Source organism: Vipera berus (genome assembly GCF_964194415.1).
Source record: "Vipera berus genome assembly, chromosome: 4".
Lineage (NCBI taxonomy): Eukaryota > Metazoa > Chordata > Lepidosauria > Squamata > Viperidae > Vipera > Vipera berus.
The window spans coordinates 25,840,465-25,912,553 of record NC_138206.1 but is presented as its reverse complement, the minus strand read 5'-3'; the positions used below and the strand labels follow the sequence as shown (position 1 = coordinate 25,912,553).

At 39.4% G+C, this 72,089-nt stretch overlaps 1 protein-coding gene across 2 annotated transcripts; it reads right to left on the bottom strand.

Annotated features, from left to right (window-relative positions):
* Positions 1-37,942: 37,942 nt before the first annotated feature.
* Positions 37,943-63,185, bottom strand: RFC3 (replication factor C subunit 3). Of its 2 annotated transcripts, XM_081328078.1 has the most exons (9): positions 62,908-63,185; positions 55,161-55,298; positions 51,436-51,503; positions 50,149-50,246; positions 47,032-47,213; positions 45,716-45,852; positions 45,531-45,629; positions 39,309-39,378; positions 37,943-38,236 (listed from the first exon to the last, which is right to left on the bottom strand). In XM_081328078.1, exons 1-9 carry the CDS (start codon positions 62,992-62,994, stop codon positions 38,045-38,047), a joined length of 1,071 nt encoding a protein of 356 aa, XP_081184204.1. In that variant the 5' UTR covers positions 62,995-63,185; the 3' UTR covers positions 37,943-38,044. The 2 variants fall into 2 exon arrangements, with proteins under 2 accessions (XP_081184204.1, XP_081184205.1); XM_081328079.1 differs by lacking the exon at positions 45,531-45,629.
* Positions 63,186-72,089: the final 8,904 nt, after the last annotated feature.

The following is a 72,089-nucleotide window of genomic DNA, read 5'->3' as shown; positions in this document are numbered from 1 at the left end:
GAATTAATAAGGTAAAATGAAAAATAATGTAACATTAGAGCAACAAGGACAACCAAAGGCAAAATAAAAATAAAACTGCAAAAGAATTAAGAAGTCCTAGCATATAAAATCACATTAAACCAAGCCAAATTTTAAGTTCGTAAAATGCCTCATAAAATAAAGAGATTTTCACCTGATGTAGCCACAAGGCAAGAAATATGTAACGACATTCCAGAATCAGACTGCTACAACTTGAAAGTCCCTCTATTGTGTACTTACATGCCTCATATGGCAAATAAGATGCTAAGGTCATCCTAGAATAGCATTACTCAACCTTGGCAACTTTCAGACATGTGGATTTCAACTCCCAGAAAGTCCACATATCTTTCTGTCATTCTGGGAGTTGAAGTCACATAGCTTAAAGTTGTTACAGTTGAAAAACATAGCCCTAGAACAGGGGTAGGCAACCTTGGTTCTGTTATGACGCGTGGCTATGCTGGCTCAGGAATTCTGGGAGTTGAAGTCCACGCGTCATAAAAGAACCAAGGTTGCCTACCCCTGCCCTAGAAGAAGGGACCCTGCAGTCAAAACAGCTGCTCTTCTTTGGATTACCTGAAATTTCCAAAACATTTTTATAGAGCTTAACATACAACATATTGCAATATTTTTTTAAAAAAAACAGATTATCAGACAGCTTTGACAAGGCCATCTCATTCACATTACTTTTTTAAAAAAACAAAAGTTTAAAAAGACCTACACAACCTGTAGGACCTTTCCTTTATTTCTTAAGCGGTCTGCCCTTTTCCTTGCCACTGGTTAATTTATAGCTGCTGGGGAAACAATTGTTCTTCAAAGAACTTTCAAAGTATTTTCTGGTTGCTGCAGTGCTATCAGTAATCATGTAAGTAGTTTTCTCCCTGAAGAAACAGTTGTTCTTCAAAGAACTTTCAGAGTGTTGTCTGGTTGTTAACAGTGCTGTCAGTAATCATGTAAGTAGTTTTCTCCCTGGAATGGCCCTATATAGTCTGAGAAATACAGTGATTACTTTGGAGATCTTTGTCAGTCCCTGGAGTTTGTCAAGGCTATTTTGAGGATAAAGTAATTACTCTGAGTACAGATGCTTCCTTTTGAATAGGCATTTGAAGGTCTAGGATTTCCAACACTGTACCGTGACTCCATATTCCTGAGCAACAGTCTTTGCATATTGCTTTCCTTTTGCTGACACACTGAAAACAATCTGAGGTGTATCCTTGAAATATTAGAACTATCATATGTGATGGGTGTCGCGCCCCGCGGGCTCGACGCCCAGCGGCGCCACGGGCGCGACACTCACCGGCGCCGGTTGCCTCTGTTCCTCCTTCTCCTGCTCGGGCCGGGAGAGTGCCTGGCGGCCTGGAACGGGAGAGCGCCCGACAGCTGCAACGACGGCCTCCTCCCTCTGCCGCCCAACAGCTGCGACGACGGCCTCCTCACACGACGCCCGAGCCGGTTGAAGCCCCGACAGTGCGCACGTGCGTCGTGCGACCCGGCCCCGCCCTGCCGGCTACGGTGGCCTCACAGGGTCCTGGGCTCAGCCTCGTCCTGCCGGCTATGGTGGCCTCGCAGGACCATGGGCCCAAACCAAATGGTGACTCGGCCCTTGCGGCGCTGGCGGGCGGGGCCTTCGGCAGCGGAGCCTGTCTATGACAGGAAAGGACTGGGGGCTTGCCAGTCTTGCGAGGGGGGGCCGGGCAGCAGGGCAGCAGTGTGTTCGCGACAGGAGGGAAGGTGCCGGGTTCAGGGACGGTGGTGGGGGTGGTGCCTAGCGGCGATGGGGCGAGCGTTCGCGAGGAGACTCACCTGGGAGGTAGAGGGTGCCGGGTGGCAGGGCATGTCGCAAAGGGAGGTGCTTGGGAGAAACGGGAGTTAAGTAGGGAATGGGCGGAAGTGGGTGCGGTTGGGTGGGGCGTGGGTGTATACATGCAATGTGTATTTAACAGCGTTGGATGCGGGTAGCAGCCAACGCTGGCTTTGTTCCGTTTGAAGATCGTTTGTTTTCTGCTTATTAAACCGTTTTGGAAACTCAGCTTTCGTCTCGGTTGCTTGAATCTCCTGCTCTCTGGACGAGGTTTGAGAGAAAGCCAGCGTTTGGAGGACTATGTGCGGCGATGCCACGTTTGTGCCACCACAAAACCTATGGTGGGGAAACCTTTGGGCCTTCTACAGAGGGTGGCCGACCCTACCCGTCCATGGCAGGATATAGCCATGGACTTCATTGTGGAGTTACCCGAAAGTAAGGGCCATACTGTTATTTGGACCGTCGTGGACTTATTTTCTAAGCAGGCCCACTTTATTCCCTGTAAAGGATTGCCCTCAGCACGTCGATTGGCTTGGCTCTTTGTAACCCACGTCTACCATTTATATGGAGTACCACGCCGTATCATTTCGGACAGGGGAGTACAGTTTACGGCGCGTTTCTGGAAGGAATTTATTAGATTCATCGTGTCAACCCAAGGACTCAGTACGGCGTACCATCCTAGCACCAATGGCGCAGCAGAACGAGCCAATGCCGCCGTTGAGCGGTATCTACGTTGCTACGTATCGTACCAGCAAACCAACTGGGTGGATCTTTTAGCGTTTGCGGAAGTAGCGTATAACAACGCTGTACATAGTAGTACGGGGTTTTCCCCCTTCAAAGTGGTTACGGGTAACGATTTTGTCCCCATCCCCGAATGCAGCTCGGGGCACGAGGATCCTTGTCAGCCACAGGAATGGATGAGGCAGATTGAGGGGGCCTGGGGTGCAGTGAAAAAAGCGTTGGAACGGGCTGCGATAACATATAAGGAGCAGGCTGATAGGAAGCGAAAAGCGTTCGCAGTCCCGAAGGTGGGGGATTTGGTCTACCTGTCTACCAAGTATCTACGTGGCCAGGTACCCTGTAAAAAGCTAGGGCCCAAATACATCGGACCATTCCGGGTGGTACAGGTAATTAACCCCGTAACAGTACGGCTACGACTACCAAAGATCCTAGGCAAACTTCACCCAGTGTTCCACAGTAGCCTACTGAAGCCTGCCACCTCAGGCGCAACGGCAGTGGGGGAGGGTGGGCCTGGGCCCACCCATGGCGACCATTATGAGGTCCAAGAGATCCTTGACTCCAGAGCTCGCCGGGGGGGCATCCAGTACCTCATTAGGTGGAAGGGATAACCTGTGGAAGAGGCGACGTGGGTGGGGGAAGCAGATGTTCATGCTCCTCGGTTAGTGCAGGCATTTCACCGGTTGCACCCTGGGAAGCCGAGGGGAGGACGGGGGAACACCGCGGACAAGGTGGACGTTTGCTTACCTCTTGTGTCTTCCCCTGCAGGAGGGGCCCTGGTAGGAGGGGTGGCATGTCGCGCCCCGCGGGCTCGACGCCCAGCGGCGCCACGGGCGCGACACTCACCGGCGCCGGTTGCCTCTGTTCCTCCTTCTCCTGCTTGGGCCGGGAGAGTGCCTGGCGGCCTGGAACGGGAGAGCGCCCGACAGCTGCGACGACGGCCTCCTCCCTGTGCCGCCCAACAGCTGCGACGACGGCCTCCTCACACGACGCCCGAGCCGGTTGAAGCCCCGACAGTGCGCACGTGCGTCGTGCGACCCGGCCCCGCCCTGCCGGCTACGGTGGCCTCACAGGGTCCTGGGCTCAGCCTCGTCCTGCCGGCTATGGTGGCCTCGCAGGACCATGGGCCCAAACCAAATGGTGACTCGGCCCTTGCGGCGCTGGCGGGCGGGGCCTTCGGCAGCGGAGCCCGTCTACGACAGGAAAGGACTGGGGGCTTGCCAGTCTTGCGAGGGGGGGCCGGGCAGCAGGGCAGCGGTGTGTTCGCGACAGGAGGGAAGGTGCCGGGTTCAGGGACGGGGGTGGGGGTGGTGCCTAGCGGCGATGGGGCGAGCGTTCGCGAGGAGACTCACCTGGGAGGTAGAGGGTGCCGGGTGGCAGGGCATGTCGCAAAGGGAGGTGCTTGGGAGAAACGGGAGTTAAGTAGGGAATGGGCGGAAGTGGGTGCGGTTGGGTGGGGCGTGGGTGTATACATGCAATGTGTATTTAACAGCGTTGGATGCGCGTAGCAGCCAACGCTGGCTTTGTTCCGTTTGAAGATCGTTTGTTTTCTGCTTATTAAACCGTTTTGGAAACTCAGCTTTCGTCTCGGTTGCTTGAATCTCCTGCTCTCCGGACGAGGTTTGAGAATGGGGTCACTTTGGTGCTGGTAAGTAAGGTATATGAAACTAAGCTGCAAAAATCTATACAACCTCTGAATGGTAACAAAAGACTATATAAATATGTTGCCGCCATATAGTGGTTGTCCAGAACCTTGCAGTGTGGACCCGGTAGATCTAGGCATTGGGCCCACCAAACCCAGACAGGCATAGTAAAGGTAAAGGTTCCCCCACACATGCGTGCTAGTCGTTTCCAACTCTAGGGGCCGGTGCTCATCTCCGTTTCAAAGCCGAAGAGCCAGCGCTTGTCCGAGGATGTCTCCATGGTCATGTGGCCGGCATGACTAGACGCCAAAGGCGCACGGAACGCTGTTACCTTCCCACCGTAGTGGTCCCTATTTTTCTACTTGCATTTTTACATGCTTTCGAACTGCTACGTTGGCAGAAGCTGGGACGAGTAACAGGCGCTCACTCTGCTACACGGCACTCGGGATTCGACCCGTCAAACTGCTGACCTTTTGATCGACAAGCTCAGCATCCTAACCCACTGAGCCATACCCATCTTTAAATTCCTTGGTGGATAAACAAAGTTCTGCAATACAGAAAAGAAGTGATAGGAAACCAAATAAATTAAGGCACAGAAAATTAAGATCAAGTGAAATAGAGCAAATGTATTTTATACCAACACTATTACCATCCGTATATATATTTTATTGTCTCTGCAAACTATATTTCCACCATACTCCTACCTAGTTTTTGTCCCCTGTGCCACTGAAATACAAGCGTCAAGATGACTGCCAAATTTTAGGCCCTCAGCTTGAAAGAGTCCCCATTCCTGCTTTATGAAGACTGAAATCTATTTCAGAATGTGATGAACATACCTTAGGTGGTCAGACACATGGAGCCAGTCTTATCCATGGATCAGTTTAGAAAATTGCAGCCCTTTTTTACCCAAATTGTGTTCTTCTGTGTTTGTTTTTGTTTGCTGTTGCTATTCTAAATGACAAGTAGTCACAGCTATCAGATTGGTAGAATAGATACACACCAGGACATTTTAGAGCTAAACATTGTCATGGAATATAACTATAAAATAAATCTACCAAATGGCTTTATGTAGGGACATGAAAAAGAAAAATATGTAAGCACTTTTATTCTAGTTTTACAAAGATAGTGGAGTCTTATTGATTTTTGCAATTGTCTGCTTGAAGAAAGATGCTCTATTTATGTGTTTTCGTATTGTTTGCTGTTCCACCTGACTTGCTCTAATGTTTAGTCAAAGTTTGTTGAATGACCTGTGTCATTCTTTAAGCTGTAAACAATGACTTAGAAATCATAAGGCTAAATTCAAACAAAGTATATTATAACTGACTGTGTTGTTAGCTTATGTTCTGCTGTCTTGTCACTAGTTCTCCAATGCTGCTCATTCTTTCTGCCCTGGCCTGACATAAGAAGACTAATCTTGAAAGAAAATCATGAGAATAATAAGACTAATAATTAAGATTAACATTTGGTGGAAGTGATCAGTTAGCACAGAATCCAAACAATAATTTCAGCATTAGCAAATTCTACTTTTCAATGATTAGCCAGAGATTGTGAGTAAAGAAAGTCTGGGAGAAATTACAGTCTGAGGAAAATGTTATATCCACCCATAACATGAACACTTAGTCAGGGGTATAAAGTGATAGTTTGGGAGGACAAGGGAAAGGTCGTTCAAATTCACTCTCAGCCAAAGAAACTCTTTAGGTTTATCCTATCTTAGCTCAACCATCTCACAAAGTTGTTGTGGGAAAGGATTGGTGAAGAAAGTGCTGTGTATACAAACTTGAATTCCTGAAGGAAAGGGAGATAAAAGTCTAACAAATCAACCAGCATGAATAAATAAAAATAACCACTGCTAAGAATGTGGACAGTCTTCAACTGCTCTTTGAAAAAATGCATTAAAATTTTGTGGAAAATAGAGCTTATCATAACATTGTTTTGAAGCAGGACCAATACTTCTCAACTCTCACCAAATTAATACTCCCCAGGAAAACTGGATAAAAAACATATTTTCTCGCTGAACTGACCAGTATTTGCTGACTGGTTTTGTTTTCCCCCCTGTATTGCTGCTTTCACGACAGCTCTTTCATTCTCTCGATGAAATAAATAAATGGTGAATTATTTATCTTGAGGTTCCCTCTGTTATTGCAGTAGGTTCAGCTTCATTGACTTCCATGTCCAACCTGGAGGCAAGCCTTCTTTTCCAGAGACAGACTGTAGGTTTACTTTTTTTTTTCATCCTGAAGATATAATTTCAGCAATCAGTTTTGTGTTTTGGTATCTAAAAAGGCAGTTGCTATTCATGGTCAGTTCATCTTGCCTTCTGACATTCGTCACCATTAATCAAGAGTCTTCTCTTCAATACAAAGACAGTTGCTACTACCAAGCTGTGATTTCAAGACAAAATATAGGGAAAGGAGAAAATACACTCCAGTAGCCATAATGACACACCAGAGGCTTATTGCTTTGAATACAGCTATATTGATAAGGTGCTAAAGTTTTGAATTCAGTATACTGCTCTGCATCTTCATGAGGAAAATGACTTAAGAATATTGTAATATTTGTCTCATTCAAATGTAATAAAAAAGCAGGATATTTAGCAAGCTGGTTAAAACACAGATTGGCTGGTTTTTCAGCCATTGGTTAACCATGGTTTCTTGTATAAGTCAAAACCAACCATTTTCTATTTCAGGGATTAGCAATCTTCTTCTGCATAGGGGCCAGAGGCCATCTCTCAGGCAAATTAACTGGCACTTGGAGAAATTTTTTGGGGTGAACCCTGGAGACACATTTCTTTCTTAGGGAAAAGAAACGGAGGTGTGACCAAAGGGAAAAATGAGGGCTTACTCCATAGAATCTGAGGAAGATAACTCAGTAACCAAGGCAAAGACTGGTACAGGCCAGGTAGATGTGATATTTCTTTTTGAGAGATTTCAGTTGCTAGTCCAAATCTAAGCTCTGGGCTATAGGTTGCTGACTCCTGAATTATTTCACCATTGGTTATAATACTATAAGACAACAGGAAATTTAACAATTTTTAAAAATGTGGAAATACTTAATTTGTTATAATATTACAATCCATATTTAGTAGTTTGCCAATATTTGCGTATATGTGATAGCAGGCATCCCGCCCAGAAAGATACTGGGTTTCTACAGAAATTCCAGTTTAAGGGAGAAAATGAAGAATTTACTGTAGTCCATTACACATGACCACGGAGACGTCCTCGGACAAGCGCTGGCTCTTCAGCTTTGAAATGGAGATGAGCACCAGCCCTTAGAGTCGGAAACGACTAGCACGCACGTGCGGGGGAACCTTTACCTTTTTATTACTGTACTATAATGGAAACTTGTAAAAGGATGAGCAATAAGATTTGCCAGTTTCTGAGAGCTTGTCTGAATCCAGAATCATAGCACAAGAGCTTTAAGTCATCTGAAAGACAAATACATTTGGTAAATAATGTTGTCAAATGAAAAGGTTAGTAGAGCATGAGGCTTCACCTGTAATATAAAGATTGCTGCTTTTTGCTTTAGTCCTAGAAGCAACTATCACATTCACAACACTGAGGATGGAAATAAATTGCTATGGCAACAAATTACTTTCATATTCAGATGAAGCAAAAATAGATCTCTCTCCGCCTCCTGCTCTGTAGGAAGCACATATTTTAAAGTGCATTTAAATTAAAGGTGATCAGCAGAAGTAATGGCACAAACACACTCCTTTGCTTTAAGACAGGTTTGTTTTTAAGTAAAAATACTGAACTAAAAAAGGAGTTAGAAATGGCTTGCTATTATAAGGTGGAAATAAGAGAAGAACAAGAAAACAAGTAATGGGATATTTAATAATAATTTCTCTATGCAACGCATTTCAAACATAGTCCTATTATTAGTTATGGAGTCAGTCCTTCTAAACCAGGAAATTTCTAAAGTGGCAATCAGAGGTTTTCCCCATCTTTACTCTTTCATATACAATATGCTAGAAATTAAATCTGGGGCTGTTTGTTATACCTGCCACAATCCACCCAAATCTCTGCAGTTTAGATAGAGGCATTCCGCCCCCGCGCCCCACCCAAGTAAACTAGCAATTATCTTCTATTTAATTTAGAGCATGTACCGTAAGAAAAATTGACAGCTATTGTTTCTGTTGGGCAATGCAACAAATATTCTTGTATTGTTTCTCTGCAACTGACTACATTCAGATGACAAACTAAGTGGAAAGAAACTTGGTTAATGACCACAGTGCAGACTTTGTTGCTACGGTGTGGCATATAGTTAGAGTTCGTTTGTTATAAACTCAAAATCACAGACACTTTAAGTTTGGATCAATAAATCTTAGGTAAAATGCAGCTTACAAAACAAGTAAGATGGCAAAGCATTGCTTACTCTTATTAATGAACTAATTAGATTGATATCTCACCTTTTTAGTTAATCAAGGAAGTTATGCTAACTTAAAATAGAAATTTAAAAAGTATAGAAATTAAAAACCATGCAAATTATTAATAATTAATTAAAAGCCTGGTGAAAGAAGTGCTCTTTAAAGATAGATTTTTGGCCTAATGCATTGTACATGTCTTCTCGTGAACAGAGAATGGTGCAGAGACAGGGAAGAAAAAAATCTCATAAAAAGGAGCTTGTAGCCAAGGGAACTTAAAGACACTGAGCAGAAATAAAACAACGTTTGACAAGATAAATGTTTTATCCATTATTTTGTCATCTGCCTGAAACATAGGACTTTCTTTGAATATCAATATGAGAGACTAGTTGGCTCAGAATCACAACTTTTATTCACTCACCGGTCACAATATCTCCAAATCTATTTGTAAAAATTGGACTACACTACAGTATAATAATCAAGATTAATGTTACCCCCAGATGTATGTATATTTTAAATATCAAACACCCCTAAAGTTCAATATTTTGTTAGGTGTCCTAACTAACCCTCAGTCAAATAGTAAAGTTTTATGCATGTCAAATGAACTTGGCTTCTTAAGCAAAATAGCTGACTTCCCCCATAAATACATGACTTTTTCACTATAATCTTCCATAGTATTTTGAAATGTTGACTTCTTTGACCTCTTGAACTAGAAAGACTGACATTATAAAGCTTCTATTTTTCCAATTGAGAATGACTATATCTGCGGGGTTGTTTTTTAAAATTTGATATATAAACTCTTTAGGTATGAGGCTGTTTTTTAATCCCTTATGAAAGTATCTTATTAAAAACAAAAGGATGTTGATTTGTTAAGGGGCTCTTTTGGACTAAAAATCAAGAACAGATTTTTCAATACTTGATGAAGGGATCATTATTCATGATTTGCACAGCCCTCTTCCTTCTTTTACCATTTATAAACAGCTCATGCAATGCTTTCCAGTAGCCTACGTATAATCTGGCATCTTGCATTTATTCTTAAGATTTATCTTGCCTCAAAAATGTAAATGTTAAAAATAAGGTTTGATTAAAGTGAGTACAGGGAACATTGATCACTGATTTTACTCTCAGTTTTGTTGGCAGGAATGGGACATGTGAGCAACATTTTATAAGCCCAAGGAAAAGGAAAGAGAAGGCTTATGGCAAGCCATATTAAAGACATTGAAAACTGAGAAAGTAAAAGAAATCCAAGGCAAAACCCAATTATTCTGAGTGGCAATGTTAAATGAAGCAATAGAATGTACAGGTAATCCTTGACTTACAAACATTTATGTAGTAACCATTCAGTTACAACATTCCAAAAAAATATGACTTACGACTGGTTTGGGTCCAATTTTAGGCTCAATGACGATTTTAAGTCAAGGACTACCTCTATAGGCCTTGCTGACAGAGGAATTCTGGAAGTTGAAGTCCACATGTCTTAAAGTTGCCATGGTTGAGAAACACTGGTATAGACAATTACTTAAGTAACTATGAAAGAGTCATCATATTAATCAGTCCTTCCCCCACATTCTCCAAATACAACAAAAAGTTGCAACATTTATCTATAATAGTTGATGCAATAGAAAAGCCATCAAATGTGCAAAAATCTTTTGCAAGACTGTAAAGTCTTGTCGATCAGAAGGTCGGCAGTTTGGCGGGTCGAATCCCGAGTGCCGCGTAGCAGAGTGAGCGCCTGCTACTCGTCCCAGCTTCTGCCAACCTAGCAGTTCGAAAGCATGTAAAAATGCAAGTAGAAAAATAGGGACCACTACGGTGGGAAGGTAACAGCGTTCCGTGCGCCTTTGGCGTCCAGTCATGCCGGCCACATGACCACGGAGACGTCCTCGGACAAGCGCTGGCTCTTCGGCTTTGAAACGGAGATGAGCACCGGGCCCTAGAGTCGGAAACGACTAGCACGCATGTGCGGGGGAACCTTTACCTTTACCTTTAAAGTCCATAATGTGATTTACTGTTTCAAAGCAACTTCCTACTTAAATTGATATGTTTGCTTTAATGGGGCATTTAACTAAAGCATCATTTAAATGAAGCAAACCTCTAAAGTTTTACACAGTCCTATTTGTACATTATAAGTACAAAAAATAAACTATACTACACATCTTGTCAGAAATATCTTCTTTACTTTTTGTTTTGAGAGCTCACCACACACACACACACCTCCAAAGGGACATAAACAATTAATGTACGGTACCATACTGAACAGGATTTCTATTGCAGTATCTTCCACTGACAACAAAACTTGTGTAGATTAAGTAAACATATTAGAGATGTCAGTGTCATTTATAACTTTTGCAAAGAGGTTAACATTTGAGTGGAAAGATATCTAACTGTAATAAAAAAACTGGACAATATATACTTGGCATTAACTGTTATTGAAATAAATCAAAACACATTTTTTGAAATGCATGAAATATATTTAGAAAACTTTATTTTTATAAAATACATTTTAAATGTATCTCTAAGAAAGCATAGATTCATAATTAGGAATTTTCTTAATAAAATAATGGGTTTTTTAATTTGCAAAGAGGAAAGAAAAAAATTAAAAAAATTGCAAAAATATATTAAATTATCAAGCAGTATGAGCCAGCAGTGAGCTGCAGCTGCCCCAAAAACCAATGCAGTTCTAGGCTGCATCAACAGAGGAATAGTATCGTGATAAAGTGAAGTGTCAGTACCACATTATACTACACTGATATAACTTCACTTGGAATACTGCATCCAGTTCTGGTCACCATGATACAAAAAGATTTTGAGATTCTAGAAAGAGTACAGAGAAAATCAATAAAGATGATTAGAGGACTGGAGGCTAAAATGTATGATGAAAGTTGTGGGAACTAGGTATATCTGTCCAGGGATTTTTTTGTCATAGAATGCACCAGAATAGAGTTCCAGCACCTGTTTTCAACGGATTTTCCAGTTGCGTTCTTTTCCTATTGTTGCCATTCCTATCCTTGTTTGCTTTTGAAAATGCCCTGCTGGTGGTACGGTCCGACTGGGGTCCCCTCCGGCACTGTCTGCCTCCCCTAGGAGGAGCCATGAGGCACTGGAGCACCACAGCCAGAGCGTGACTTGATTGGCTGGATCAGACCATACGGTGTGGAAGCAGATGGTGGTGAGAGACACATAAACATGGAAGCCTTCTTTCACGAGAGGGTGAGTGAGCCTTTTGCCTTCCCTTACAGACGGTGAGGTGTGAGGTTAAAAAGAGGCAAAGCGAGAGGAAAGAAAGGCGGCTGGCGTGGAAGCTTGCCCAACAGCAAAACTTTGCTGTTTCAGTTACTTTGGTAGTTCAAAGGCTGAGATGTCTACAAAAATCTCTTTCTAGTCTTTTATACTTTATATTCAGACTGCAGAGGGGAAGAATAAGAATAAAGCCATTTTCTTGTGATTTGCAGGTATTATTATTATTATTAATAATATATATTAATTATGTATTGGTCAGACGTAAAGGTATGAGGTTTAAGCAGATCTATTTATTAAATTGTTTAACTTAAAAAAGCTAAATGAAAAGTAATCTGTTCAGTGACAAAGTTTCAACTTTGTTTCAAGTCAATACCCATATTAAACTCCAAATGTAAATTTTTTCACCTTGTTTGACTTCTTAAAAATAATTCAAATTTTGTTTTATTGGGCCAATTTCATTCCGCATAGAAAGCTGACATTTCCACTCATTAAACTAAATGTGTATGTCAGTGGTAAATGTCCCAAAAGATTAATAAAATGTCTTCTTGTAATTTAAAGCCACACAGTGCATGGTAACATTAATAGTATTAACTTACCTTGAACAAAATCCTGGTCTTTTAGATACACTAAAAATTGAAGGGTTTTTTTTTCAACTACAAAGGTAAATCTTGTAGGGCAGGCAAGGTGAGTTGTATGACATGTGTGAGTTCTGGCACCTTTTTTTTACAAAAAAAGCACTGTATCTATCTTATCTAACAAAGGGTTGGTATGATAGTCCTCTAATATTTAAGGGACTATCACAGAGAAAAGTAGGTCAACCTATTCTCCAAAGCACCTGAGGGCAGGAAAAAAAGTAAGGGATGGAAGCTTAACAAAGAGAGTTCTAACCTAAAATGAAGGAGAACTTTCCTGATAGTGAGAACAATTAACTAGTGTAATAGCTTGCCTCCAGAGGTTGTGGGTGTTTCTTCTTCATTGGAGGTTTTTTAAGAAGAGATTGGACAGTGATTTGTCTAGAATGGTATAGGGTCTGCTGCTCAAGCAGAGGGTTGGACTAGAAGACTTCTAAGGTCTTTTCCAATTGTTTTATTCAGTATTCTGTATATGTATTCATATAGCTAAATTAGTAGCATTTTAATCATTTTACCTAGCAACAAGAAAAATGGGATTATCAATGGTAATATGCTTGTAAAGTGATAAGTTATTTAGACCATCATGTAATATATGGAATAGAATAGAATAGAATAGAATAGAATAGAATAGAATAGAATAGAATAGAATAGAATAGAATAGAATAGAATAGAATAGAATAGAATAGAATAGAATAGAATAGAATAGAATAGAAAGAGTTTGAAGGGACTTTGGAGGACTTCTAGTCCAACCGCCTGCTTAGGCAGGAAACCCTAAGCCATTTCAGACAAATGGTTGTCCAATCTCCTCTTAAAAACTTCCAATGTTGGAGTATTCACAATTTCTGCAGGCAAGTTGTTCCACTGATTAATTGTTCCAACTGTCAGGAAATTTCTCTTTAGTTCTAAGTTGCTTCTGACCTTGATTAGTTTCCATCCATTGCTTCTTGTCCTGCCTTCAAGTGCTTTGGAGAATAGCTTGACTCCTTCTTCTTTGTGGCAACACCTGAGGTATTGGAATACTGCCATCATATCACCCTAGCAACCATTCTTTACATATTTTAGCCTCAGATCCCCTAATCATCTTTGTTGCTCTTCTCTGCACTCTTTCTAAAGTTTCATCTTTTTTTACATCGTGGTGACCAAAACTGGATGCAGTATTTATTTTATTTACTTCCCACCTTTATTATTTTTACAAATAACCTAAAGCAGAGAACATATCTAAACACCTTCCCAATATTAAGAAAGGGATTCTTAGGGGATAGGATAATAGTTTTGGGATTTATTTAAGATTTATTTGAGTAAGAGGGAGGTGGAATATCATATCCTTGTGATTTTCCATCATATTGTTGGTTCAGCATAGTGGCAACATGTTATTTTTGAGTTATAGTAGTTGGAAAATATAATTGTAACATCAATAAAAATGGTACATGTATAAGTCCTTAGGTTTTGGCTATAAACTTTAAAGTTTTCCAGTCCTAATTATTTGTGTTTGTTTGTACAGTTTGCCTGTTTGTAAAATTTTCTAGCTGATTTGAAAATTAATAGATTATTAATAGATTAAATGGTTTAATATCTAATAGGTAGGAACTGAAATACTGTATATAATACAAAAAATACACACAGCTCTTATTTGAAAATTCCATGAAAGTGAATGGATCAAAGGCTCTTATTTTCCCAAGCCTTTCATGTATAATTTTGGAAACTTTTCCTATGAAATTCAAAGGTTGATAACCTTTCCTTTCTCAGCATTACTAACATAACACTAAGCAATTATATAATTTCAATTATTTTTTTCCTTTTCCTTTTCTATTGCTTTATAAAGAAAAGCAATTTGTACATATAATTGATTGTTTTGCCTCCATGTGGCAGTGCTCATGTTTCCTCTGCCTTGTCTACAAAATGTTGTTTTCTCTTATTGTGGTTTTATCTAGATGGGTTGCGCTCTTGTTTAGAAAACTGGGCTTTTTAACGACAAGCTCATTTCCTTAAAATGAAAGAAAATGAAGAGGAAATAGAATGAACAGAATATACTGTAATGTTTTTACAAAGCGGTTGCCTTCCCTGGGACCGCTCTCAGTCTACAAGCTATTATTACTTCTTTTGAAGTAAAGTGATTCAAAAGATTTGAAAAGATGTTTGCAGTTTCTGCAAAATTCAATTCCCCTTTCTGCGCTTCAATATAAGTTTTCTTTTTAAATGGCTCCCAGCTGGGCATTTTTTCTATCTTATCTTTAAGCCAGGATGTATCCAAAGGCATTTCTTAACATGTTCCTAGAACACAGTTCAGTTATGAAAAGTAATAAATACTTCTTCCCCACTTGAAGTCCCAAGGCCTTGCACAAGCTGAATAATAATAATAATAATAATAATAATAATAATAATAATAATAATAATAATAATAATAATAATAATAACAACAACAACGATGATGATGATGATGTGATGATGTTGGAAGGGACATTGGAGGTTATCTAGTCCAACCCTCTGCTCAGGCAGAAAACCCTATACCATTTCAGACAAATCGCTGTCCAATCTCTTCTTAAAGACATCCAGTGTTGGAGCATTCACAGTTCTGAAGGCAGGTTGTTCCACTGATTAATTGTTCTGTCAGGAAATTTCTCCTTAGTTCTAGGTTGCTTCTCTCCTTGGTTAGTTTCTATCCATTGCTTCTTGTCTTGCCTTCAGGCGCTTTGGAGAATAGCTCAACTCCCTCTTCTTTGTGGCAGCCCCTGAGATATTGGGACACTGCTATCATGACAAGGATTTTTAACATCTCCTTGCAAACGGCATGTGTACCATCGTGCTTGAAAGCAGCTACCATTGTCCCAGTCCCCAAGAAAACTGCAGTTGAGTGCCTGAATGACTACAGACCTATTGCATTAACGTCTGTAGTCATGAAATGCTTTGTAAGATTGGTTCTCCAACATCTTAGGACATGCCTCCCACTGGACTTTGATAAACATCAATTTGCCTACAGGGGAAATAGGTCGACAGACGATGCCATAGCTACTGCTTTACACTCTGTAGCAAGTCATCTTGAGAAGCCTGGAAGTTACGTCAGGATGCTTTTTGTTGACTACAGCTCGGCTTTCAACACCATTTTGCCGAGCATTCTCATCGAGAAGCTGACTGACTTGAAATTCTCCCCCGCCATCTGCGATTGGATTCAAGACTTTCTTAGGGATCGGTTACAAACAGTGAGGGTCGGCTCTGCTTTGTCCACCCCCCTGAAGCTTTGCACCGGCACGCCACAGGGCTGTGTGCTTAGCCCCTACCTGTACTCTTTATACACTTATGATTGTGTATCATCTGACCCATCCACTGCGATAATCAAGTGGTGGTGGGTCTTATTACAGGTCTTATTACAGGTGGGGATGAGACAGCATATAGGGCAGAGGTACAAAAACTATCCATATGGTGTAGTAACAACAACTTGCACCTAAACATCGGCAAGACGAAAGAGATGGTATTAGACTTCCGGAGAAAAAAGGAGGAACCTGCCCCACTTTACATCGGAGAGAACTGTGTAGAGAGAGTTTCCTCCTTTAAATTTCTGGGAGTCTACCTCTGTGAAGATCTGACCTGGAAAGTTAACACAACTCAGGTGGCTAGAAAGGCCCAACAGAGGCTTCACTTTCTTAGGGTCTTGCGGAAGAACAGGGTAGAAGAACAGCTAATGACGCTCTTTTACCGGTCTACTATAGAGAGCGTCCTCTCGTATGGTATTGTGGTTTGGTATGCTGGTCTGACAGCCGCGGATAGGAAAGTATTACAGAGGGTGGTGAGCACAGCACAAGACATTGTGGGCTGTTCCCTGACACCACTGGATGACATCGCCAGGGCTCGTTGCCTTGGAAGAGTGAGGAAGATTCTCAGGGATGACTCACACCCTGGATGGTATCTCTTTAATCTCCTACCATCCGGTAGGAGATATAGGAATATAGCCAGCCGTACCAACAGGCTGAAAAATAGCTTTTATCCGTGGGCTGTTAGGCTTTTAAATGGGATATAATCTTATGCAGAATTGACTTGGGAGGCCGGTGTGTGGTGTAGTTGGTTCACATAGTGTGGTGGGATGGAGGGTTTGTTGTCACTGTGTGTTGGGGGGAGAGAGCACAGGGGGAGGCTCAGCTAATCTCAATGTACACATGTTGTACTTTGACAATAAAGGTTTTATTATTATTTATTATTTATTATGTCACCCCTCATCTTTCTCTTCATTAAACTAGACATACCCAATTCCAACAAATGTTCCTTGTAAGTCCCCTAATAATCTTTGTTGCTCTTCTCTGTACTCTTTCTAGAGTCTCAACATCTTTTTTTACGTAGTGGTGACCAAAACTGGATGCAGTATTCCAAGTGTGGCCTTACCAAGGAATTGTAAAGTGGTATTAACACTTCACGTGATGTTGATTCTTATCCCTCAATGCAGCCTAGCACTGTGTTCTTTTTTGGCAGCTGCAGCACACGGCTGGCTCATATTTAAGTGATTGTCCATGAGAACCCCGAGATCCCTCTCACAGTTACTACTATTGAGAAAGGTACCCCCTAAACTATACCTGTGCATTTGGTTTTTCTTGCCTAAATGTAGAACCTTACTTTTTTCACCATTGAACTTTATTTTGTTAGATAGTGCCCAATGTTCAAGTCTGTCAAGTTCCTTCTGTATCTTAAGCCTGTCTTCTGGAGTTTTGGCTATTCCTGCCAGTTTGGTGTCATCTATCCCCTCATTCAAATCATTGATGAAGATGTTGACGAGCACTGGGTGCAGAACAGAGCCTTGGGGCACCCCACTATACACTTCCCTCCATGTAGATGCATTTCCATTGAGGACCACATGCTGAGTACGGCCGGTCAGCCAGCTACAAATCCATCTGGTGGTGATGCTGTCTAACCCACATTTTTCTATCTTATCAAGTAGTAGGTTGTGATCTACTTTATCAAATGCATTACTGAAGTCCAAATAAATTATATCCACAGCATTCCTCTGGTCCACTAATTTTATCACTTGGTCAAAGAATGCAATAAAGTTTGTCTGGCATGATCTGTTTTTGACAAACCCATGTTGGTTTTTGGTAATGACTTTGTTTGCCTCTAGATGTTTGCTGATTCGTTGTTTGATTATCTTTTCCAGAATCTTCCCAGGTATTGAGGTCAGGCTGGTAGGTCTGTAATTTCCTGGATCCATTTTTTTCCTTTTTTGAAGATGGGAACTACATTAGCACTTTTACAGTTCTCCGGTAGTTCCCCAGTGCTCCAGAATCTTTGAAAGATATAGTTCAGTGGTTCTGAGATCACATCTGCCAGTTCCTTGAGAACCTTGGGGTGTAATCCATCTGATCCTGGTGATTTGAACTCGTCTAGACTGGACAGATGCTCACTTACTATTTTCTTGCCTATCGTAACTTGTGTTTCTAATCTGTTTTTTGCAGTACTGTTTTTAATAGGTTGGGCTGTTATATGCACACAGCTCTGCAGGTGACTTAAGCAAAATGGAGAGGACAAGAGAGCCTATAGAATGAATTCCATTTGTGGCATTCCAAAAAGCAACAATCATTCTATTCTAATTGCATCTATCCTGAAGGCCATGATTAATGACACTGTATTAATATCAATACTAGACATGTAACATGCCAAGGTCCCTTCTGATGTATCAAATACAGTTTTTCCATTGTCTTTCAGCCAGTCATTTTTCCAAGCCAGGCTTTCAGAAACTTTTTCACTCTCAGCACTGAGTCATGAAGCTTGGGGAGCACATCTTGTGGACACTACAGCTGAAAGATAGCTTGAAAGTCTTTGGAAATCTCAAAGAGTATCTGATTCTAAGGAAAAAACCTGATCAAAGCAAGGGGAGAGACTCACTTGTTTTGGCAGGTGTAAAGCTACCAATTCAATACAAATAAACAAAAAAAAACCCTGGGCTGGAATTGACATAACTTCAATTTATATAACTTCCCTTTTGCCTTTCTTTAAAATCAATACTTAACATGCAAAGTAAAACTAATTATATAAACCAGGTATTATTTGGTTTTTCTTAATGGCTGCTGTTTGATTTCTCTTCTATTTGTCACAGAGAAGAACAAATCAAAAACTTAAATTAAATTAAATATTCCTAAAAGTTCCTAATATTATTGCCATTTTTTTTAAAGTCAGTGTTGATGCCCTGCAACTGCCTGGACAGATCCCTGTGGTTTTCTTGGCAAGATTTCAGAAGTGGCTTGCCATTGCCTCCTTCCTGGCCCTAAGAGAGAGTGACTGGCCAAGGACACCTTGATGGCTTTGTGCTTCTGGCAGGATTAGAATGCAGAGTCTCTCAGTTTTTAGCCTGGTGCCTTAACCACTACACAAACTGGCTCATTGTCATAATATTCCATTTTAAAGGTTTAATAAAAAACACCTGTCTTTAACTTTAACCTCCGAATGCTGAATGCAGTCAACAATATTAACATAATTTTAGCTCATTTTATTAAGCTAATATTCTAATATGTATTTTAAAATTCATCATTTAATGTTCAAAGTAAAGTTGACATACAAAATTTGGCAGATAGTCACATACAGTATATTAAAATATGGTTTTTTATCACATGGTATTTAGCAATCTTATACATGTCTACCTACGTTTATATTATCATATCATATCTGGTCCAAATAAAGAAAACCTACTGAGAAAAATGCTGCCATGATATTATTACTAAATTGAATAAATACCTAAAATGCAAATACATATACGGGCAAAAATAGCGATAATCATATTATATGTCACGGGGGGGAAATCTTTAGACAGAAGACAAAATTCTTCTGGTGCCTAATACCGTAATATGTTGTCATAAAACTGATACAAAGCTTTCTCTGTAGCAAGAAGACTGTCTTCTTTGCTGTTGCTACTAGCAACCAAATGCTAATCATTTAAAAGAGGATAGATACTATTCTTCCAAATTGCATTTCAGACCACATGTCTTTATATTTTTAGGAGTACCAGTGTTTCTGGTCAAGTCAGTGAAGGCTTTAGTTTTTTGGGTGTTACTTGATTCTCAAGAAGACACAGTGCAGTATTTAATACAAACCTGAGTCATAAATAAATGCATATATATATATATACACCCACATTTGAATTGGCAGTCATATCTCAGCTAAATAAAGAGCAGTGTAGCGTGATATACAAATCCAGTCAAATTCTATTTACAATTGTAATTGGATGTACCGGCCACTGTTATTATCAGAGTAAAAATAGTACTTTAACTCTGTAAAACTGCATTTCTGACTCAAAATCAAATTTTAAAGCAACTTGTTACAGGCCTTGAGTGGGCTTACAGCAAGGCACAGCACATCAGAGGCCACATGATTTACTCCATACACACACCCCATTTTATTAATGCAGAAACACAGCTAAAAAAAATTCTTTTTTACTTGAATCAACCTTGCTTTGCAGTCTATCCAATTATTTAAAACAAGACAAACTAAACATCATCCCCTTATGCTTTCCAGCCATTCAACTGATAAGCAACAGGGAAAAAGAAAGGAGTAATGAATCAGAAGCTTGAGATATTTTCTTTTCTGGTTTTTTTATTGAAAAAAATTATTAAATGTACCGGTACATTTAAAAACAAAAATGGACATGATTCAACTTCCCTGGCTACAGCACTGCTATTAGTATTACCTTATGTAACAATTTTTTATCTATTTTTGCTAGCCTTGTGGGGGGAAGGTGCCATCTATAAAACATCTTGTATAAATTTTCTTTATAGGAGGTGGCTAACGTTAACCTCCTGTTTCTATCCCATAGTGATTGCCAATTATTTAGGTCTGTACTATAACCGAAATTTTTGCTCCAGATTAACATTGTATCATTTACCTGTTCTTCTAACATATTATGTTCTAATAGATATTGATATATACTGTGGTTTCTCTTCAGATCATATAAATCTTTCGCCTTTTACAAGCTTGAGATATTTTCAACTGGTAACAGATATTAAGATAAAGCATATCTTGCTGGTAAACTTGGCTTTTTGCTTAAATCGTCCAAGGAAATGGCAAGAGTTCCAAAATATTTTTCCAACAAACCAGTTTTAGAAATGTGACCATACCACACTGGTATCTTTGATATCAATGATGTGCATTGAGGATGATTGAAGATGTTTTTCTGTATCCCTAACTCAGTGGCGTAGCGTGGGTTGTCAGCACCTGGGGCAAGGCAAGTAATTTGCGCCCCCTAACCCGTGGATTTTAGCACTCGAGTCTCTTCCACCACTGCACTGTCCCTCCCCCAGATAGTCCCTCGCTCTCTCTCCGCACCGCACGCCTGGCACACACCCCTCCACAGTGGGCGGTGACCCGGCGGCTCGGATCGGATTCGCACAGCCAGCACTGCAGTGAGAGAGAGTGAGTGAGCCAGGCAGGGGCAGAGAGCTGCGAGTGCGAGCGCGCCCCCCCAGATGTTGCGCCCGGTGCGGCCGGCCCCCCCTGCACCCCCCACGCTATGCCACTGCCCTAACTGGGGAATAGAGAGTGAGAGATACTTCCTGTTTGGTTTTTTGAAAAAAGCAGAATGATACAAAATGAATATTACATTACCTGCCATTATTAAATAATCCATTTTAGCAGGATTAGTCAGAGCATTAACAGAACAAGTAATTAATTAAACTCTTTTGAAACCTAGGAGGAACCACAGCTTGTGAAAGTTTCTTTTTCTCATCTTTATTTTTGTAGTTGTTAAAAAAAATGCTATTGCATTTTCTGTTTAAAGAGAAAGTGTTGACAGTAAATGAGGAATTGGAGCAAATTAAATTCATTTTACTTTTAGGACTATTGGGACAAGAGAAAGAACGAAAGAAAGAAAGAAAGAAAGAAAGAAGAAAGAAAGAAAGAAAGAAAGAAAGAAAGAAAGAAAGAAAGAAAGAAAGAAAGAAAGAAAGAAAGAAAGAAAGAAAGAAAGAAAGAAAGAAAGAAAGAAAGAAAGAAAGAAAGAAAGAAAGAATTATTCTCATGCCTCTGCAAAGAGAGTTTTTGCTTTTGCAGCTTAGTGATGAATAAAACATAGGCTGAAAACCTTTCCCCTTTGGCTGCATACTGCTGAACATGAGAGTTTACTATAAAGCTTATAGAATAACGTAACATATTATTTATTTAGGTTCTGTCATTCGTGCTTGTCTCCTGATGAACAAATATCCACTATCTCAGGACATTCTGTTGATATCCTTAATTCCATCTATTGTTTCCTCTTGTTCCACATCCTTTAATCTTATTCAGTCTGGTTAAATCACATGCTAAAAATTCGTGAGATGGGAATCACTGTCAGTCTGGGGATCATCATCTTATGGAGCAGACAATCTGTATTTTCCAGGATGATTCATATTCTCTGTCTTTTAAAAAATAAATTAAATCCAGCATATTTGGTGCCAAAAAGAATGAAGCTAAAGTTTAGATACCCTAGTGGAGAGTGTACAGTTCCTTTTATCCTAGATGTGCAATCTCTATGATTGAGGTGATTGATGTACAGTCTGACTGTGCTGTTTGAAAGACATTTGAGCCTATTAAACTTGAGCATGGGTATAGGAGATTCGTGTCTTTCCTGGATGGTTATGATTCTGATGATGTTGGATAATTTCTATCCAGTTTCCAATCTTTTTGAGGAATATTATGGAGAAAGTAGTCAAGCTACAGTTACAGAGGTGTATCTGGAACTATTTTCAGTCAAAATTCAGGTCTAGATATAGTACTAAAAAGCATTGATCACACTTGCTTTGGAACATTGACCTTTGGAATGTTCAAAATAGTCGTTCTATTTCGGTAGTTATTCAATAGCATTTATCACAATATCTTTCTGGACCAACTTAAGGGGATAGAAATAGAAGAGTTCAGTGCTGGGGGTTCTCTCTTTTCAGTTCAGCTCCACAAATTGCATTTGTGGAGGATAGATGTTGAGCCATGGGCCATTGCTTTCTGTGTTTCCTAAGTGCTCTAGTCTTTCCCGCCTCCTATTTTAATATCTACTGTCAGGGCTTTTTTTGTCATAGAACGCTCAGAACGGAGTTCCGGCACCTTTTTTGGATGGAATCTTGTAGGGTAGGCAAGGCAGGTTGTATGACATGTGTGAGTTCCGGCACCTTTTTCTTTTACAAAAAAAGCACTGTCTACTGTACATAAAACTGCTGAATGAATCACCTACTGGCATGGGATGAGTTATCAAGTATATTTATGATACTCAGCAGTATTTTTCTGCCTCTGGTTAACCAAGTGATGCCACCAAAATTCTTTGTCAGTGTCTGGTGACTGTAATGCTCTGGAAAAGGAACAAAACCAAGTGGTTTGGCAGAAGCAATTCTGTAGATCTTCCATCTTTAGTTCTAGTTTTGCTTCCCAAGGCAAAACTAGTACACAGTTTGGGGGTGATTCTTGGCTTATGCTTGAGTAGATGGCAGCCATTGCCAAGAGGGGCTTTGTACCAATTCATCTTATGAGCCAATTACATCTCTTCCTTGATGTAATTGGTCACTCGTGCTTCAGTCATCTCCCATTTGGATTACTGTAACCACACACAGGCCAGTTAAAAATGTCATGATAGTTATTTTCTTAGTTCAGATCCCCTGCAGGTATTCTTAAAAAACTGATAAAGGCGAATTAGAAAGCTCTCTCAAAATCACACAGAGATACGCATAACAATAATCAGCTAATTTGCACAATGTTTGTAATAGACCGACAAATCTCAGTGTTATCAGAGAAAAACAGCTTCTGTTTACATCTTTTAATTAAAGTATTTTACTGTAAGCTTTGAATTTGCTCCACGTGTTTAAAATACAAGCAACACTAAACTATGTGGCTAAGCATCTGACGCTTCTGTTGTAGGCCACACATTTTAAAACATCTAATGCTAACATAAGTAATTAAAATGACCATGATGTTCCAGTATCAGGCTCAGCACATATGGTTTGGGGTCTGAATATAGGCTGGAGTTGATGGTCTCTACCTAAGAATGGTGTAGCTAAATAAATAAATTCAGGAAATGGTTTTTCTTGAATTGCTGTTTAAAAGAAAAATGTTCATGCTGCTTAAGAATTTTTAAAAATATCCTTTTCTAAAGGTGAATGTTTTTCATTTTGGGCCTTTTCAAAACTTGGCTTTCTCTTCATTCGAGTGCTTTAAGCAACCCTTTCTGATTTATTGATATGGGGGGAGGAGGCAACTGGACTGCCATGTTAAAAATAGGCACAATATAGTCAAACCATATTCAAATTCAAACCTATTTTACCCCTTCTCCAAGCTCAGGGCATAAAATACTAAGATTTACGAACAAAAACTAAAATCATTTCCAGGGTCATCTGCAAGAGGATTGAAAAAGGTCAGAAGGGAACCACAATATCAAACCTACATTCTGTTTACACATCACATAACTGACACATATAAAAGGGGGAGGGTTCTGGGCACATTCACCATGTCAACAACAACAACAAAAAATATCTCCTGCAGTTGTTCCTGATCCTGTACCCCAAGGATCTTGGAATCTAAACTTCCCATTTTTGAGGGCCAGGAAGACAAAAAATGTTTAAGGGTCATTGCCTCAGTATTTGCAATACCATGTTTGGAGAAAATATTTAATATCAGTAGCCAGGAAATAAAGAGTCAGCAAACAAGAACCTCAGAATTCAGCAAGAGCAGTATGCTGGATTTGAGAATTTCCTATCACCTTCTGTACAATATTTTAGAGAAAGCTCCACTGAAATATTGCTACCAAAAGGTAATTGTTCAATGGCTGATAGAAGAATGTGATAGTCTAGCATTTTACCAATATTCCTTTTAAGTTATAGTAATAAAGCAAGAGTAATTCCAAGAAGCCTGGCAAACATGAAAGCTGGATTCACTATTTCTGACAGAAAGAATTGCTTTTGTAACATTTGTTCTAAGTCTCGCAAAAAGCTATTTTTCTCTGTGCACATAATGCAGAGGTGGAAGAATGGTGGAAAAGAATTTCATTTCAACTTGGTGTCTGGCAGTTTTCTTTGTAATGAAAAATGAGGTCAGTAAATATACACGGCTGCAAGCTTGAATTATATCTGCAGAAGCTTGTGTGCTCGGGGCAGGGGGGGAGCATCTGCCAACTATCCTTAAAACTTCTGAAACACTTTGAAATCTGCAGAAAGAAGTGGCTGTGAATCACGGGGTATGACATGCCCAGGCATGTCCCGAACAAGGCCTAACCCCCTTTTTTACTATCAGGCACAAACACGCATGCCCGGATCTGCAGCCCTAACATGCCGGAACAAGTCTACTTCCCACCTGGCTGGTTGCCACTTGTGAGCATTTTAATTCCTGTTAATATTCCTTGTCTTTTTGCTGTAGGGGGGGCAGAATAAATTTTATTAAGGCCGTGCTTTGTAAGGTTACATGTACATGTGGATTTGAGGGCTCAAATGACAAAATATGTGTCTTTAGATTTTTACAAAGGTAAAAACCAGCTGCGGGTTTTAAATGGTTTTTCCCCCCCTCGCATTTGAGAAAATGATTTTAAAACCTCCTAGAAATAAATACCTTTTAGAAAAAAAGGGGGTTAAATGCAAGCCCTGGCCACCTTTTAGGGCCTCCTTTTTTCCCTGCTTTTGAGGCACTGATTTTTAAAACTCCAAAAAAATTAAAAGCATCATTAGGCTAGAATGATTAGAAATAAAAAGCATTTTTTTAAATTTCACAGCTCCCCAAAGTAGGGCTTGTTTCCCCAAAACACAGGACTCTGTTAATTATTTACTTTGTTTAGCTTATTCTGTTTGTTTTGAATGTCCATAAAATTAGTCTAGGGTTAAGCTAATCATGTACCCAGAGGCTTGACTGCCTTGACTTATTGATGGGGGATAGGTTCAAGATGCCTTATCTGAAAATAGGGTTGCTAGGGTTACTCTTGCTTATCTTGATGGGATTAGGCCAATACGTCACTTCTGCTCGCCTTATCTGAAAATAGGGTGGTTACTTCCGCATAGGGCCATGATCTGTTGATGTAATCAACACCACGTGGGTTTGTTTACTTTGATGACATCACTGATCAAAAGCGCTGATAATTTTCATTAAAAAAGGTATACACTATTACTACTTATATGAAATAAAGTTATGCTTACTTTTGTAAAAATCTTTTAGCATCCTATCACATTGCCCTGCTCATAAAATAAAGAGAGACAAATTTAGGAACTTAAGAATGAGGAGGCACAAAATACTGTGTCATCTTTAAAAGAGTGTAAGGTTTGGTAAAGATTGGTTGAAATTTGGCCAAACAATGATATTTTAGAAACTCTGATAGGGCAGTAATTCTGAAGGGCAGTTAGATTAAAGAAAAGGGAACAGACATTTTCATTCCTAAACATTTATTAAACATTTAAACCAGATTTCAGGTTGTCAGTTCACTAGGGAGCCCTTGTGCCTCCCCTAATCCATCCACTCACCCCCATCATCTGTTCCCTTCCTATTCTCAGAGTATAAGGACAGCAGAAGTAGAGGCATTTTATGTCTAACTTCAAAATATTTTGGAGAAATTGGAGAGTGAAATTGGTGCCATGTGAAAATGACCCCAGTTTCAAATCAAGTTGTCCTTGCAAGCAAATTGGAAAATGGCAGTACCTGACTGCTAACTTCAATTACACCACTTCCTACCTTCTGTGGCCATGCTATCATTTGGGCTTGCTACAGAGACCACCCAGACTGTCACTGTCAATATTATAGCCACTTCCTTCAAAGCAGAAAAGACAATAGTAATCCCTGTCTGTTCCTCTGGCCACTCCACTCTCATAGTCAGGGCAAGTCCCGACCTACTGCATCAGAACTGCAATGCAGAATGTGGCAGCTCTGGAGGATTAAATGGCTGAACTGAGGAAGAGCTTGTAACCCAATTTGCAATGACTGCTAATAATTTGCCAAGCCAGTCAGCAATTACTTGTGCCAAGCCAAGTCAAGCCAAGCCATGATGACTGCTGATGAGAAATTCTGCTTACAGTCTCCGATGTTGTCTGGATGTCTTGGATGTCCACTTGCCTACTTGCAATTCACTCTTCCCAAAATTGTTCCATGGTCTCCAGAAAAAGCCCTAAATAGGGATAATTAGGGAGGAGGGCTGTTGTATAAATATGGACTATGTGGGTGGATGAGAGTAGAATCCATGAATACTTCTCAGGAAGAAGCAGGTTTTTTTGGGGGGGGGGAGGAAGACTGTATTGAAGGCACTAAGAAAGTAAATTATTATCATAATTAATACCCCTAAGGAACTGCAGAACAAGTCATTAGGGAAGGCAATTATGTCTGCAAACCATGAAAGGTGAGACATCACTCTTTATTAACCTGTGGGAGCTCTTCTATATTTAATTTATAAAATATTAGAAATATTAGAAATAGTTATAAAAAGGCAAGCAATTCCATAATAAAAAAATATTCCACTTAATTGATAAACTTAAGTTTGTTCCAAAATCCACTCATATTTCAAAAGGCAACAAAATGGAAATTAAGTGGTTAAGAACTAAATATAGACTTTGCTGAATTACATATGCTATTACAAGTCTTAGAAGTGATATTTCTCTCCAACAAGCATTTTGGCTCAAAAATGGAGCCAAATGGAGGAGAACGCACATTGACTGGAGAAATGCAGTTGTGCTTTTCCCCCAAAAAAAGTATTGAACCCCTTTTCGATTTCCATAATTATGTATATCTCATGACATATCTTTATCACTGAATGTTATCAAGGCTCCATGTGGGACTAGCTGACATATAAAAAAACTCAAAACAATAGTTAACTCCAATATTTTATTGCTTGTTTTACTTGTCCAAAGCACCTGAAGGCAGTACAAGAAGCCATGGATGGAAACTAATCAAGGAGAGAACCAATCTAGAACTAAGGAAATTTCCTGACAGCTAGAAGAATTAATCAGTGGAACGACTTGCCTACAGAAGTGGTCGGTAATCCAACACTTGAAGTTTTTAAGAAGAGACTGGACAACCATTTGTCTGAAATGGTATAGGGTTTTCTACTTGAGCAAGAGGTTGGACTAGAAGAATTCCAATTTCTCTTCCAACTCTGTTATTCTATTATCCTGTTATTCTGTTTCATAAAGCATGCAATGTGCCTATGTGAAAAAGTAGTCACCACCTTAAATTTGGTTATTGATTGCAATAACTGTGATAAAATACTTCTGTAACTGGTAATCAGTATTTCTATAGCAGTGTAAGAATGTTGATCTATTCTTCTATGGAAACTGCTTCAGTTCAGTAACATCCGCCACAATTTGGTAGAGGGTTTGTACTCTCTAGCTATTTCAGAACATTGACTTTGTTCTTCATTCTTCTGAAGACTTTCTTGTATGCTTGTGATCACTGTCTTGCTGCATGGCCCACTTGTAATTCAGCTTCAGCTTCAGCTGATCGACAAGTGGCTAGATAGTTTTTTTGCAGCATCTAAGCTACAAAGCAGATTTCATGCTTTCATCAATGACAGCAAATCAACTAGGTCCCGAGGCAACAAAGCATCCTAATTCCATAACACTGCAACCTCCATTATTGAAAGCTGACATGAGGGTCTTATTGTGGATTGCAGTAGTTGGTTTCTCCAAGACACAAGAAACACATGACCCATCAGTTACATTTTTTATTCACATTGACATAGAACATTCCTCCAGGAGTTTGACAGATCATATAGGTCAGGGGTATCAAACTCGTAATGTCACATGACATGTCACAACGTATCATGACTTTTTTGCCATTGCCGGCAATGGGGTGGGTGCATCTGGCCCACGAGCTGGCAGTTTGACATCCCTGATTTAGGTGCTTATATTCTCAGTTGCTTTCTGATAGTGGTTCTGGGGCTTTTTGTGATTTTCTGTATGTCTGACTGTGTATTTGTGGCACTTTAGAGCTTTAGAAATGACTTTTTTCAGACTGATAGATACTATTAATTTTTTTAGAGGTCTTCATATATTTCTTTGCAATGGGCCATGGTATTCTTCTAAAATATGTAAGAATTTTACTGTGGTGAGGGAGCAAAAGTGTGTGAATTTATTTATATAGGACAGAATTAGACCAAATTAGTGCTTATTATTGAACAAAGTATACAGCTGGCCCTAGTTACACTTTAAAAGAATTGATTAGCTAAAGTGGTGATTAATTCTACATAGGCTGTATCCCAATTGTTTTGTAGGACACTCCTGTTGGAATTACATCTGGTTCGTATGTAAAAGAAAAACTGGACCTGCAATAATAATTTTACAAATAGTAATGGTCCCCATTACTTTCTAGTAATATGTCTGATGGATTTAAATTGATCTAATTCTTATTTTTAGCAGTTCCTGTTATTATAATCCAATGAATTCCAGAAATCCAATGAATACACATTTCACTATAACTTTTAAAAGATATAATTGCTGGGTATCTAACTGATGCATATTGAGAAGGCACAATTTTGTGAATCTCAGCATCTGCTTTACATTACCGACAATACCATTCAGAAAATAGTAGACAGCTGTCACCTGTTATTTTGCCTTGATGACCTAATATATTTATTATCATTAATTAAGAATTTAAATAACTCTCTATTGTCTACTTTCTTTATTACAAAATGGCTTTTGAAAATCCCCAGAAATTCTAAGAAGTTATATATGAAATCCTATTGCATATACATTACATTGGAGTCACCTGCAAAATTGCAAAATTGCAAATTTCATTAGGAGCATATCTGTGAAAAGCCTGGAATGGCTGTTCCAGTTCTTGCTTAGATAAGCTTCCTCTACTCATGTTTCCAAATTGTTGGGAAGACAAATATCCTAGTTTACATATCTTAATGAGACATTAGGAAGAAAAGCAATTTATTTAGGGGAAGAGGTAAACAATTTCCCTAAAGAACTAGATCATACATATGTATTGCTGAAAGATAGTTTAAATATATCCATCCCAGTTGCTCTTTATGTTAGTCAAACAATCAAGGAACTTGCTGTGAGTACTACAGTATTTATGTGATAAAATGTTAGGGACAGATTGACTTTCAGAAGAGCTATACTACTGCTGAGTCAGGCAAATTAATTCAGCTAGATGCTGCTCTGAGAGATCCTTTTGATATAGTAAGCACTCTAGTAATCTAGTATATAAATTGATTAAACAGGTAATTATACTGGGATAGATTTTTTTTCTTAAAGGTCAAACCAAAAATAGGCTCACTATGAGGAGAAATAACTTTGCTAAAGACAAAGATAGCTGTTAGTGATCTTAGAATATATATAAACATCTTCAGTCAGCAAATCGCAGTAGCTTGCTTCTGAAGCTTTAAGGGACATGAAATACAATCTGGGAACTCATACAACAGAGAGTTGTATTGGTAATTGGAAGCTCTACAAATATCCTCCTTGGAAAATATAGCCTACAATTTGCCAGTCCAAAAGCAAAGAATGGATAATGAAGGAAAGCTACATGGCAATCCATTTTGGGAAGTAGTTAGATACAATGTCATCTCATTCTCCCCCCCCCCCTTTTTTCCTAAAAGGTAGTCCTCCACTTTTAGGTCCAAGCACTATAATTACTCAGTTGTTGACCTGTTGATCTACCTAGCAGTAGACTGCACCATAGATGAATAGAATCAGAATCAAAAGATTGTCAAATCAATTTTCCATGAGAGCCACATCATTTATCTACTCTCATTCTAGGCACCACAGATACTCCAGATGTGTAACTTCTAACATGCCTGACAAATAATTGCTTTTTAAAAAAAAGAGTTTACCTGCAGCAGAATTTATTGGTTCATAATATTTGGCCAGGGACGCAGTGGCTCAGTGGGTTAGGACGCTGAGCTTGTCGATCGGAAGGTCGGCAGTTTGGCGGGTCGAATCCCGAGTGCCGCGTAGCAGAGTGAGCGCCTGTTACTCGTCCCAGCTTCTGCCCACCTAGCAGTTCGAAAGCATGTAAAAATGCAAGTAGAAAAATAGGGACCACTACGGTGGGAAGGTAACAGCGTTCCGTGCGCCTTTGGCGTCTAGTCATGCCGGCCACATGACCACGGAGATGTCCTCGGACAAGCGCTGGCTCTTCGGCTATGAAACGGAGATGAGCACCGGCCCCTAGAGTCGGAAACGACTAGCACACATGTGCGGGGGAACCTTTACCTTTACCTTAATATTTGGCCAAAATTGTTAGTACAACAGGACATTTTAATATATTACTTTATAGATGAAGAATTGTGTAACAGAATGAGATTCTTGGAGAATGATACAACTATGCAGATAAATAAGCTTATTAGGTTAACTAGACTTCATTTCTCCCTGGAAGCAACAGCTAGATAATTTCATTTCAAAAAAATTTATATCACCTCTCATTCGCCAGTCAAAAGTATTCTAGAAAATAGCTTTGAGTGCCAATAACTCTGCATGTTACATTAATGAGCTTCTGAAAAAATGCCTGCCGGGTGACAGTGGACTTACCAGCATTCTCGACAGCTAATTCAGTAGTAGCTTGACTTCCCAATTTTTTCATCTGCCATTATGTGTAATATGTTTCGATTAGAGAGGAAATAGTATAGATTATTTCTGTGTGTGCATTATTCATAGCCTGTAGCAGAGAATCCAATTCAGACAGATTATTTGGAATTAAGTCATCTTTGAACTGTAAATAGAACTTATAACTACACTCTGCATGCCCCAAAATGGACTCTCATCAGAACCTTAAAACATTTTATTTTCTCCATTTAATTTCCATGTTCTTTGCTTCCTCTCAAGGAAAAAAAATATTCAGAACCTTTTCTCTCTACATATAGTGCTCAGCTGGTGTTAATGTATAAAATGTATTCTGCTTGCAAATTTTAGCTTTCAATAATAGCAACTAATGGTTGGCATTACAGGAAGTCTTCCAATTTGTTTACAAACTGATCAGTAGTTTTCAATTAGTTTTCTATTCTCGTATTTAGAAGTATATGGGTTACAGTGTTGGACTCAAATTGGGACAAACCACTTTCACCCTCATCAGCCAGTAAGGTTTGTAGAACTCACTGTCTCCTGCTGTTCTGGGGAAAAATGGAAGAGGGAATTTGGTATAAACTGCCATTAACTCCTGAAAGACAGCAGATATATTTTGAATTTGGTGCCTTATACTCAGACAGCTAGTAGTCCCATGGGATAACTCAGACCCTTCTTCTGGACGACTTGTGAGAATTGGAGTTTGGAGGCATCCATCTGCTATTGTGACTTTCTCCTATCCCAGGGGTAGGCAACCTTGGCTCTTTTATGACTCATCAATTCCCAGAATTCCTGAGCCAGCTCTGCTGGCTCAGGAATTCTGGGAGCTGAAGTCCACGAGTCATAAAAGAGCCAAGGTTGCCTACCCCTGTCCTATCCTGAATGGGCTTCTACTAATTCCAATTAGTATTCATGAAGAAAGAGCCATCAACCTGTGATTATTCCATTGTGGGATGTCATGGGATTGGGTCCTCTTTCCCATTTTATTTAATGCGTATGTAAAATTTGGGGGGATGGGCTACTGTAATTGGTTGGTTCAAGGTAAGTACTGCCAAAGACGCGGGGAAACTATTAAGGTCTAATGAGGAGAATTAAGTAAAATAGAATTGCTGCTTGTCCATAACACTATTGGAAATAGAAATTCCAGGTTTATGGGGACTGTTGCAAGGAAAAGGGCCAATTAAATAAGGACCAAGGTGCAAAAAGGTATCATTTATTGGCATGTAGATAATGCTACATAATAGCCGATATCAGTTGACCTTTTACTGCTGCCAAGATGATTCTGCTATACAAACAGGCCAGGCCAGGCCAGGCTAGTCTAACAAAACAGATTTTCAATGCCTCACTTATATCTTGGTAGGTAGACCTACTCCATTATATTCCCTTTACCATAAAGCCAGTGCTTCTTACTGCAAAGCCTTTCCATCAAGAGAAACACTAATTTCTAAAAGACTGGCTCTTTTAGTAAAACAGGAATATAATATTTCAATATTTTCAGTATTGAAATACTATATTCCTGTTCTACTAAAAGAGCTAGTCTGGGGTAGGAGTTAAGAACCTCATCTAAGAAGTGGAGAAGACTGAGAGCACGTTTTGCCTTAGTCACAAAAGCCAGCTGGGCAACTCTGGGGAGTCAATGTCTTCCAATAAGAAGACAACAGGGACAAATAATTCTGTATGAAGTTACCAAGAAAACTGCACTGACTTGGCCATGTAGCCACCAGGATTCAAAATTGACTTGAAAGCTAATATACACAGAAACACTACTGAAGTTGCACAGCTACAATGCAAAGTGAAACAATGACATTACTGAGGAATGGGCATTTGTTTTTGCAGACATTTTCCATGTTGCTTAAGCTGCTGTCAGTTCCACTTATGCTTGAAACAGGGCCAATGCAAATCTATAGGGACTTTGAGAATAAGGAGGAATGGATTACATTCAAGTAACTACTAAGTAGAAGTATTTTGGTTTTAAAATCCTGGCATAAGAGGCTATGTGCAGACAGGTAAAACTCTATGCCTGCATAAAAATTTGCACTGGGAATGTGTTTATGCCAAAGGGGCATTATTATTGGCAAGAAGGTACAGAACATTCATGAACATTTTTGGAACAAAGGACATAATTGAGATGCAATGCCTGGCAATGGAAACAATATTTTGTCATAGCTTTTGTGAAGAAAAATATAAAATATATAAAAGTATAAATATATAAAATGTTCAACCTTGTTATGCCAAACATCAGAATGGAGGAAGGAAAGCTGCAGTCCTCTAGAAAGGTTATTGGAGTTCAACTTTCATCAGCTTCAACCACCACGGCCATTATGAGGAATAATAGCAGCTCATGGCCCATGCAATAGGAAAAAGATATTACACTCTAGAAGTCACAATTTTATGAAATTGCCACTACTTGAGTACGTAGCAGTTGCCGCCTCCCTGCCACACACCCCTTTCCTCTTACGCAGCAACATCCAGCATTATTATTAACACAAGCAATCTTTTCATCATGGAATGAAGCCAGAATGCCAGAGTACATTGGCCCCAAGTGACCTGGATAATTTGGAGACAGAATCATTTCAATTAAACTGACAGGGAGGAAAAGTGTGTCCTGATTACTGTTAGAAATGCATGACTAATCTTAAACTGTGACTGAGTAAATGTTTAATATATAGAACGGAGAGCCTTTGCCTATTTGGCATTATTCCACATGACTCTTTCTGTTCTGCGTTCATGTATTTCCACAGGCTCATTGAAAACACTAAAAAACCAAGGGTAAAATATTTAGACTTTCTGGGACCGTCAGATGCTCCACTGTCGTGTCATAGACATTTTATTTCATGAACTACAACCTTGGGTTTTATTTTATAGGTCTTGATTGAAAAATCTTTTTGTGTACCACTTATTAGTAATGTGGCTAAAAAAATCCCATTTCAAAACAAAGCATTAAGAAATCTTTCTTCAACAAGATAAATTATGCCTATTACTCTGAACCTGTCCTGTTTGGAAAAAAATAATTGGGATGTTTTCTAATTTACAATGAAGCAGCTAATAAACTAACATAAAAGAGATCCCAAATCCAATTTCAATCACTTCCAACTAACAAATCTAGCAAGGCTGAGCTGGCAAACATTGAAGGTACATCATTTTTGGGCCAAGTACTACACTAGACTTTGGAAAGGCTGCACACAGGATTAGAAATGATCAGAAAAGCTAAAGGAATTTTAGACTCCTCCCATGGTCAATTACAAATAACATTTTATGGAAGTATCAGAGTCCTGGATCTCAGAAACCAAGTCTGAAAGACAGTACTGTACTTAACGAGCACATCTTTCAGGTCCAACAAAATCTTCTTAAAGTAAATAGTCAATATTGAATTTTTTTGTGACTGTGGGGCTTTTAAGTTGCTACAAAATAGTTGCTACAAATCTTTCAGAGGTTTGAGAAACATGATAAAGATTCTGAATAGACTGTGGAACACTGCAAGCTCTTTTCAGTGTTATCCAATGTTAAATATATAGGATTCTTTTCCAGGCTGCACTTAAAATGATTTACCTCTAAAAAGAGAGACAGTCACAACTTTAATTATCGTGTCTTGTTTTCATTGCTAGCCTATACCTCTCTAAAATAAAAATTGTTCAAAACATTCATTTTCCATGTATCTCCTCTGGTGAATTAAAGTCTTTCAGACTTGGCAGAACTGATAAAATGATAGTTTGCAGGGTCTATTCTATTTATCCTAAGAGAAATGAAACTATTTAACAAGTATTAAAATAAAACTTTGTTCAGGGGGTATCAAGAACACCTCCCAATTACCATTGTATTTTCTTCCTACCCAGCATTTATTAATTGAATATTTCAGAACTGCCTCATGAAATTATAATTGGAATCCTATACACTTGGGAGCCCTATTGAATTCAGCAGCATTTTATTTGGAGTAAATCTGTTTCAAGCAGAACAGGTTGCACAATACAAAGTGACTTTTCTGGCCTTCAGTAGTAATTTCTTCCTTGATGTCAGAGTATAAATCAGAATGCAAACATTGTTTAACCTTAAAATGTAATCAAGAATCAAAAAGCTGTAAATTGCTTTGGTGATATTAATTCCTATTAATAAATCATATACAAATCACATAGAAATATATCAGATGCAATACCTCTCAATGAGCTCTAAAAATATAATTACACCCTATTACCACAGCTTACACACTTGACACCTGGTGTCCCCAATTTGGCCCATCATCACTCATGTGTCCTATGAACATTTCTCTTGGAACCTATCACATACCTACCCCTTCCACATTTTTAAAAGATTTTAAACAAAATATAAAAGGAATCTGCCATGCTGAAAAGCAGCCTGCAGAATCATTTGGCATTGTCCCTTTAAGCTTCTTAGAAATGAAAAATTATGAGTAGCTACAGCTCACTGTGTTGTTTATAATCATGCTCACTTATACCTCTATTTTGAGGTAAGATAAGACAATCAAAAGCTAGGGGCTGATCATCTATCCCTGGGGGCTAGATAATGTGACAGGAAACAACCTTATAAATTTTAGTCTTCTTGTCAATTGATCTTTTCTAATTAACCACAGCTACTGTGGTAACTATTTTATGAATAGGGAGGACCTGTAGGTGAGCCATTTTTTCTTGAACATTCACAATGAAGAAAATGTAATTTAACAAATTCTTCATTTAAGAAAAAGACACAGTTCAATAAGATACCGTCTTAATCTTCTGCCCCTCTAAATATTATGAGATTTTCAGGTTTCCAGAAAGATGCTTCCAATTACCATTCTCAGACACATGAGATGGAGTCAAAAGACAAGTCAAAAGACTTCTAAGGCTCCCAGTATAACAATTTAAAGCACTTTGTGGCCCAAGGTTTCTGTCGGAAAAGGCAAACATCTATTTATAGCTTTATAAAGACAGATGGTTCCTACAAAAGTTTACAGTACTCTGCCTTCAAGCCATTGTGGTACCTGTCTCTCTCGCTGCATTCCATGACAAGAAAGACAAGTGCTGTATTTCTTAACTTTAGAGGGAGATATTTCTTCTTTGCAAGAGAAAAACATTTAGTCTGTTGCCGCCTAAGGATATGCTTGACATTAATTCTTAAGCCCCATATACATCTAGTTTGAACCAGCTGTGTTCTTTGGAGTGTTGTGGTCCATACAGAATTTGGAAACAGACCTCTAGCATGGAACAGGACCTGAACTTTGACCTGATGGAAGAATGGGTCCTCCCTGAGACATCTCTATCTGACCAACCTTCCAAGCTGCAATAAGGAATTCCCAGTAGGCTACCTATCCAGTATAATTGTCTAACTGATTTTTGGGTGGGAGGGGGGTAATGGGAGAAGCAGACACTGAAACTCTAATGTCAAAGTACAGATCACCATAGAGATGCTGGAAAGCTTTTCAAGTTATTATAACATTACAATATAACAGAAAAAAATAACAAAAATATTATTATTGGCTCCTATTCTCTTTAATGAAGCTGAGGTTTGGGACTTAAAACATGTAACATTATCAGAGCAAACACAATCACAGCATCTGAGTATTTTGGGTGTGTATAAAAGTACATCAACTGCTACATTTAGAGCTGAGTTAGGAATTTATGTACTTTGTTTTTTTATTAAAAATTAAGGCATATAATTATTGCTACAGAATCAATTCTATAGGAACTGACAGACTTCCAAAACTGTGTCGGACAGAACAGACTAAATCTCCGTTAGAGACCTCTTAGACCAGGCATGTCGCGACATATCGTGACTTTTTCTCCATTGCCGGCAATGGGGTGGGCACGGTTTCAGGATGATGCATCCGGCCCGCGGGCCAGCAGTTTGACATGCCTGTCTTAGACGGTAAAACACACAAATTGTATCAAGAATTGTGGTCTCTGTTTCTTATCCAACTGTGTGCTGCGCAAATAATTTTGCATACAGAAGTTCAAAGAGATATAGTTAACTTCAGGAAGGCCAGTATGTCAAAATGAATGAGACACCAGAAACACACCCTCCAAATTGAAAAATATTTAAGTGTATTTACTTAAGTGAGATTTGAACAGCTAAACACGATAATTAAATATGGAAGATTTAACCGAAATTCCTCATCATAAATATATTTGTGGAGCTCCAAAGATGGAGGAAATAGCTTATATTATTTGAATACCAAGTGTGTAGTAAAGAAAGCTGTCAATATCTTGGATCACACATTACATGAGCAGCTAATGAGATCTATTAATTAGAACAACATATTTTATGCGTGGTCAGAACCCAAGTGTTACATATAACATGGCCTTTTAGCTGAGAACTGCCTATGGTTGGAATAATAGGGTTGATACAGAATATGACCTGTATTCTTTTAGTTATGCCTTGTACTTTATTTTATTGTATATGGTCTATTATTTTTTCTATTTTGTATTCTTATATGACCTTATGACTAAACATAAAAGTATTATTGTTGCCTGAACAAGTTTAAATTTTGAATAAATTTGGATTTATACACAATTTCTCAACTTGTACAGAAAATAAAATCAGGAGATAGTAAAATAGCCAAACTTTAATCAGAAACTGGGGAGGGAAAATATCATCCTATGCTTTTCCCAGTTTCAGTTCACAGCTTCTCCTAAGTTGTACTTTAGTTTTAAAATTACATTTTTTTTTCTATCTCCTACATAGGAAAAACCTGGGATAAGGTCAAAGCACACATTTCTTCTTTCTGGAGATTATACTGGCAATATAGCATGCTCTCTTCTGGGGATATATTTTGTGAATGGCTGAACTTATCTGGTCCATAAGGTGTTTATAATCCTATCAGATTTCACATATCTTTTTGGTCCTTAACATAATTAGAGTAGCAATATACTTAAGAAAGAAAACTGATACTTTTGTTAAATAATGCAGTACCCCCCAAGGGACTCAATTAAAACATTAAATGATACAATGAAAAAGGCTACATGGGTTACTTCTCAAAAAAACATTCTGGATGCTGCTCTGCTTCCAAGATATTTTTCCCATAATAATTGAACTGCTTTGAAAAGTTACTAATGACAGAATCACTGAAATTCAACAATTTTGATTTTATTGTCTGGATACAGTAAAACTCTTGTGGTCTGCAATTCATGCAGTTCACAATCACAAATGATGAGTATTCTCAAAGCTATGCATTAGAACATCATAGCTTCAAGTCCATCTTCCATAAATTTTTTATAAATGGCCATGAATTTGGCTACAAATGCTTCCAAGTGATAAATAGCTTTGTTGCCCATTTGTAATCGGTGCTCATAGAAAGCTGCCATTTGTGCAACCTCTCCTTTTAGTTGCCCATCACAGTTGTTCAGAAGTTCAGACAGAAGGCCCTAAAGTAGATGATAAACAGTAGTAGTTCAGAGGTAGGTAATTATATTCTTTTGAATGTATGAATCAAATGGAATGCTTGGAATAAAACTGACTTTGATTAAATTGCGGTACATTGGCCAAAATGTTTCAAAATTGACATATATATATATATCATTAGCAGAGCATGCTATATGTAGAACAGGTATGATTTAAGTTGGTAATTTAATCTATTATTTTATCTTATTAAAAAGAATTCTAGAAAAGTTGATCAAAGCTATAATGATCAGTAAAAGTCAACATTCATTGGTCTCAAGGATGAATGGATGATGAATGAAAAGGATTAAATAACAAAAGTTGAGAGAATAGTGTTAAAGAACCCTAAGATGACTTGATCACATGGAAATAATGAATGAATACTAAATTGTAAAACAAATATATGCAGGATGTTTGAATGCACTGAGATGAAACCAGAAAAAGTTATGCATATTTAATGAATGAAATTGTCAGAAAGCAAGAGGTAGGAACAAGGGCAATTTATAAATTAGTTTATGGAATTGTTAGAAGCAAGGATGGTTTGAAGTAATAGAATGGTATGGAAAGGTTTTACGAATGGCATTAATATAAATTTTATTTAATTTTCTTTCCTCTTATCCATTTATTTTATTTATTAATTTTTGTTATTTGAACAATGTTGCTTAGCTCAAAAAGAAAAGGCACAGTAAATGCATATGTACTGCACGTTCTGAAATTTCCATAACTTAAAGCAACTTTGCCCAGTTTAGCTTTCTTCGAGTCTGCTGAATTACAACTCTCATAGTCCACAATCTGTATATTCCTAGAGTGGACTATGGAATGTGTAGTCCAACATATGGATTCTTGGTTGAAGAAAGCTAAGAAATAATTAATAGTCTTTACAATTATCCATATTTTTTCAACTTTAATAGCAAAATCTGATTTGACACAAGAATATCAATAATTCTTTCAAGATATAAAAAAATGTTCAAACTGTTTATTCTAAACCTTCTTGCTTCCCAGCTCTAATTAATGTTACCTTCAATAAGTAAACCAAATAGGAATCAATAAAGTAGTTACCTTTATTATAATCTCTGCAGGAATACAATGAGTTAAAAGTTCATAAAGTCGCCCACGGACTTCAAGTAGTCTATTGGAATAAAATTAAATTACCAAGCTGCAATTTAACTTTCAAGTTTCCAAAAAGTTTTAACTTACTCAACCAATTTTTATGTAATAACCTTTATTGTCTAGCCTTCACACTATCTCAAAATCTAATTTTAAAAGATAATAGCTATAATAATTCAATTATTAAGAAATAAAATTCTGCTCAGGGATTGCATGTGTTTTCCCCACCTTCTTTTAAAAGCATATAAGAAGTTAAACTTCCCCTCGATTACAATGTTCTGCATCCTTATATTTCTTGAAATACATTTTTACACCTACAACAGAAATAAATGTATTTGCTCACAACTCCAAAGCTTCTTTCTGGTCTTTCATTTCTGAAAGAATCATTTTATTTTTTTCCTACTGGTGAGGAAAGAATAAAATGCAATCAGAGTGGATTGAATGCAATATTTAAGTGGTAAAAAGGTTTCTTCTAGAACAATCATGGCGAACCTTTTAGAGACCAAGTACCCAAACTGCAGCCCAAATCCAACTTATGTATCGTCGGGTGCCAGGTGGGTGTGCCCATTGGGTGAGTGTGGCCAATTGGGTGGGCGTGGCCCATTAGGTGGGTGTGGATGCAGTGGTAATGGCAGACCGGGTAGGACTAAAAAGTTCAATCAACTAATTCTAACTTTGCGAGATTTTTTTTCCCCATGAGAAGTTGAAATTGATTAATTGATTGAACCTTTTTTCTTTTTTTTCATAAGGCAGCAGAGGCCTAAAGCAAAAAGGTTTTATAAAAGCCAACTGAAGATCTAGGACTGGGGCGAAGGTGCATGTGCCCACAGAGAGGGCTCTGCGTGCCACCTGTGGCACGTGTCCCATAGGTTCGCCACCATGGATTTAGGATTAGGGTTAGGTAACCATGAACTCATAGAGCAAAATGGACACTGAAAACAAACTCGGGAGTGCTTGGGTATGCTTTTGAGAGCACTTACTTTTCTAGCCTGCCCTATCTATGTTTCTGTTGTGATTCAGGGTCAGCCTGTGGGTTCGGCAGTTGGGTCGGACGATTCAGAGGAGGAGGAAGGGGGTGTTGGAGAGGTTGCTGAGGGTGTTGGAGAGCTTGCTGATGAGAGCCCTCAGCCAGGCCCCTTCCACCTGGTTACGACGCAGACCCAGCTGTGTGAGCCTGACAGCGTGGATGAAGATGACCCACAGCTGACAGCGTGGATGAAGATGACCCACAGCTGTTCAAGGACGACCGACGCAGGAGGCAGTCAATCAGGAGTAAACAGAGGAAGGCAATGGGGCACCTCGGAAGGAGGCAGAGAGAAGCCATGCCCTGAACTGTTTAAAAGGGGAATGCGTGGGAGGGCTGGTTTGCTGAAGGCAACCGTTTGAATAGCTCCTGTTTCATGGTTCGTGTCTTGTTTTTGCTCTGTTTGCTTTTGTGTCCATAAATTTGGCAGGCTTAGTTCCAGCCTCTTGCCTTCTTGTAAAAGGGGTTGTCCCTGCCTTATCTGCAGGGCCAGTAGTAGGCTGGTACAGAACAGTTTCCTGGTAAAATACATGGAAAGATCCCATTGGAGGAAAATTCCACTTAGGGTTAGGTCACCATGAACTCATAGAGCAAAATGGACATCGCCAACAAACTCGGAGTGCTTGGGTATGGCTTGGAGGGCACTTACTTTTCTAGCCTGCCCTATCTATGTTTCCTGGTAAAATACATGGGAAAATCCCACTTGTTCTGAACCAGCCCTCTTCTCGCAACCCCTAATTAAGAGAAGAGTCTGGAAAGCGTCCAAGGCTAAAAGGCTTCTGCCAAGATTTAATTACGCAGTTAACAAAAACACAAGAGCTTGTCTTCTCAAGCGGAAAAGTTGCTTTCAGCAACCAGCCCCTCCCCAAACACTTCTTTTATAGAGAGCTCAGGGCGTGGTCTCCCTGTGCCTCCTCCCGAGGAGTCCCATAGTCTTTCTTTGTCCCTGCTCGTCTGCCTCCTGCGTCGGGCGTCCTTGAACAGGGCCAGCTGTGGGTCATCATCCTCCGCACTCTCGGGCTCACACAGCTGAGAAGAGGTCCCCGGCTGAGGACTCTGCAAAGCCTCCAAATCATCATCAGCCGGTTCGTTTCCCTCCTCCCCCACATCTGAGTCCTCCGATACATCGGACCCGGCTGTCGGACCCACAGGCTGGCCCTGAGTCACAACACCACTGGAGGAAAATTCCACTTAGGGTTAGGCTTACCTCACCATGAACTCATAGAGCAAAATGGACATGGACATTTTTATTTTTTTGCACTTGGTGGCAGATGCCTAAAGTTCAAAGGTTTTATAAAACCCAGCTGAAGGCCTAGGATTGGGGCGATGGCGCATGTGCCAACAGAGAGGGTTCTGCGTGCCACCTGTGGCACACGTGCCATAGGTTCGCCACCACGGTTCTAGAATGAAAATATCAGTGATTTTAATGTTTTTTAAAATGTTCAGCATTACCACTACTAAATCTTACACCGCATGATGAAAATCACAGTGCCCATGCAATCATTTAGGGGGAAAAAATAAACACTTCAAATAGTTCCCTATCACAGGTTCAAAAATTCAGCCTCCAGTCAAGATGGCTTCAGTTTCTTTTAGCAACAACAACAACGTTCTTGACAATTTTAAGAAATTTCTGCAAAGCCCTCTGGGATCATAACTTAAGAATCTCTACTCTAATACATTGTAAGAAAACGGCACAAGAGTGATAAAATGAGGCTTGTTTTTGGAGCTCAATATAACCACTTTTCATGATTTCTCCAATACAAATGCTTCCTAAATCAGTGCCAAACAATCGATCCGTATATTACAGGGGGAGGGAGCAATGTCTATGGTGATTAAAAAAAAACACCAGGAGGCTAGAAGCATAAGCTTTCATGAGCTGCTAATGACTTTAACAAAATTTGTTAGTTGGAAAAGTGCTATCAAATTCCTGGCTGCGTTCTGCAAATCTTTGTAAAATCACTGAATACAAGTTATCACTGACCTACGACCACAATGTAATGGATACTTCTGTCACTAAAGGAAGCAGTTGTTAAATGAACTGTATCCAATTTTACTATCTTTTTTGCCGTAATTATTGTGAATCTGGTTTCCTGCACTGACCTAGATTATCAGAAGCCCCCTGGGAAGGTCACAAATGGCAATCACATGACCCTGGGACACTGCAACATGCGAGTTGCCAAGCACCCAAATTCTGATCACACAATTATGGGGACACTATGGCAGTCATAAATGTGAAGACCAGTCATAAAAGTCACTTTTTTCAGCACTGTCATTAACTTCAAACAAGTGCTAAACAAATGACTGCAACTCAGCCTGATATGCTAGCTACAGTTCTGAAAGCTGTAATCCAAATAGTTTTAGAGAAAACTAGGGTGGGGGAAAACTGATATATACCATAAAAACTGAGTCAAAGAGAATCTACTTTTTTGTTGCTGAATCTTTTCTAAATAGGCAAATAGCTATCTAAAGTTGATTTTCTTAGACCAGAGTGATTGCTGAACAGGAAGTCTGTTTTTAAGTATTAGGTAAAGGTAAAGGTTCCCCCGCACATGCGTGCTAGTCGTTTCCGACTCTAGGGGCCGGTGCTCATCTCCGTTTCAAAGCCGAAGAGCCAGCGCTTGTCCGAGGACATCTCCGTGGTCATGTGGCCGGCATGACTAGATGCCAAAGGCGCACGGAACGCTGTTACCTTCCCACCGTAGTGGTCCCTATTTTTCTACTTGCATTTTTACGTGCTTTCGAACTGCTAGGTTGGCAGAAGCTGGGACGAGTAACAGGCGCTCACTCTGTTACGCGGCACTCAGGATTCGACCTGCCAAACTGCCGACCATCTGATCGACAAGCTCAGCGTCTTAACCCACTGAGCCACCGCGTCCCTTTTAAGTATTAAAAACACACAAAAAAGTCCTAAGCAGTCATTTAATCGACTGCCTGAAGTCACATATATAAAAGCTCAAAATAAAGTTCACATGGAAGAAAATCTATAGTTACAATCAATTCACATGTTTTCTTTTTCTACTAAAGCACAACATCAACATTAAACAATAATGGGGACTATTATAGTTTTAATGGGAAAAGGCAGAAGATGTGAGTCACAGCATCCCCCATTTACATCAAAAAGAATTCAAACTCTCAAAATTAATTATAAATGCTGCCAGTCTTTTCTGCAAATACAATATATACCACCACACAAACATATGGCAAACAGACCACACTTCTTTTGTTCTATGAAAGGGGATCAGCAGCGAGAGAAAAAACCTGCCCATGTCATTTTTGTCATTTCTAGATAGAGGTTCTTCATTGCTCCAAACCAGCAAGCTTGTTTTACAATAGCTTAATTCAATGTAGCAGTTCTGAAAATGGCCACTACTGTGAATCCATCTATTGAACCTACCAGAAGCAAAAAGGGTTCTAACAAATTGGAAAAGAAATGAAATACTCAAATCAGCCCAAAACCAAAGATCTCATGAAGTAACCTAGCAGAAACAAGATAGAACTAGCAGCATTAAAGCAACTACTGTTGCTAAGAGAAATTACTAGATATTGTTATCTAGTCTTTTTAGCTGCTTAAAACATAGAAAAATGTATAAGGTTAGCCTTTATATCAATGGAGCCCACTGTTTATTGTTCATTCTTTCCAAAGAGTACCCTAAATTCTACATGAAAGCAGTATTAGAAAATTAAAAAGCATACTCTGTAAGCAATTCATTTTTAAAATGGTTATATTTGAAATAAGCAAAGGCCATTAAGTCACCAGAATTGACATTGCTCACCGATACACTATTACAACAGCACAATCTTATAATTAGGGCAGCAATTCAGACTGCCCATCTCAGTTAAAGCATCCCCGGTGGATGATTCTTTTGAGCACACCCAACAAAAGAGAACCCATCGGCACCCTGGCTAGCCTTACTGTGAAGCCTGTTCCTCTTCTGATTTTTATTTATTTTTTTACATTTCCTTGGGAAAACTACATGCTATATATTGAACTTATATACAAAAAAAATTCTTGCACATATTGTTAAAATCAACTGCACCAAAGTTATGGGAGCACAGTCTAGGCTGATATCCAGGATTTGAACAGGTTTTATCAAAGAAGTCAAAGAAGAGTAAAAAAATAAATTTGAATAATTTGTTCATGTATGCTCCGGATTTGAAAAATGTGTAAGTTGACTATAAAAACAGGGAGTGTATAATTAGTATGCTGACTAGGCTAATGCACCATTGTATTTTCATATAATCATAGTATTGAAAAGTGATTCAGGCCACCAAGTCCAAGCCTTTGCTCATTCAGGAATAGAAGTTAAAGCATCCTCAACAGATGGTTAACTAATCCTGCTTGTGCTCTTCCAACAAAAGACAGCCTACAACTTCTCACTGTTCAACTATTTTTACCATTAGGATTTATATTCTACATCAATCCACTTTTCTGTATCTTAAACAAATTATCACCCATCCTGCACTGTGAATGAGAGAACAGGTCTCAGTCTTCTGTTTGACAGATATTTGATGTGTGCTTTTATATTCCTATTTCCCCAACTGTATTTTCTCAGGGCAAAATATCCTGTTCTTTCAATTCCTTTATAGCAGGGGTTCCCAACCAGGGATGCAAGACGATATTCCAGGGGGTACAAAAACTTGGGCTTAGAAGTTTCAAAATTATAGCATATATGCATAATTCTTATTCCAAACATTTGTGAGGGGTGCAAGAATATATCAGAAGCATTCTAGGGGTGCAGGGTATAGAAAAGGTTGGGAGCGGCTGCTTTAGAGGACATAATTTCATGCTTCCAACCATTCTTTTTGCCCTTCTCTGAAATTGTCCCACTTTTTCAGAAGCTTTCTTGAAACATGGGCCTAAAATCTAGGTGTTTTTTTTTCCTCTTACATTCAATCATATCCAGTTCTTGGAGACTGCCAGGGCATGTCTTATTCTGAATGCTTCTATTATAAACTGTTTTATGATTATGTAGCACAAATACACATACACACAAAACCTCTTATAAGTTTTAAGTGTAGTTACAGTCATCTTTTAAAAGATCACAGTATTAAAATCATCAATGTAAACCTTCAGTGTCAGAAAACATATGTGTTGTATTTTGCAACCTGACATTTATCAATGTCATATATTATTTGCTGCACTCACTTACCTCTGGGGTGTCTGCTGACTGACAATAGCATTGGCTGTCTCTCTCAGATATACTTCCCAGTCAGCCTCAGAAATGTCTTGATCAGGTGTGAAAGGAAGCCTGCGAGACAAGTAGTAAAGACTTGCAAAGATTAACTTGGTGCTGTTTATTCGTCTCCGTATCCATTTTTTTAAAAAAAAACTTACTGCTGCACTCTGCATGCCTCACACATCAGAAGAGCCTTTCTGAGATTCCTCCCAGATTTTTCAGCAATTCTCCGAGCCAAATCTTGAGGAAGAGTCAGGCCTTCCTTCTTGCAAACATTTGATAAAATGGTACAGATCTAAATATTTGATAAGACAAACATTAGTTTTGCTAACATTTGTTTTATAAAAGCTTGCATATCACTGCATTAGTTGATGCAGGAGTAAACAAAGAGGAAAGTCCCTATTTAAGAAGGATGTCAGTTTGGAGAAATTTGCAATGAAGTACCGATTATCTAAACTACATCTACTGGATCCAGTCAAGTATTTCTTTTTTGCCTTCTCTCACATTTACCTTAAATCAGATCTAAGGGTGATCTCTTCTGCTATACCTGTTTTCAGTGCTTCTGGTTTTCAGAAACTAATTATATCCTGGACTTTTTATAATACAAGAGATACAGAAATATTTTAAGCACTCCAGTTGGCAATGCTGTGAATTTCTGGATTAATCAGTCCTATCTATCATAAGCCAAAGACCATCAACTAACAGATTCAAAACTGGCAAATGCCAGATAGAATTTAATCAGGGAACATTTCAATCTGGCACAAAGTTTAACATCAGAGGAATGGGTTGGGAGGGCCAGGTAGATTCTACCAGCATATGCTATCTGACAGTTTAGATCCCTCTATTTTAGAAATAAAGTTGGTTGACTATGCTCTCGTGAAGACTTATAAGAATGGTGGTAACAAACGAGAAGTGTATTCCCGGCCACTTTGAACTACTGTTCTGCCTCTAGGACCTCACCACATTCCTTCTTCACAGACTGAATCCTTCCATTCCAGGCCTTTCCAAAAATATTACATTCATCTCCATGACTTTGAAGAAAGCAAATTAAGCATGAATCTAAGTTGTAAAAATTACATTCACATATAGCAACAATGTTAAATATAGGCTAACTGGATAAGCATACCGTATTTTTCCATGTTTAAGACGCAATTTTTTCCTGCACACACCCTGTTCAAAAATCAGGTGCGTCTTATACAACTGCAGCATCTTATACACGGAAAAATAATGGTAACCTCCGCAGCCCAGGGCATGCTTGTGTGGTTTGCCATGGCGCCTGCTGCAGGTGTCAAGCCCAATCGGTGTGGAGTAACTCACATGCCAGAGTGTCTTATACAAGGGTACGTCTTATAGACAGAAAAATACGGTAAATAGTTCAGAGAAAGACAGTAAACAAAGATTGCCAAATTTGCATCAAATAACACTGGGGGAGGGGGTGGATCTGGAAAGCAATTCATCTTCATCATGAACTTACATCTCCAATACTTGGAGCAGGGACTCGCACTGCAAGGCATCTACTCCTGATGGGTGCAATGACTTTTGATGTAGAATTGCAACAAAGAATTAATCTACAGGTAGCCATATACTTTTCCATTGTTCTTCTCAGTGCATGCTGGGCATCCTTTGTAAGCTTGTCCACTTCCGTCAAGAGCACCACTAAAAATAAATGAGCAATAACTTTTAGTTATACTCTCATTATCTTAATTTATTTTTAGTATATCTGAATTCAGTAGCTAGGATTAAGCCTTCCTACTCAGAAAACTATCATCTTTCTCCCACATGCATTTATGGAGATTGAGAATTTGTTTTTCATCTCAGTTTCTGTAAATATTCTAAACACATGCTAGTCCATTCTATTTATCTTCCCAGTGAGAATGACACCCTCCCAAAAGAATCTGCATTACATACATTGCTAAAGATACAAAATTACAGCACAAGTAATTAGCTACAGACTCTTGAGGAAGGTCATTAGTGCTCTGACATGGTGGAAGTGAAGTTTATAGGCTGCCTATACATATATAGCAGGTTGAATCAGCCTTGCTTGGATTTGGGCAGGATTTGTTGATAGGTAGTATTGTTTTTTCCTTAACTGTCTTTTAGTCTTTATTGTAGTGATTAAGTGCTGGAAGGATGTATTCTGGTCTATTTGTCCCCACCCTTTCTTTTGACATTAGGTTGTTGCTTCATAAATGAGTTTATCTCTGTATGTCAGTTGTTAATTAGGCAGACTGCCAAGCTTCTAGGAATTATCTTGTATTCTTAAATTTGGTTTAATCTAAAATCTTGATAGCTTCCCAGTTGAAATTGTGATTGAACCTATTTGGGTGCTTTGAAATTACTAGTGTTTTACTGTGTCACTTTTTTAAAAAATAATTTTTATTAAAGAGTTTTATAATCTTAAAAGATAGTACAAACTAAGATTGGAAGAATAGAAAATAAGAAAAACAAGTGCAAAAAAAGGAAAAGGTGTTGTGACTCAGGGCCAGCCTGTGGGTCCGGCAGCCGGCTCAGATGTCTCGGATGACTCAGATGAGGGGGAGGAGGAGTGTGTGGGAGACGAACCGGCTGATGATGGTTTGGAGGCTTCGCAGAGCCCCCAGCCGGGGCCCTCTTCTCAGCTGCGTGAGCCCGATAGTGCGGAGGATGATGACCCACAGCTGGCCCTGTTCAAGGACGCCCGACGCAGGAGGCAGTCGAGCAGGACCAAACAGAGAAAGGCTGTGGGACTCCTCGGGAGGAGGCACAGGGAGGCCACGCCCTGATCTCTAAATAAAAGGAGTGTTTGGGGAAGGGCTGGTTGCTGAAAGCAACCCTTCCGTTTGAGGATTCAAGTTCCAGTGTTTTTGTTTCTTGTTCTGTTGTTTGAGTAATAAATCTTGGCAGACGCTTTTCAGCCTCAGACGCTCTCCAGTCTCTACTGTTTGAACAGGGGTTTGCCTTATTGCAAGGCCGGTAGCAGGCTGGTTCAGAACAAAAGGAAACACTGATTGGAAGAATAGAAAATAAGAAATACAAGTGCAAAAAAGAGATAGAAAAATGAAAAAGAGGAAAAAAAGCAGCTCCTGATCGACCTTCAACTATAGGCAAATTAATAGTTCCCTATCCCCTATGACAGGGGTAGGCAACCTCGGCTTTTATGACTCATGGACTTCAACTCCCAGAATTCCTGAGCTGGCTCAGGAATTCTGGGAGTTGAAGTCCATGAGTCATAAAAGAGCCGAGGTTGCCTACCCCTGCCCTATGAGATTACATACACGGTTCATGAATTCTTATAGCTCCTCCATCTATTCAGAAACCCAGAACTCACCAATGTTGGCAAAAGGGTTCCAGAATTTTATAAAATACTCCAGATTTTAGCCAATTTTATATTCGTTTCTTTTGCTCCTAACAATTTTAATCTTTAGTTCATCAAGTTGCTGTCAGAGGATTAAATTTCCATGCACTTCCTTCTCATTTTTTTTCAGATTTTAGAAACTCTCATTTGTAAATAAAAAACAGGTTTTCCCAGGAATTTTTCATCTCTTGATTTGTCATTTTTATTTCCACTGTTATCTCTGTCTATTAATCCTTAATTTCTTCATTTTCCAATGTTTTCCCATGAGTTAGGATTTGTATCCCTTTCTCATCTTAGCCATAAATTCTTCCACATTTGTCACATCTTCTATTTCTTCTTTATAATCATTTTCAAAAAATTACTGGTGCAAAGATTATTGCTGTCAGAATTTACTCAATGTTTCAAAAGTCCTAATATTCCACATTTGTCTGGTTCCTTAATCCATTTAAAACTTACTTAAATTTTTATTCAGCTTTTTGACATGTTTTATATTCCTTCAGTTTTTTAAACTACTATCCAACTTTTCTTCTATTTGGAATGAACTTTTACTTATCATAGTTTTTCAAACTTACAGTTTAGCAGACCTTTTAACTATAAAATAATTGTAATTTCAACAATGAATAGAAAATGAGGCGATCAAGCCTTAGAGGTTCCATTGTAGTTGAGAATTTTATGGTTTCCTTCATCTTCTCGTACTCAGGAGGAACTGTCCAAAACACAAGGAGGTGATCTCTCATACTTGACTTATCCAAAAGGATAAGCTTACTGCCAATCCATCGATTGTTACGACAGCATGGTTTCCACTGTTTTGATGATGTGTAGTTCACCATTTTCCTTATCCAGACATCTTTCATCATGTCTTTTGACTGCCAAATGATATTTGAGGATGCATCTGCAAATCTTCTACCTATTTCTCCTATACTGTGGTTTTTGAAATCCTTATACTAGATGTTGTTCATGATCCCTGTTTTGTCATCTTTGGAGGGTTTTCCTTTGGTTTATAAGCTACGAAGCAAAGGAACTATAATAACTTACTGGTCTTTTAAATTTATTTTATGTATGGAGAATTATCCTTTTTATGGCTGAAGTGTGGTTGGATGTGTGAATAATGTTTAATGAATGTGAGTGATATTTTACACACTACTGTATAACTATTACACATAATCAATTTCTCCAAACAATTCTTCTTAGGAAATACAACACTGAATAGGTTTGTAAAAATAACTTGCCACACCATTGCACAATTTATGTACAGACCTTTAAAATCACGTTGAGTATTTGTCTCAAGTTGCTGTGACTGTGCAACTGTCTTCAGCATCTCCTGTATTACAACTCGGTCGCTGTTCCCTGCATCACTAAAAGTTAATACAAAACAATATCTTTTTTAAAAAAGATTTTTCTACCACTTCCATAATCCCCAATAAGCATGACTAATATAGAATGCTGAGTCGAAATTCAGCAACATACCTTTTCCTCATATTCACATTTATGCAAAATAAAATTGTAGGGAGTTCAATAAGGTTTTGGTGGGGACGGGTGCCTTTGAGTCAGTATTGATTTCTAGCAACTGTCAGAGCAAATTCTTGCAATTTTCTTGGCAAGATTTCGCAAGTGCCACTGCCTTCTTCCTAGGACTAACAGTCTGTGACTTGGCCAAAGTCACTCAGTTGGCTTTGTGATAAGGCAGGACTAGACTCATGATCTCCTGTTTTTAGTCTGGTGCCTAAATGAGAACACGAAACTGACTGAGTGGTGCTTACTCCCAAGAAAATGCACATAGAACTCTTTCCGTTATCAAGTGCTTACATAAGCATGGACTGTAAATGTATAGACCAATGATACTGCTGTCACTAACAACTTAGCAGATGGAATATCCCAGAGACTTACAGCTATACAGCAGATCTCTAGTTTCAAAGAAACTGTCAGATTGAACATTTTAATGTGCATTATGTCTTGTTTTCCCATTTTCTCATTTTCTCCTGAAAACTACTTACTTTCAAAAGTGTCAGATGTACTGAAAAATAAAATTCACAACTTTTTTTGCTTCACTACAGTGATGATTGCAGTCTTTTTCCTGCATAATTTTCCTAAATAGACTATATTCTTTAAATTTCAATAGGCTGTAGATCCATTTGCAATAAAAATGTATCTGTGAGTAAATTAAATAATTTTTGTCTAAATACATTTTTTTTATTTATTTACTAAATTTTTATGCTGTTCATACAACATAATCTTATGTGCAAATTAAGTCACAATAATTTATTTTATACAGTGTATACAGTGTACAGTATATCTTTGTTTACATTCTCCCAAATTTTTTCGTTACTTCAACATTACTGAGAGTTTTAATCTATAAAATGTACTACCTTCTATATTAAATGTTAACTTTTTAATATGAAATAAGTATCATGTAATACAATATTAATCAACTGCACCATTTATAAAAGCCACAACATATATAAAAACAACTAAAATTGCATTTTCTTTAAACACTGCATTTTCCTGCATCGAAAACTAGATATTCAGAGCTGATTACAAGCATACCTTGGATTAACTTCAAGATGATAGTTGCTTGCAATAGTGCTGATTTCAATTTTCTTTTTAGAGGGTGCCTGGAAAAAAAATGATACTAAGCAAGATGAACTTTAGGAGATCAATACTAATGAGATATAGCTCACATTATTGAAAAAAGAGTAGTTTTTTTAATTGTTACATATCAAGCATGGTATGCTTTAAAGTAATTCTTCCTTTCATTCCATTTTAGTTTGAAAAAATGATAACCTTTCCACTGCTTTTTATTGCTTGCATTAATTATATCCCTCCAAACTTCAGTGATGAAAAAGCTGTTTGCCAAGTTCTTCTAGAGATGGGTGAGAAAAGGGACTTAGAGAAATAGCAAGGATAGATCAAACCAAAATGAAGATAAGCTTCAAAAGCTAATTTCCATCAAACTTCACATTAGATACACAGACAATGAATGCTTCAATGAAGATTTCTCCCCAGTGGCACCCTTGGGACTGAATGACCAAAGCCATCGGAATGCACATGGGGGAGGCTGCCATAGTAGTATATTACTTAATACTGAAAAAATATAGTTAAATGGCAAAAGGCTTCAACTGGTGCAGAATTCAGCTGCGCGAGTTTTGATGGGAGCTTCCCGATACTCCCGTGTAACACCTCTTCTCCGTGAGCTACATTGGCTTCCGGTTGCCCTCCGGGTGAGATTCAAAGTGCTGGTAATGACCTATAAAGCCCTAAATGGCTTGGGTCCGGACTATCTAAGGGAACACCTGCTGCCGGCATCATCTTCCCATCGTCCTGTGCTTGGAGGGCCTTCTCAGGGTACCGCCGGTTAATGAATGCCGGCGGGTTATTCCCAGGGGAAGGGCGTTCTCTGTGGGTGCGCCTGCCCTATGGAACCAACTACCCACAGAACTTAGGACTGCCCCCGACCTTCGCTCATTTCGCCGGGACCTGAAAACTTGGCTCTTCGATCTGTTTGGTCCAGACTGTGGGGTTGTTAATTTAACTGGGTTTTAGATTTACTCTTGGGGCTTGAATTTAATTTAATTGTTTTAATTGTTTTTAATTTTTTGTATTCATGGTTTTAACTGCCCTGTAAACCGCCCTGAGTCCTACGGGAATAGGACGGTATACAAATCCAATAAAATAAAATAAATAAATAAAAGCTAAACTAAACAAGGAATTATAATGAAGACCTTTTTTCTCACTTTGTGCAATGGTTTAGACCAGAGTTCACCAACGTTTTCATGCTAGTGGCCCGGAGGGAAAGGGAGCAGTTAGGTTGGGGACGCTTTTAGACACTTAAATACTTAGTTTCAAATCACACCAATTATTAAATATTGACACTTTTGATTTTCCTGATTAAAATGAAAATCATTCCAAATGACAGGAATCCCTTTAATAATGTATTTACTGATGGTTGCTTTACTCCCCAAGCTACTAATTAAGCAAAAGAATTCATTCTGACTGCTGAGGCATCATTTTAAAAAAATCTTTTTATCAAATTATCACTATGAGAAACCACTGATAAACAAATGCACAATGAAGCTAATGGATCTCTTGATCATAACTGCTGATTCAGAGTGAAACAGCACAAAGTATAATCTAGACTATGCTGGGCCAAATTATTTCCAGTATCATACAACTGAAAAAGATTAATATCATAAATCAATATTCTTGAACTAAATTTTCTGTAAAAGCAAAAGCCTACAGTAGCAGAGGCCACATGTTTAACAGGACAAATACAGGCTACATAATAATGGCAGTTTTCAGACAATAACAATCCCACTACTTTCAGCATTTGTCAGATACTAATTGAAGCACAATTTTCTTTAGGGCACTGCATTTTAAAAACAGCTTTTACAAACTGAGGTATATGAAGTCCTCAACTTATTATGGCAAATGGGACTGGAATTGCCATCACTAAGTGATGTGCCATAAAGTGCAACCACATTACTTAACAACAGCAATTCCTGCAGTTAACTAAATCTCATGGTCTTAGACAAGGCCACTGCCCACCAGCTTCCCCACAAAATCAATGAGGAAGCCAGCAGGAAATTGCAAGCTGCAAGCAGATCACAAGCAGGCCAACAAGCAGATAAGTAGCTGCTGCTAAATGGAGAGGCATGAAGGGGTGAATGAGGATGTGGGAGAGGTACAGCACGACACGAAGAAGGTGCATGAGAAGCATAGTGAGGCCTAGGAAAGGTGTGCAAGCACACACAGGAGGCAAGGCAAACTCAAAAAAGGTGTGAGTGGTCAACACAGCATGAGCACAGAGGGGCTAAATTATGGAGAAACAGATTTCAAATCAACAAGAGAAAAATCTTCCTACAGGAAACAGCTGTTTCACAAGAGAATAAAATGTAGTGGACTCTCTTGAAAAACTCATGCGAAGATTAAATGGCCATTTCTCAAGAATGTCACAGTTGCATTTTATACTGAATAGGGAAATAGTTTTGCTGATTCCAAAATCCCATTCAACTACATGGTCGATGACTTCTATGAAATGTGCCCTAACTGCCAATGTAAACTAGAAAGTGCACATTTAGAACTGACTGCACGTTTAGAAACTGCATATTTGCTTTGTATTACATAACACTTGAGTTACTCTTTATTTCCTGATGTCTGTCAAGTAAATTTCCTAGGCTTTGGACATTTCAAAAACAAAAGCTGCCATAAAACCTAACAATATAAAACCAGAAAATTATTTGGAAAAAAATCTCAATGCAAAACCAAAAAGAAGAAAAAAATATTATATACAAGAAATAAAACAATCAGAGTGTCATAAAGAGTAAAGCAGAGATTTAAATCTAACAGCAAAATAAATAGCTTTATGGCTGAACAAATATATTTAGAGTGATAATATCAAAACTACTCTCTCTCTCCATCTATATTAGCCTCTTATATAGATGACTTTAGGGCAGCATTGCCCAGTGCAGGATATTCCAGATGTGTTGGATTTCAACTTCTGTAATCACAATCAGTAATAATGGGAATTAAAATCACACATATTATGAAAAACATCAAGTTCAACAATATGGCGTTAGGAAGAGATGTGAATAGGGGTCCCCAATGCCTGGACTGCCCATTAAGAACTGGGTCAAGGAAGTGGCTTGCGAGCAGCGCATGCAGCTCCACTTGTGCGTGCAAAGGGCGGGCGAGTGCACGTGCATAGCTCCATTTGTGTGAGTGACAAGCGTGCATGCTGCCACTTGCATTAATGGAGATGCACACATGCATGCTCGCCCATTGCTCACGTGAAACCATCCCCTTCCCCCCACACACTGGTCCACAAAGCTGGAAAAGTTGGAGACCGCTGTGATAGAATACAGTGAGGAGGTGGATTCTCAGAAGGAAGCAGGTGGATTCCAGAAGAGGCAACTTAGCCCAGAGATCATGTTTGAGAGAAAGAGAGAAGACAGTCCCTCTCCCCTAGTTCACAGAGTTTATAGTAGATACAGATAGTAAGAGTGCTTAGTCTAGCAAGATTTTGTCTACAGGTGTGAAACAAAGACCTCAGCTTGGAATAATTGCTATGTGTCATTCTTGGTTTTGGGCCTGACAAGACTGTTGTTATCCAAATTTTGCTGAACTGCAACTCCCAACATCAAGCACTAAAAGGGTAGATAAATGAATTCATTTATGTCTGCAGAGAATACTTTAAAAATAGTCCATGTCTAAGCTTGACATCTATATATAATTTTCTTAAACACTTAAAAGTTTTATTTTAAGATATTTCCTACTGTTATAGTTTGATGTTCAATCCTCAGTTTTTCTACTCCAGAACCATACAGCTCTCTTAGTAAACACATTATTCTTGTCTTCTTTCCAGCTCCCGAAGGTCCATAAATTAACAGATGAGGAAAGTCACCACACTGAACCTGTCAAACAGAGCATACATGAAGATATTACTTTTATGTTTAGATTTCAAAGATAAAGAAAATGTGGTTGCATTCTAGACATAAAATGTATATCTTCCAATCCAAAAACCCTATACTTTCTAATGTAAACGAGAACTTAAGTATAGTACAAATATTCCTAAAGAAACCTTTTAAGAAAATATTTTATGTCTTGCTGAGCTTAAAACATAAAAAGCACTTTCAAAATTCCAACTGTGAGATTTATGTTATAGAACGTTCAAAATCTGAACTATAAAGTAAAGCAAATCCCCATCTTCAAATAGTTCATCATTTAACCATATTGGCCATAGTTCAAAATAAAAGTTCAGTTTTTACATTCCAATGGGAAATAAGCATATGGGAATTAAAACATTAATACTGCATTGATATAACATTTTATTTCTAATGGGCAATGACTTGGATCTAAATATATCCACAAGTCATGCTCTCTGCAGTAGAACGGTACAGTTATTAATCATCACTAGATGCTGAACATGGCTGGGATACTTAAGAATATAAATGCTAGTCCATACATCAGTACTACTAAACACAGCCCTGGGACCCTCAACATCTCTATGTGACCCCAAATTGGATGAAGCAAAAAAACAAAACAGGCATTGAAATTTTGGCAAGCTTGAGGATTTTAAGATAAATATTTAAGATGTGCATGCAGATGGTTTTGGTAACTACCGTATTTTTCAGACCATAAGACGCACTTTTCCTCTCCCAAAAGTGGGTGGAAAAACAAGGTGCGTCTTATGGTCCGAAGGTAAGCGAAAACACTTGTCTCCCGTTCAGTCAACGCAGTCCATCAGCTCCATTGGAGAGACGTGATTGAATGAAGACATGGAATTCTCCGCCCCGCCCCTGTGATTGGTCGGCAGGGGAGGAAATACGGAGGTGCCTGCCATGCCTTCTGACTGCCTCCCCCTCCCTGCGCGCGCACATTTTCTTTCTTTTACCTCGCTGCTAAAGAAATAGTTTTTGCTAAACTAAACCTCATAGGCGACTTGCCCCAGCAAAGCCGTGAGGAGTTGTCCCTGCAGGTTTCTCTGCAAAGTTTATTGGAAGTGATTTCCCATTTGCAAGATAATACTGCTAATTGTTTGAAATTGCTTCGGCATCTTAGAAAACCTATTCAGGGAAAAGAAACTACCGGTACCTACCTACCTTTCTTTCTTTCTTTCTCTCTTTCTTCCTCCCTCCCTTTCTTTCTTCTTTCCTTCTCCCTTCCTTCCTTCCTTCCTTCTTTCTTTCTCTCTCTCTCTCTCTTCATTGCTCCCTCCCTCCTCCCTCCTTTCTTTCTTCCTTCCTTCTTTTTCTTTCTTCCTTCTTTCTCTCTCCTTTCTTTCTTTCTTTCTATCTCTCTCTTTCTTCCTCCCTCCCTCCCTCCCTCCCTCCTTCCTTCCTTCCTTCTCTCTCTCTCTCCCCTCCTTCCTTCCTAGTATACCGGTACTATTTGGTTCAGAATATTTTTTTTCTTGTTTTCCTGCTCTAAAAACTGGGTGCGTCTTATGTTCAGGTGCGTCTTATGGTCCGAAAAATACGGTATTTATCTTGTAAAACTCCTGAACAACCCCATCCCACCTAGTCCATGAACACCTGAACAACCTCATCTCAATGACCAAGATCACTTTAGAAAATCAAGCTATTGCAGAAAGAGAAATTGAGCACAGTCATACACAAACTTAACATTTTAAGAAAGCGATTTCAATAAATAGAGAAGTACCAGGGCAAAGCAGGTTAGGAATTTGACAAAAACAAGGTATTGGGAATACAGTTACACACCATTCCAATCAGAAAAAATGGGAGGTAGTTAAGAAATAGTTGGGGACAAATGTGGAGCATTCAATTCATCTAAGAGTTAAGCAGGATATAGACATGAAAAAATGGTAGTTGGTTATAATTATCAAGGAAATATATTAACAAGTATATTTCCTTACTTTCTGTGGAAAGCAAGCCAGAAAGCCTCAGGGCGTAGAGAAAATTATGCTTACAAAGGCAAACTAAAAACATCAAAAAGAATTTTGGCAGTGACAAAAGTAAAAGGAAGGGGAAAAGGTTAGTCCCATTGTTTATGAAAAAGATAGCAACAGATTAGAAAAATCAAGAACATAAATATACTTTGGAGGGACCATATAGAATAGCAGTAAATGTAGAATGTATTTTAGAATCTTAGTGAGTCAAAACATAAACTGTACAATGCAATTACATAAAAATAAAATACAATTTTAGATTGTCTCAACAGAAGGATTACATCAAGATTAAACGATGTAATTCTTTGTTTTTATTCTGCATTATGTTGATTTGACCAGATGTACATTATTGCATCCAGTTTCATGTACTGCATTTTAAGAACACTGACAAACTGGAGAGTATCCAAAAGATACAGTTGCAAGAAAAAGTATGAACCCTTTGGGATTACATGGAGTTTTGCATGAATTGGCCATAAAATGTGCTCTTGGGGTGTGTGTGAAAGCCCTAATAAGCAGGCATATACATAGAATGAAGGCTACTGCTAAGCTTGTAAGCCGCCCTGAGTCTTCGGAGAAGGGCGGGATATAAATGGAATTAAAATAAAATAAAAAAATAAATGTCATGTAAGTCACAACAATAGAAAAACACAGTCTGCTTAAAATAATACTATACAAACATTAGCTGTTGTCATGTTTTAATTGAACATAACATGTAAACATTCACAGTGCAGGGTGGAAAAAGTATGTGAACCCCTAGCCTAATGACTTCTCCAAGAGCTAATTGGAGCCAGGAGTGAGCCAACCTTGACTCCAATCAGTGTGATGATATTGGATGCATTGCTGACAGCTGTCCTGCCCTTTAAAAACACACACCTGTTTTGGGTTTACTGGTCTCAAGAAGCACTGTTTGATGTGAACCATGCCTCGCAGAAAAGAGCTCTAAGAAGACCTACGATCAAGAATTGTTGACTTGCATGAAGCTGGAAAGGGTTACAAAAGTATCTCCAAAAGCCTTGATGTTCATGTGTCCACGGTAAGAAAGACTGTCTACAAATGGAGAAAGTTTAGCACTGTTGCTACTCTCCCTAGGCGTGGTCATCCTGTAAAAATGACTGCAAGAGCACAGCGCATAATGCTTAATGAGGTAAAGAAGAATCCTAGAGTGTCAGCTAAAGACCTACAGAAATCTCTGGCACATGCTAACATTTTTGTTGACACATCACAACTGGTACGCCAGTTGCGACCCTACCTGGACCAAGATGCCCTACGCACAGTCACTCATGAGCTCGTGACCTCCCGTTTAGACTACTGCAACGCTCTCTACATGGGGCTGCCCTTGAGGACCACTCGGAGGTTTCAGCTGGTGCAAAATGCAGCCACGCGAGTTGTGATGGGGGTTTCCTGTTACTCCCATGTAACACCTCTGCTCCGCGAGCTGCATTGGCTTCCGGTTGCCCTCCGGGTGAGATTCAAGGTGCTGGTGATGACCTATAAAGCCCTAAATGGCTTGGGTCCAGGATATCTGAGGGAACACCTGCTGCCGGCATCAAGCTCCCTTCGTCCTGTGCGCTCCCACAGGGAGGGCCTTCTCAGGGTGCCGCCGGTAAAAGAATGCCGGCGGATAACACCCAGGGGGAGGGCCTTCTCTGTGGGGGCGCCCGACCTTCGATCATTTCGCCGAGACCTGAAGACCTGGCTCTTCGAGCTTTCCGGCCCAGGCTGAGTTTTAATTGGGGTTTTAACTGGGTTTTTTTTTTTCAGGGATTTAGTTTAATCTTTTTAATTGTTCTTAATTTTTGTATTGATGTTTTATATACCCTGTAAACCGCCCTGAGTCCTACGGGAAAGGGCAGTTTATAAATTCAATAAAATTCAAATTCAAATTCAAATCTACAATAAGGAAAACATTAAACAAGAATGGAGTACATGGGAGGACACCACGGAGGAAGCCATTGCTGTCCAAAAAAAAATTGCAGCACGTTTGAAGCTTGCAAAAGAGCATCTGGATGTTCCACAGCACTACTGGCAAAATATACTGTGGACAGATGAAACCAAAATTGAGTTGTTTGGGAAAAATACACAACACCATGTGTGGAGAAAAAAAGGCACAGCACACCAACATCAAAACCTCATCCCCACTGTAAAACATGGCACAGGGAGCATCATGGTTTGGGGCTGCTTTGCTGCCTCAGGGCCTGGATGGATTGTTGTCATTGATGGAAAAATGAATTCCAGAGTTTATCAGGACATTTTGCAGGAAAACGTATGACCATCTGTCCGCCAACTGAAGCTCCGCAGAGGATGGGTGATGCAACAGGACAATGACCCAAAGTATACAAGTAATTCAACAAAACAATGGCTTCAACAGAACAGAATACGCCTTCTGGAGTGGCCCAGTCAGAGTCCTGACCTCAACCCGATTGAAATGCTGTGGCATGACCTTAAGAGAGCGACTCACACCAGACATCCCAAGAATATTGGTACACTGAAACAGTTTTGTGCAGAGGAGTGGTCCAAAATTACTCCAGATCGTTGTGCAGGTCTGATGTGCAACTACAGGAAACGTTTGGTTGAAGTTATTGCTGCCAAAGGAGGGTCAACCAGTTATTAAGTCCAAAGGTTCACATACTTTTTCCACCCTGCACTGTGAATGTTTCCATCTTATGTTCAATTAAAACATGACAACAGCTAATGTTTGTGCAGTATTATTTTAAGCAGACTGTGTTTTTCTATTGTGACTTACATGACGTTTAGAGCGCATTTTATGGCCAATTCATGCAAAACTCCACGTAATCCCAAAGGGTTCACATACTTTTTCTTGCAACTGTAACAACCAAGATGATAAGGGGAACCGAAGGCAAAACTTTTAAGGGAAGATTGGAGGCACTGAATATGTTTAGCCTGGAGCAGAAAAGACTGCAGAAAGACATGACATCTTCAAGAACCTGAAATGCTGATCTGTAAAGATGGGGCAGAACGATTTAGAGTTAGTTGATCCTGGAAACAAGAATCAATAAGTTTAAATTTCAGGAATATTGATTTCAGTTTGCGGAATCACCTACGTTCAACTATTTCTGCTGGGGAAGTAACATTGTGTCCCTTTGATTCCTTCTTGATCAGCATCTCCCACCACTTGTACAGCTACTGCCAGGACATTCAGAAAGCTACTGAAAATGTAGCTATTCTCCCAAGCCTTGGAGCAGAGTGGTGGTTGAGGCTCTGTAGTCTTCTGAGTAGTTATTAATTGTCTTCTGAGCAGTTATAATTGCCTATACATACACACATGGAACAATTAAAAAAGGCAGATTGTATATCATATACATCTACCACAGTCATCTGTCACCACAGAAAAAACGTACCTCCTTTTGGTGAGGAAGCTGGAGGATGGTCTCATTAGTGGTCTTAATGTTGGATAGGTAGTTATGGGAGAAAGCTCTCCTTTAGGGATCTTAGTCCTGTTTACGCTTTAAAGCTCAAAACCAGCCCTTTGAACTGGATCTCGAAATGGTCTGGCAGCTAGTATAGATAGTAAAATACCGACATAGTATTCTTATATCAGTTAGTCCCTAGCTGCTCCATTTTGAACTAAGGCTTTTGACAAGGTACTGTAGACCAGGAGTCCCCAACCTCCGGTCCATGGACCAGGGCCAGGCCGCAGCAAGCCAGCAACTGGTCTGCACAAACAAGCAAAGCCCCATCTACGGGATGCAGGCAGCATACAAAACCATGCACCCTTCGGTCCACAGAAAATCCTCTCTCCACAGAACCAGTCCCTGGTGCCCAAAAGGTTGTGGATCTCTGCTGTAGACCACAACCTATTTCTTCTTGGTGAGACAAAAAAATGTGGGATAGTCAGCATTGCTATCAGATAGATTCGTAACAGGATGACAAACCACACTCAGCTTGTAACCCTCAATGGAACTATGTCTACATGGAAGGAAGGAAGAAGTGGGGTACCCCAAGGTTCTGTCTTAGGCCCAGTATTCTTCAAAACCACCATGTCACGTGACGTGTCATGACATATCGCAACTTTTTTTCCATTGCCTTCAATGGGGTGGGCACGGTTTTGGCATGACACATTCCGGCCCGTGGGCCGGCAGTTTGACACCCCTGGTCTAGAGGCTAAAACAGGGACTGGTATGTCTAGTCTAACAAAGAGAAGGACTAGAGCTGACATGATAGTATTGGAGCATATCTCCAATATTTGAGAGGCTGCCACAAAGAAAAAGGGGACAACCTATTCACCAAAGCACCAGAGGGCAAGACAAGAAATAATGGATGGAAACTTATCAAAGACATCCCACCCAGAATGAAGGGGAAATTTCCTGAGAGTGAGTACTTCATCACTGGAGGTTTTCAAGAAGAGATTGGACAGCCATTTGTTCAAAATGGTTTAAGGTGTCCTGCTTGGGCAGTGGGTTGGACTATAAGACCACCAAGGTCCCTTCCAACTCTGTTATTCTGTTAAGTCCCAGATTTTTTATTCCAAAGGCAGCCATGTGTACTGCAATAATCCATCCAGGAAATTACCAGAACATTACTGTTGAAAGGTTGCTTCTGATCAGGTCAAATCACTATAGATCCAGGTAGCCCAGGTGATACAGAGTGCGTTTTACCAGTGACAGCAATGGTACTAGAAGCATTCTCCAATTATGAACTTGCTCCTGTAGAACAGAGGTGGGGAACTATGGGCCTTTTATGACTTGTGCACTTCAACTCCCAGAATTCCTGAGCCAGCAGGAATGGTAGGCTCAAGAATTCTGGGAGTTGAAGTGCACAAGTCATAAAAGGCCCATAGTTCCCCACCCTGCTTCCTAAAAAAAAATACAGGCACCAATCAGCTGGACAGATGCACTACCTACAAACAGCACACCCATAATGCCTGGATTGAGGCTTGGCTGATTGGACCTCATCTGGTCCATTAGTCTGCCCAAGTACTGTTTCTGAACACCAACCATCTCATTGGTGTTAGATGAAAATGAGAAGCAGAGCTGTGTATCATCTGCATAATGTGGCACTTCAGCCCCCATCCCGATTACCTTTCCCAGAGGCTCTGTGTCAATGTTAAAAGAGTCTAAAATGGAGCCCCAAGGAGCTCCTTAACTGAATTGCTCCAAAGCCGACTAATCCAAAAGAATGTAAATGGCCATCCAAGTAGAAATGAAGCCATTGCAGTCTAGTGACCCCATATGCCAATTCTGACAGCCTCTCCAGAAGGACTATCACGGCTGACTATCCAAAGCCACTGAAAGATCCACTGAAAGATCCATTCCGTTTGACTTTTTCTCAGCACAGTTCATCCCACAAGACGACCAAGGAGATTTCTGTCTATGCACGTACAAACACGTTGTTATATATGTTCTTATTAGATGTAGACCTTTTAATTAGCACTTTGTGGCTTAGAAAACCGTTTTCCCAGAGAATATAAGATATAATCTACTGGATAAGAAACAGGCAGCAAAAGCCGTAGAGTACAATGGTGACTAAAGCAAGTTTAAGGAGGGAGAAGGAGCAAAAAGAAATGCACTCGGGGATGCATAAAATGCAACCAGATGTTATTTCTCCTCTTCCTTGCTCCCCAAACAGGAAAGAGCCCAAACACCTCCGCCTCTCACCAGATTGCGAAGCTGCGCCGCCTGCTCTCGGTGATAATCTACTTTGCAGAGCGAGGTCGGTCGGTATTTGTCCACCCAGAGGCTCATGGCTGCGATCCGCCGACCAAAACCTAAAGAAAAGAACCGGATTGAAAAAGCGCGCGCTAAAGCCTCAAGATCCCCAGAATTCCCGCCCAGGGCAGGGACCCCAGCACCGGAATGGCGTTTTAGCGCATGCGTTCCATTTCAGCTTTCTCTTCAGTTCGCCGGCGCGCGCATTGTCTTCCGGCCTTATGTCTGCTTCGGCTATGGTTGTTGTTTTGGTACGGTGGCTGGGATGGGAGAAAAAAAACAACGATGCGAACTACCGTTATTGGAATCGAAGGTCGGCGAATAACCGCACTGCGTGTGCAGAGCACAGAAAAAGCGTGATGATGGGGGCATTCCTGCGATTTAAGGAATTTCCCCCTCAATATTAAGCGATTGGACTAAATTTTATTGAATAAGCTTGTGAGCTAGGCTCGAGCTTATAACGTGTGCCGCATAACCCATTTATCCGCGATGAATTGTATCGTGCTTTATTCATCCCAATTTGCATAGGTCTCATGATTTGTTCAGCAATACGTCAACCTCCCGGGCTGGATTCACATAAATTGGTTACCACTTGGAGAAGAAACACAAGAAAATATTGTGGTATGAGCTAGACTGGGAAATTAGGAAGGGGGCGGGAAGATTCCGGCAGAAAGCAGTTCAGAGGAACTTGAGTATTGGAAAAAGATACAGAAACGCTTCCACTAAATCCCTAAAACCGAGGTCTGGATTTTACCTTTTTGTATGCAAACTGCAAATTCAGCCATTCTAGGATATCTTTGATTTGATTTGGATTTTGCGTGCCCTTTGCGCTGGTGAATATGATTTGTAAATCATGATAAGTTTGTGTGAACTAGCTTGTACTTTATATACTACTAATGACAGTCCAGTTTTGTGCAGTTGCTTATATGCTGTTGCTTTGTTTGGTGTGTCATGTGAATCCAGTAAATTAGGCTGAGTAAACCAAGGGTAAGTTAACCATGGATATACTGTATGTACGCCCTGAAAACACAGCCTATATGTGGTATGCTGCTTCCTCACTTTCACAGCTAGCATGGAAATCAGTTGAACTGGCAAATAAAGGATGAAGCAATTAGACTGCATTGAAATTCTTGGCACCTATGGCCACATAAAGGGGAGAGGGAAGAACATATTCCAAATACGTTTTTAAAAGTCAATCAAGTCAAATAGATCTTTTCTACCAAGAGTTGGGATACCTCCCTTTCTTTTACTTCAGTGCATCTTCATCACCTACGGCTCCTAAGACAATGCTGAAATCTGTTCATTTATTACTAATACTAATATTCTTAGGCAATTATTAATATATTTAGAAGATAACTTCATCATTTGGACTGCAGACTTTAAATCAGTTTCATTATTTTTATTTTTAGTTTGCTTTTGTGAATTGCCCTGAACCATTGATGAAGATTGTTAAATGACTTTAAAATGAAACCAGTTGCTATTTGATATTCTCAGGGAGGAAGAACCACGTTGCCTAACAAAGCATATTATTTAGGAGATGTATTAGCAACTATTTTTAGGCATATTTATTTAGTAAGCCCATTTAGCAGTTCAAAAAGAAGCAAATGCAAGTAGATATGGGTAACATTTCAGTGTGAAGGTAACAGTGTTCTGTGTGCCTCAGAATACAGTATAGTTATGTAGCCACATAATCACCAACATGTCTTTGGACAACCCTGTCTGTAAGAAATGGAAATCACCACCTCCTAGACTTAGACATGACTAGATAGCGAAAACCTTTACCTTTATCTTTTTTCTTCCTACACAAAGATCCATAAGCTTCCCATCCCTATCTATTTAAAAGTATTCCTCAATTAAAGTTACTCCAGAAAAGTGTATGTTTAATATTTGTTTAATTAGCAGGGTCTGCTTTCATTAGGGCATAATTTTTTGGCTGATTTAATTATTGCAAGTCTAAAAAGGATGTGAAAATGAATGGTTAAAATGAATAAGGGATATCACAGTTGATTTCTTTCAGTTACATAGCAGATGGAAAAGGGATATAGCTATTGCATCTTAAATAACTACAATTATTCTTCAGTAGCTTTAAAAATACTTGGGGGTGCTGTTGAGATGTGAATACAGTAAAACCTCCGTAGTTGACCACCTTCCTACACTGACCACCTCCCTAAGTTGACCTAATTTTCATAGACTGGACATATATGTACACAATAGAAAGCCAACCTCTCTATATTGACAACCTCTGTAAGTTGTATTATGACCACTTGGACCTTGACACAGTATTAATTTACTCTCTATAACTTGACCAGTTAAGTCCATTCTGCACCAGTCAAGAAAAGTGAAATGCAGAACTGGAAGCTGACAAGTGTAGACTCTTTTTTAAGGCAATGCTTAACAGGAGCCTCATTATAAGGGGTGACAAATGTAAGAGTAGAAAACTTTCTGAATAACATTTCACAGTTCTGCTGTGCACTAGCTTAACCGGAGAGAAGCTAAAACCTTTGGTGATTGGTAAATTGGCAAAACCACACTCATTCAAGAACCTGCAGCCCAAAGACCTTCCCATCACCTAGATATCATAACAAATCTGGTGTCCCATTTGAGGAGTGGATAAGAGGTACTGACTGAGAAATGAAGAAGAAGAAACGGTCCATTCTCCTTGTAGTGGACAATTGACCTAGCTATCCCCAAGTGAATCATCTTACAAATATGAAACTGAAATTTTGCCTCCCACACTGCATCAAAAATCCAAGCTCTTGACCAAGGCATAATCAAAACCAAGCCCAGCTTCTGCAGTGGGTCATTGCCAAAACGCAAATCTGTGGTCCGTCTGCAGAAACAGTTGTTCCATATGTTGATCACTTTCCTTCAGTCCCTTGGGTGGTCAACTTTCAGCTAATCAATTAATGCCCCGTGAAAGGATTCTTTACCCTACTAGATATAAGATACAAAAATCCGTATGACAGCAAAACAAGTATAAAAAATGAAATATTTGCTGTTTTCCAATTATTTTCTGGATTTTCTTGGCCCAATATAACCGCTGTAATAAGCTCTTTCTCTACATTGCCAAATAGTGCATTTTATTTACTGGAGCAAAGGATAAAGCCAAAGATATTTCCGGGGGGGGGGGGGGAAGACAATCAAAATGATATACAGTAGTTTTAACACGTAGCTATGTGGATGAGCAGACTAAGACCTGGGGAATATGGTGAAAAGATTCAAGTATACAATTTGCATTTTGAAAAGCCATGTTAACACCAAGTATAACAATGTTCTCTTGAACTATAGAGAAAGGGGGAATGCAAAATTAATGCCTCATGAGTCAGTAAGAGGCATAAGTAATGCTCTCTGGAAGCCAAGACAGACCTCTGTGATAGGTCTCCCAGCTTTATTGGAGAGTTAATTGGCCATGTTCAAAGTAGACCTTTTGTTCACACAGTGGCAGCTCAGGGCACTTCCCTAGTATTGGTAGGTGATAACTGTATGAAGCTACAAGATCTGAGTTGAAAAAAATTGGATAACCACTAGTTGGAGATAAAGGATAGAATTTTATGTATCTCTGCTGCCATCTAACAGTTGCCCTAATCAGTATACCCCAAGGCTAGTTGCTGCTGTTTCCTGCAGTCTGTTTCCACTCTCCATTTATTTCTATTTATCACACTGAAATAAGCAACTGCCCAATAATTTTGTGAGTGCACACTGGCCCAGAAGACCACAAGCCAAAATTGTGGTATCAGGACTGCTACTCTTGCCTAGACTATATTCATGTCACTGGAATCAACTACTGTATATATTCATAACGTGTTTAATTCTCAGTTCTCAGCACTTGTGTCTTAATACATTTCATGTAAAAAATATTTTTGTGAAAAATGTATGAGCATATCATGGTACAGTAATATTGGTCTTCCTTGACGGTTTGGTCTCAGTCAGCTGTCACTTCAGTTCGGAGTGCCTTTTCCCTCATATCATGATGGTTGCATGGCTTCAAGGTTCCTAATTACAAAAGAAAAAATATGCTCTTATAATTGACATATGGTTACACTGCTGTCAGACCGATGTCATCTCAAAAAGGGGACACAGTGAAAAAGAGTGACACTGACTACATGAGACAGGTCTATGTTTTAATATGTCAAGTTTCCAACTTCTGACCAAGAAAAGCAGCAGCTGCTCTTTAACAGCTATGAGCCAAACTGTAGGATAAAGAACCCTTCCATGGGGTATGAACTGATTAGCCGGCCAATTAAATCTTGCCTAGACAATGGGAAGCAGAATTAATATCAATATCAACAATATGCGTAGAATTTACAATAGATTCACTTTAGATTACATTACTCAATATAATTACAGGTAATTCTTGTGCCCATTCATAACTGTTCAAAGTTACAGTGATGCTGAAAAAAATGTTGGCAGTGCAGTGGAATTGTAACAAAATCTCCAAAGGGGTCCTGTGGTCAGCTTACTGCCTTAAGTATATTCTCCTCATTTGCAAATGTTTTCATTTCTTGTTACCACATCAGAATAAACGGCAGTGGTTATCTGAAATCTTTCAGGATTTCAATTTCTGGGGACATAATACCAGATGTTTCCTATCTGCCTACTGGGGGGAAAAATTGAGAAGACTAAGAACTTGGCCTTGATTAGTAAGAAGCAACTCTTTATAAATTTAATTAATTATATTGCATATTATAAGGCCACCCAACTCCATTGTGTCTTTTCAATTACTATAAAGCTGAACTTTTTCCACTGTCTTACTTAGTAGAAATCGTAAGAAATATCCTGTTGATTACTGAAAACATTTGAAACTGTGTCATATGCTTATTCAGTACCTAAATAAGACTCGACCTAGACATAGGTGACTCTGCTTCAAAGATTCCAGGACCAATTTCAAACTCAAAAGTGGGATCATAATGGCCACATTAATAATCATAGTATCCACTGAAGTGCTGTGAATAGTATTGAAAACATGAATTCACACCTACAAATTTGTGTAAGAGAAAAATGATTCTATGCCAAATGTTCCTTTCAGATTTGTCAGATGTTGCAGTAATAAGAATAGTTCAACATTTATTTTGCATTTGGAGGAGTTGCATAAAAGGAATATAAGAGAAGGAATAGTATCATACATTCTGAACTTTAGATTTGCTGACATGTCAGGACTGCACATAAGGGTATTTATTATTTATTTATTTATTATTTAGACTTATATACCGCCCTTCTCCCGTAGGACCCAGGGCGGTTCACAAGGCGATTAAAACAATATAACAATACAAAAGTTAATAACAAATTAAAATAAAATAAATTATCCTTAATTAAAATCTAAAACCCTTAACTCTAATTAAAAAACCCAATTACAATAGGTTAAAAATTAAAAGTTCTCAGTCCTGGCCAGAAAGCTCAAAGAGCCAGGTCTTCAGGTCCTGGCGGAATGAACGAAAATCTGGGGCAGTCCTGAGCTCTACGGGTAACTGGTTCCAAAGGGCAGGCGCGCCCACAGAGAAGGCCCTCCCCCTGGGTGTCGCCCTCCGGCAATCCTTTGCCGGCAGCACCCTGAGAAGGCCCTCCCTGTGGGAGCGCACAGGACGAAGGGAACTTGATGCCGGCAGCAGGTGTTCCCTCAGATATCCCGGACCCAAGCCATTTATGGCTTTATAGGTCATCACCAGCACCTTGAATCTCACCCGGAGGGCAAATGGAAGTATGCATTTATGTTAGAAAAAAATAGAGAACTGCACTGACTTGGATTCATTTACAATTTCAGAGTGGTTGCCAAAATTCATTGTAAAGGCATATTGAAGTTAAAAGGAAAAACAAATTACAGACAACTACTAATATCAAATAAATGTAGACTTGAATAACAAACATTAATAATGAACTAATGGTTTATTTTACCTAATGGAAAAATCTTAACTTATATTTGTAAATAAACTCATATAATAAAAATGCCATAATTCTCTACTGAACTATTTTGCCAAAGAGAACAAAATATAGAAAATACTACTTCTCTGGGACACCTGTGTAGTTATCCTAGACTCCCAAAGACCTTTTTGCCTTCTATATTGAAAGTTATAAAGTTCTGCATTCCTGTCTCTAGTGATGGACCTCTGCCTCCTCCATTTACAATTGTAAAGTTCTGCATTCCTGTCTCTAGTGATGGACCTCTGCCTCTTCCATTTACAATTGTATACAACAAATACCTCTGCCTCCTCCATTTACAATTGTATATAACAAGACTTGTCTCCTGTAATTGCCCTTGCCTCAAGATATGGCTTCCTGTCTCCTGTAATTGTCCTTGCCTTAAGTTATGCCTTCCTGTGATAACCCTTGTCTTCTCTGTTAGCATTTGTATACGATAAGTTATGCTTTATTGCTTCCTGTGATGACCTTTGCCCTCTTCATTAGCAGTTGTATGCAATGAGCTATGTTTTCCTATGACCTTCCATATGTTAATTCCTCATGTGTGTACTTCCCCCTCCCTGGTGAAACTGCTCAATAAAAGAGTGCTGTGCAAAGCTGTTCGGGGGGCAACACCATCCACCCCGGGCACTCTGTGCTCTCTCACCTTGAACAAACTTGTGTTGGTGCCTCAGTTTGTCCTAGGATTCTGTTCCTGCGCTATCGCAGTTCCCAAGTGTGACCGTTGGAACGTCCGGCACACTGGGTCGGTGGCAAAGGGCAAAATCCTTCAATATTCAAGGTGTTCACCCTTGCGAGGGTCCCTCTAAATTCTCACCCCTGTTACGGGGCTCTAAGAGTTGAGGCCGGAACCCTGATTGGTCGCTCGACGCGACACACCTGTCCCTGGCAAATATTGTACAATTTACTCAATAACACACTACCCTTCCTGAATATTTTCATCAACTGAAGAAACTATGGCACATTACAAATGCAAGCCTAATGAAAAACAAATCGCACTAACCAAGTTACCAAACCTCCCCCAAAAGGAGTTGTTTAAGAACAATGTTCAGATGAGCACTGCAGCAACCCAAGATACCAAAAGAGAAAAGAAAACCATCCTCCAACAAAATGGATAGCATTAGAACTTTGTTAAAAAGTGCCTGACCCATCAGCCTACTACAGCACAACCAATACAAGCTATGAAAACAGGATAGTGCTGCTATTCATCAGAAACATCTCAGAAGCAACCAACAGATTATTGCAACTACAAGGCATCATGTAGAACACAAGCCTCCAAAACATCCTTAAGTAAACCAAAAGAACCAATAGCATAAGAAGGAATCATGTACAATATACAGTGAGGAATATAACCACCATGTAGAACAGACAGGCAGAAAACTAGCAGAACACATCCATGAACACCAAGTAGCAGTCAGAAGACATCATGAAAGTCCATTAATCTTAAAACACACGGCCAGACTCAACTATAGTTTCACCTGGGAAATTGAGTATTCTAGGCCAAGCTAAATTCCAAACTGCTAGGGAATTGCTGGAAGCTTGGTATTCTGCCAAAATAGCCATTAATGGACACATAAAAATAAACCATATTTACACACTTTTCAATAAAAAAGCTAAGAAAGAAAGAAAAAGACTAGAACACATCCATTTCAAAACCCAACACCCAATAAGCAGAGATTAATACCAGGCAAACAAACAAGCAGAAAGCAATACCCTATTCAAGGAACTACCAAGAAGAAAACTACAGCACTACCAACACGGGGATGCAAACTAGTATATATAAACAGGGAGCAAACCCTACACTCACTAGCACTGATGGTATTACCTAGTTCAGGGGTAGGCAACCTCGGCTCTTTTATGACTCATGGACTTCAACTCCCAGAATTCCTGAGTCAGCATAGCTGACTCAGGAATTCTGGGAGTTGAAGTCCATGAGTCATAAAAGGGCCGAGGTTGCCTACCCCTGACCTAGTTGGATAATGAAACATCTACAAAGAAACAGCCCAGTTTAGAGAGCACCAAGGACTTGCACAGGAATGTAAATCCTATGCAAATTGTCCTGCGGATAAGTGCTGCTAATGCTATGAGACTGAACACATTTATTTATTTATTTATTTATTTATTTATTTATTTATTTATTTATTTATTTATTTTAATTTTTATACCGCCCTTCTCCCGTAGGACTCAGGGCGGTGTACAGGGCAATACAATAAAATACAATATATAAAAATTAATAAAAATATTAAATACAATAGCCCATTATAATAAATTACTAAACGTTAAAATACCCCTAAATCCATCAGACCAGGCCGGCTTGTTCGAATAAATATGTTTTTAGGTCACGTCCGAAGGAGCAAAGGTCGGGAGCCATCCGGAGCTCCACCGGTAAACGGTTCCACAGGTCTGGCGCGCCCACAGAGAATGCCCTCCCCCTGGGGGCCGCCAGTCGACACTCTTTCACCGACAGCACCCTAAGGAGGCCCTCTCTGTGGGAGCGCACTGGACGAAGGGAAGATGATGCCGGCAGCAGATTTTCCCGTAAGTAACCCGGACCCATGCCATTTAGGGCTTTATAGGTCATAACCAGCACCTTGAATCTTACCCGGAGGACAACTGGAAGCCAATGCAGCTCACGGAGTAGAGGTGTTACATGGGAGTATCAGGAGACTCCCACCACCACTCGCGCGGCTGCATTCTGCACCAGCTGGAGCCTCCGAGTAGTCCTCAAGGGCAGCCCCATGTAGAGAGCATTGCAGTAGTCCAAACGGGAGGTCACGAATGCATGAGTGACTGTGCGCAAGGCATCCCGGTCTAGATAGGGCCGCAACTGACGCACCAGATGAACCTGAGCGAAGGCCCCCCTAGTCACAGCTCCTATATGATCATCCATGGAGAGCTGTGAATCTAGGAGGACACCCAAGTTACGAGCCCTATCTACGGGGGGCAATATCTCACCCCCTATAATTAACGGTGGAATATTCTGAAATTCCCGAGATGCCGGCACACACAGCCACTCAGTCTTGTCAGGGTTGAGCCGAAGCCTGTTCCTCCCCATCCAGACCCGGACCGCCTCCAGGCAACGGGACATCACGGAGAGGGCATCACTGGGGTGGTTTGGGTTGGAGATAAAAAGCTGGGTATCATCAGCATATTGAAGATACCCAACCCCAAAACCACGAATGATCTCACCCAGCGGCTTCATATAGATGTTGAACAGG

Bases quoted from the DNA above. Each gene is read 5' to 3' on its own strand.
- RFC3 (XM_081328078.1), bottom strand. From the start codon at position 62,994: ATGAGCCTCTGGGTGGACAAATACCGACCGACCTCGCTCTGCAAAGTA. The intron at 55,299-62,907 runs GTGAGAGGCGGA...TCTGTTTGACAG, and splicing joins CGGCGCAGCTTCGCAATCTG to GTTCAGTGTGGTGACTTTCC. The intron at 39,379-45,530 runs GTAAGTGAGTGC...TTATTCCAATAG, and splicing joins AGTCAGCAGACACCCCAGAG to ACTACTTGAAGTCCGTGGGC.